The sequence below is a fragment of the Gymnoscopelus braueri genome, assembly GCF_963280865.1.
Source record: "Gymnoscopelus braueri genome assembly, chromosome: 2".
Classification (NCBI taxonomy): domain Eukaryota; kingdom Metazoa; phylum Chordata; class Actinopteri; order Myctophiformes; family Myctophidae; genus Gymnoscopelus; species Gymnoscopelus braueri.
In genome coordinates this window covers 50821236-50882183 of record NC_137604.1, presented here as the reverse complement: position 1 = coordinate 50882183, position 60948 = coordinate 50821236, and the positions used below count along the sequence as shown (strand labels likewise).

General features: G+C 39.9%; 3 protein-coding genes across 4 annotated transcripts in view; 1 reads left to right on the top strand and 2 right to left on the bottom strand.

Moving 5' to 3' along the window:
- Positions 1-203: 203 nt before the first annotated feature.
- LOC308096176 (uncharacterized protein) lies at positions 204-12213 on the top strand (the record flags this gene model as incomplete). The annotated part of the gene is made up of 7 exons (XM_080443501.1): positions 204-254; positions 590-656; positions 2007-2123; positions 5290-5343; positions 5852-5905; positions 7648-7699; positions 12090-12213. 6 exons carry the CDS (start codon positions 204-206, stop codon positions 7686-7688), a joined length of 384 nt encoding a protein of 127 aa, XP_080299627.1. The 3' UTR covers positions 7689-7699; positions 12090-12213.
- A 1138-nt stretch (positions 12214-13351) lies between these two features.
- Positions 13352-20924, bottom strand: LOC308096166 (oxaloacetate tautomerase fahd2, mitochondrial-like; the record flags this gene model as incomplete). The annotated part of the gene is made up of 5 exons (XM_080443490.1): positions 13352-13463; positions 15773-15881; positions 17210-17372; positions 17978-18037; positions 20898-20924. 5 exons carry the CDS (start codon positions 20922-20924, stop codon positions 13352-13354), a joined length of 471 nt encoding a protein of 156 aa, XP_080299616.1.
- Positions 20925-30818: 9894 nt separating this feature from the next.
- The window catches only part of LOC308097550 (growth factor receptor-bound protein 2-like), a 35457-nt gene continuing 5327 nt past the window's right edge, over positions 30819-60948 (bottom strand). Inside the window, exons 2-5 of one of the 2 annotated variants that reach the window (XM_080445385.1) lie at positions 46149-46246; positions 43388-43510; positions 36657-36864; positions 30819-34005 (exon numbers count right to left, since the gene is read on the bottom strand). In XM_080445385.1, coding sequence (XP_080301511.1) covers positions 33823-34005; positions 36657-36864; positions 43388-43510; positions 46149-46246 — 612 coding nt within the window. In that variant the 3' untranslated portion in view covers positions 30819-33822. The remainder of the gene's footprint in view (positions 34006-36656; positions 36865-43387; positions 43511-46148; positions 46247-60948) is intronic. The other variant, XM_080445386.1, reaches the window with a different exon arrangement.

Genomic DNA, 60948 nt, shown 5'->3' with positions numbered 1-60948 from the left:
ACTTCCTCATGCAGGGAATAGCTAAAATAGTCAATCTACAAGCTCACAACTTGAACTGTAGTTCTGCTATTTTCAAAATGTTTAAAAGTTTAAAAAAAGTTTTAAAAATGAATGTTTTTGTTTAAAAAATGAATGTTTTTGTTTAAAAAATGTAGTAATCTTTGAAATGTTTTGCCTAGGTTCTTAACCCTAACCTTACCAAGATGAACGCGGTCCTCACTCCAAGGGTCTCTGGGAACCAGTTTATAACTGGGGTATGCACACACACATTACACACTTGTGCAAAATGCATACACCCTTGACATGCATGAATACCGCTTTAGGTGGCAAACACGGCCACTTACTCATGCCCAAATGTGTGCATGTACAAGTTGTGTGTTTGTGCTTGGAGATGTGGGGATGATGTAGTTCAGTAACGTTTGGTATCCATGTTCAGGCCCCTGATGCAATACTTCAACTTGGCACGCGCACACACACACACAAATATATATACTATTTAGTCTTTTTGGATTCAGAATTGTGTGTAATAAAAAACAATCAGTTGTGTAGAAAATGTACATTTACATGATGATGCCGTTTTCTGTTTCAGAATGTGATTTCAGTGGTTGACGTCTTGATGTGGGCTACACTGACTGAAATTGGTGCAGGCGAAAGAGGTGAATGCTAATATAGATGTCTTGGCTAATACTGTAGCTTTTATGTTACAACCTACTTTAAGATTTTTCTGATTACTTTTAAATAAGGCCAGGATCCCAAGTCCAGGTTCCCAATTACATCTTAGATAGTGTTGGTCCCGTATGAGCCTGAGTGCAGCCTTAGATCTTCAGATTAGAGCCATCATTTTAGAACCCCGATGCCAACATCAGACATTATTTCACCGATTTGGCCCGATGTTTTTGATCAAAAATGTACCCTACACTTGTTTTTAAGAACGTTGGAACTGGCATTTTACTAGAACTACACAGTTGAGGTATAAACTGCTTAGCAGCGGTCTCATTGATTGTCAATGGCAGTACATGTGTGCAAATCAAAAATCAAACCTCGCAATGTAACGTTGTCTGTATTTATCATATGACAGTGGCGTCACTGACGCATCCTTGGTATTTTAGCTGTGACGTCACGGACTAATCCTTGGTATCTTTATCCCAGTGGCAGCACTCGCTACACATGGTGTTTTTTGTTTGTTTTTTCACGGCTCGCGCTACTCAAACACTAACAGGATTATTATTTATTGTCAACATTCAAGTAGAACTATGAGAAGGTATAACCCAGGTAAAATAATATGTCATCATAAAAATATATAAAGGATATATGATTAGCAGTCCACTTCCTTCTGTTGGTACGGATGGCTTCACATTGCAGTGTTCCGTACTAGAGTACACATGATCCGGATCCGAGACTACCTCCCCAGGCGGTCCCGGGTACGGTACGGTGATCCGTTCTGGGGAACGGTACGCAACGTTCACACTATCTCAACATCTGCCAAGTGGTCCGGGGTGCGCACCCGGGACCATAATCTGAATCCAAGCTAAGTTGTTTTAAAACTCACTGGGGACGGGTGATAGAGCTTGTGGCCCGGGCACATATGCTCTGGAAGGCCCTGAGGATCAGTCTGTCATCTGTTATCACTTTTGAGAACCTACTTTTATATCAAGGCCTTTTCTTTGTTTTTATTGCCTCTTTTATTCACATTTATTTCCTTTGTCTTAATTTGTTTATTCATTCAAGATGTTTTTCCTTATGCCAGTATTTTGTTAAGCACTTTGTAATCCTGTTTTGAAAAGCAAAGTGTGTGTACTGTACACACACACACAGTACACACACACACACACACACACACACACACACACACACACACACACACACACACACACACACACACACACACACACACACACAGTATAAAGTCTATATGACTCATCCATGATCTAAGCTTGATTTTTTTACCTATGCGTTTCCCCTCACTTCTCCTTATTCTTCTACTTTCCCTTTCCTGTTTATCCCAGCTGCAAACTGCAGCAACGCATTGAATGCATGGTACAACCGTGTGGCTGCAGTACGTGGATGTCAGCTGGCATATACTGGGATGTGGGGCAAGACTCTCACTCAGCATTACCTCCAAAGTGAGTATAACAGTGGCAGTGATGATTACACTAGGGGTGCAACAGTTAACCCATTAAGACCTGAGGCTGATTCTACAAATGTCTTTTGAAAAAAAGTGTTGCTATATCAGGGGTTCTCAAACATTTCCATGTCAAGGACCCCAAAGGAACTAATCGATTTAATTAATTATTTAAGAAATGTGATAATGTAATTAGATAAAGCATTGTTAATCATTACAGGAAAAACAAATGGCAAACATATTGAAAATAGTAGATCTGCTCGCCCATGTGTGTGTATTGAGCTTGTAGAACTGCTATTTTTACATGACATGTTGTGTGAATATTTATTTTTCTTTTTTTTACAAACTATTACAAAGAGGTCTGCAATTCTTTTTGACACAAACAAAAAAAAAGTCATTGAACGATTTAAGCTTTCATATGGTGCGACTCAGAAACTCTTCTGCTTGCAGAGGTGTGACTGAGTGGCCCTGTAGTTGCAGAAACAGGTGTGAAAGTTTAGACAGTGCATCATACATGAGTCCAGCTGCCATTATCACCTCAAGACAATAGCCACACATAAGCCTTCACCTCAGAGTCGGACGCCACATTATGACATGAAAAAGGCTATTTGAAGTATAATTTCTTGCAGATTTTTTCCAAAACATTTTTTATATAACTCCTACAGATTTTGTCCAAACATCACACAAATCGGTAAACAGTATCTCTATAATCATTAAACCAAACTGATCTGTCAGAGTTTTCATATTCCATCCTGATTGGCTAAGGTTGGCCTCCAAAGTTTGCAGGAGTCGTCCGTTTTGAACAAACTGCCTCAAATCATGAACACAGAGTGCGATTGTCGTGAAACTTTCCAGCCTTATGGTGGCGCTATAACAGGCAGATTCTTCTTCTGTTTTTACCTGAACTGATCGGCGTGGAACTTTGCACGCACACTCCCTAGAGGCCAAGGAAAAACCTCTGCCCTGAATTTTTTATTTCGCCCTTTTATAGCGCCACCAGGAAGCTGATTTTTGCAAAACACTTTTCTTGATGTTACTCCTAGAGATTTTGTCCAAACATCACGCAAATCGGTACACATTATCTCTATAGTCACGTGATCAAGACAGATCTGTCAGATTTTTCATAATCCATCCAGCAAATTTCAAATATTGCTGGCCCACAATAACCTACCTGACCTGGCGGAGACCTGTGCACTGAGGAGCACTTTTTCTAGTTCACATTCATTTCCTTTGTCTTATAATTGTACTGATCGGATTCACGTGATTGGAAATCAGGCCCAATCACGCTGTCTTTAATTGATTGGAATTGTGAGGAAAAGACTGGGTTTATATATATATATTTTTTGATTAATGTGATATTTTTACCAGCACGTCCGTCTGCCGCACATCTGCAAAGTCTGAGTCTGAACAATAGAGTTAAGTCTGAACTGATTAAAGTTTTAATTAGCTAGGCATGTATATTTGCATCCACCCACTCTGCTTCAAAGTGTGTGTGTGTATGTGACAGACGCTGGCAGTGGCTGCCTGGAGGACAGGCTGCAGCAGGCAAGAGAAGACTTGCAAAAGTCACACCATTTGCTCAATTTACTTGATGTTAATTGTCTTGCTCCCTCAGAATTCAAGAAACTATTATAATGACAATGAAAAGTTAATCCCACTAGACGTAACTCCACACGATTGCATTCACGTTGTATTTATTGTAGACTGCCTCGTAAAAAATATATATTTCCAGGCCAGCACACCAGCCCAAACAAAGTTGTCCATGGAAGTAGATAGGGATAACACTTGTCGATGTACCCCCTATATTATTATGTTTCCTATATATGTTTCCCCTATATACATTTAACAGTGGTGGCACGCCATGGCTTGTTTTTGACCACCACAGCTTGATCGTTATGATAATTATATATTTTTTATATGCGACGCGTTGTGAGCTTGTAGGTGCGTCACACCGCCGTGCGACTAAGTATGCATTGGGCCACCTGTGTTCTCGTGCTCTCCTGTGTCTATGGGTCTCCTGTGAAACGGCTCCCCCTAGGGTAACGGCTTTCAATGGGTCACAGGCCACTGCAGGCTCGCTGGAATGTGTTTTGTTTTGTTTTAGCCATTTCAAGATGATTTCAAGTTCTTGAGCTAGAGAAACCCTTAGAGGACACATGACAGACTTCAGCATAAACACTTGTAGTTCATTTGCGCTACTTTTCTACTGTCTAGCTGTGACATAAGATTCTTCTTTGCCTTGAGAAGAGTTACATGGTTTGTTTTTTGCCTTAAACAATGAAAGGCAGACAATATTGCCATACTGTATGAATGGGGAAAAGGTTTCTATTAGCCCTTATTAGGGCTGAGATTGTATTTAAAGACATATTTTAGTTTGCTAAAGACACAATATTATTTTTTTATATTTTGTATTTATGTTTTGTGCTGCACCACTAAGCTAAAGAGATAAGATTCAGTTTACTTGGTTTGAACCAATGCTGCACTAATTAGACTTAGACGTTTTAATTAATTTAATAAATTCTTATTTTTCCCCCCCTGAAAATATTAAGGAGTTGGTGTAATGATGGAAAATACAACTACATTATGCTATCGTTATTCACATTTATTCAACATTTGGCATCAAAACCAGTTGAACTACTTTAACCCTGTACATCGGCTATTTGAAAATAGCTGATCTACAAGCTCACAACGCGTTACACTGCGAAATGTTGAGCATCTTGAAATAAATCTTTTATGGGGGTTAGTTGGCACTAAATATTTTCAGATGGGGGTCTGTGGCCGAATACATATTCATTTCAAAATATTCATTTCATTAACATGAAAAAGTTTGAGAACCACTGATCTATATTTGACTATGGATCAGGGCTGCCAACCCTCCGTAGTCTCCTTGATTTCAATCACATCTCCTTGATGTCTCCTTGATTGTAAATTTTCCTTGATTTGGTTTCAAACTCATGTTTATTCATGTTATTTGTTTTTGTTATTAGATTTTTATTAAGACAGATGTTTCTTCTTTATTGCAGTATTTTATCTTGTTATTGTTAAGCACTTTGTAACCCTGTTACTGTTTAGTTTTATTACTCATCCATGATCTAAGCTTGATTTTTTAGTGTTTCCCCTCACTTATCTTTATTCTTCTACTTTTCTTTTCTCTTACTTTAACCCAGATGCCGAGCAAGATCAGAGTGCTTTGGTTGACCTGAGGATTGCTCACGCTGAGGGTGAGAATGAATATGACAGTCCCTTATGCAGAGCCTTGTGAGCGAGTTGGCCTATCTCTCGCTCCTGCCATCTACCACTCCGCCCATAGTGATTAGATGCTTCCCTTCATAGGATAATCATAGGGGGCCTTGCCCACTTCCTTTCTAACTGTCCAATGGAAACTGTTTATGGTAATACGTTCCACCTCATTCTTCTCCCATTGGTTAAGGGATTATTGGTTTTGATATTTGTGATGATCAAAAATGGAAATGATATTTGTAAATTAACTATCAAAACACTTTTCTTAATGCATTACCGGAATGCTGGATCGGGACTTGATCGGTATCTGCAGATACAAAAAATGTTAAGATCGGAATCGGATTGGAGGCAAGAAAACGTGATCGGGACAACCCTATCTTAATTTGTTTGTTCATGTTATTTACTTTATAATTATATTTTTATTAGACAGATGTTTTTTCTTGTTGACAGTATTTTATTACATCTCTTTCCATTCCCTCTTTATCCCAGATGATGTGGAACTCAAGGAGATATTCGAGACTTTGTTTCCGCACCTCCTACTGGGTGAGAATGAGCATGACAGTGATGATTAAAGTAGGGGGGATAAGAAAACGTGATCAGGACAACCCTACCTTAATTTGTTTGTTCATGTTATTTGTTTTTGTTTATTTTATAATTAGATTTTGATCAGACAGATTTTTTTCTTTATGGCAGTATTTTATCTTGTTAAGCACTTTTGTAAGCCTGTTTTGAAAAGCAACAGGGCACAGCCAGTGCCAGCGTCTGGGCGATGGCCAAGGCAGGGCCGCAGGAAGGGGTGTGCGAACTGTGCGGCCGCACAGGGCCCCGCGCTTGGGGGAGCCCCGCAAATGAACAGAATCACATTTATTAAGAGTTATAAAAAGAAATAACCGCAAATAACCACCAAAAACTCGGAAATATCCGCCCAAAACCGCTTCGCGCGAGGATGGGGGCGCGCGCTGCGCACGCGACCCCGTGTTTCTCCCAGACGGCTCTGGGCCAAGGGTCCCGTCTAACGACTGGAACAATAACATTTCTCCCGCGATCCGCCATTGCAGAGAGATCGCCCGTCGAAAATGGCTAGTTTTGACCACAAAAAATAAATTGAGATATGGACCTTTTTCTCAACATCCCATCATTGGGGCGGATGCACGTCCGTATTTTTTGGGATGACGTCACATCCGTCCATTCCCTTTTTTAAGGGTCCTAGGATCATTCCTAAGTTGCGTTAGAGTGCCCTCTAACGCAATTAAATAATACGCAATATTACGTTTATGGCACTCCACGGGTGTATTTGCAAAAACGTAATATTACGTTTTTTAGCACTCATTGTGTTGCCAAAGACGCATATCTGCGTTCTAATTAATTTCTCGCCTGGCTGCCAAAGACGCAGATCTGCGTTAAAAAAAAACCCAACGTTTTTTGACCCAAAGACCAAGGAGATATGATTTATCGAAGATTTAAACTCCTATCCACTTCCTTGTTAACTTAAAACTTAAAAATTCTGTATCTCGGCTCCTGAGTACTTTTTTTTTCAATGAAAAATCTCTGGCAGGCAACAGCTAAAAATCTGAAATAATTGGCTGTCAATGTGTTAATAGAGCTAATCGATTTAATTAATAATTTAAAAAAAAGAATTTAAAAAGAATCGATTGATAATCATTACAGGTGAAACATATTAAACATATTGGACCTCTGGATCTCCTTAACTTTTTACAGCGTTGAAAACGAGACATTTTCGGTGCACATATGGACAAACCTATGGACACATATGGACAAACCCGCACCTTGACATAGAACAGAGAATACACACATTTATCGATAAACCAAGTGTAGTGATATGTAATGGAAAAGTAATTAAACCCCTCTCTACAATCGATTATTTGCAATGCAAAACGTTTTCATACAAAGTCAAACAATACGATATTTTGCAGTTTGCATATCGATATAGTAGATTGTTGAATCGTTTTTTTGATGCAGTTACTATATCGTTACACCTCTACTAATATTGTAATAATCGGATGGGAGGTAAGAAAACGTGATCAGGACAACCCTACCTTAATTTGTTTGTTCATGTTATTTGTTTGTGTTTATTTTTTAATTAGATTCTTATTAGACAGATGTTTTTTCTTTATGGCAGTATTTTATCTTGTTATTAAGCACTTTGTAACCATATAAAGTTATTATTACTTTGTTTTATTGCTCATCCATGATCTAAGCTTTTTTGAGTGTTGATGTGTTCTCTTTATTCTTCTACTTTTCTTTCCATTTCCTCTTTAACCCAGATGCTGCTCGTAAGCTGGTGAACAATGGTGACAGTGGCTGAGAATTCCCACGGTGAGAATGAGTATGACAGTGGCAGTGATGATTAAAGTATGGGTGCAACAGTTAATAGAACTAATCGATTTAATTAATTAAAAAAAAAAAATAATCGATTGATAATCATTACAGGCAAAACAAATGTCAAACATAGTGAAAATAACAGATCTGCTAGCCGATGTCTGTGTAGTGAGCTTATAGAACTGCTATTTTCGCTATTGTCTCACCCCCTAGTGGACCGGAGTGCCGGGTGGGGAGACAAACCTAGATACTAATTCTGCCTGTGGCTAGCAGCCAAACAAACAGGTTAAAGCAGAGGTCTTCAACAGGGGGTCCGCGGAGGTACTGCAGGGGGTCCGCGAAATTGCTGTTTGATTAAACAATATTTTTGTTTGAAAAAAAAAAACGTTTTTTTTTTTTTTTTTTTTTTCAAAATGTCAAATTGTCTTTAAACATAACATGAATCCATAGCAAACAGATAATTGGAGGCACAATGCACAATAACATGGTATGTTTATACATATTTTGTAGAGAATTTTTTGTTTTGCACACCTACTGGGACAGGTGCGTATAGGAGCAGGCAATATAAAACACAATTGTATACATAAATATACAATATATGTGGTAGCCCCCCCTACCCTACGAGGTAGGGGGTCCCTGCTCCATCTCCCCATCAGTTTGGGGGTCCCTGGCCTGAAAAGGTTGAAGACCCCTGGGTTAAGTGTTTCTTAACCAATCACGTTGCTTATGCAAGGCCATGTACTGTAAGCATGTTGGCCATGGTAGTGGCTATCTCTCGCTCTTGATTTCTACCACTCCGTCCATAGCGATTGGATGCTTCCTAGGATAATCATAGGATTCATAGGATAATCATAGGGGGCCTTGCCCACTTCCTTTCTAACTGTCCAATGGAAACTGTCTATGGTAATAAGTTCCACTTCATTCTTCTCCCATTGGTTAAGAGATTATTGGTTTTGATGTTTGTGACGATAGCAAATGGAAATTATATTAGTAAATTAACCGATATAAAAACGATTTGACAATTGGTTGTATGTTACGAGTGTAGGTGCATGAAGACCTTATGGAAGCCAGACTATCTCAATAGCACATCACAATCATGCAGCAATGACAGTGGAATTGTTGGATACTTATTCTTTACCACTTTACCATTAGATCCAGAGTGATTTCAATGAGCTGTTCGTTGTGTCATTCTTGTGACCAATCTTTAAAGGGACTACACCATGAATTTAAAATAATTCATGGTGTGTTTATTTTATTTAATATTTAATTGTCTCCGCCAGGCCGAAAGGCATGGTGAGAGAGTATGTTTTCGCCCCTGTCCGTCCGTCCGTCCGTGTGTCCTGTCTGTGTGTTAGCAGCTAATCTCTGGCACCGTTGGCCCGGTCGCTCCGAAACTGTGCAAACGCACTCCCTGGATGCCAATTCAGAACCTCGCCCCAATTTTTTCACATGGGCCTGTTATAGCGCCACCAGGAGGCCGATTTGTGCAAAACCCTTTTTTTTACATTACTCCTACAGATTTTATCCAAACGTCATGCAAATCGGTACACAGTATCTCTATAGTCATGTGATCAACACAAATCTGTCCGATTTCCCATATTCTATCCTCATTGCCTATGGTTGGCTTCCAAAGTTTGCAGGATTGGTCCGTTTTGAACAAAAAGCCTCAAACTATGCACGCAGCTTGCGATTTCCGTGAATTTTCACACGCACATTCCCACTAGGCCGAGGAAGAAATGCCACCCTTTTCACATTGGCCTATTATAGCGCCACCAGCAGGTCTAATTTAGCAAAACACATTTCTGGAACAAAATGCCTCAAATCATGAATGCAGTGTCAGATTGCCGTGAAAGACCTAAGAATAAATGGCACCCTTTTCACATTGGCCTATTATAGCGCCACCAGGAGGCCACAATAACGTACCTGACCTGGCGGAGACCTGTGCTCCGAGGAGCACTTTTTCTAGTTTCATATTGTTTATGTCCCTCAAACGTTTTTCAAAAGGTTTGAGCCTAAATCAAGCCTCAGATATACTCTCTGGCTTATAAAGCACTTTCACCTGCAATACCACATTGTCCTGTTTGGCACGGGGCGCTATTGAGCCAGTTTGTATGCATGTTATCTCCTGGTTCTGTGTGGAAAAAGTAAAAAAAAATAAAATAAGAAAAAAATAAGAAATAATTAAAAAAAAAATATATATATATATATATATTTTTTTTGGAACTGAAAAACGGGAGGAATTGTTCCCTGACGTGACGTGACGGGACGGGACCAAATCAGTTTGGCCTGTTTTGAGACCAATTTACAGAAAACCCCAGATGTGCTGTGAAAGTCTGAGTGTTCAAACTGGGGTATTTTTGAGGATAGAAGAGAGGTAGGGGAGACCAAAAACACACAAAAAAGAAGAAAAAGTTAAAATGTATGGTGTAGTCCCTTTAAGGTCGCGTTTTGGACCAAATATTTTATTATTGGGGAAGTAATAGGCGTGCATTATGAAAACAGAAGAATATGGTTTCTGGGTGTTTGAGTCAGGTCAATTCATTGCAATGCAATGGTTGTCTTCTAGTGCTGTCAGTTTTCCTCTATAATCCCATTCGAATTTCAATGCTTTATTGCATGGCCGAGACTGTTTTATCCGTCAGTCCGTGAACAGTTAATCTCCGGCACTGTTGGCCCGATTGCAGCAAAACTGTGCACACACACTCCCTGGATGCCAGAGCAGAACCTCCGCCCAGAATTTTTCAGCTCGGCCTGTTATAGCGCCACCAGGAGGCAGATTTTTGCAAAAAAAACCTTCTTTTATTCCTCGCACAGATTTTGTCTAAACATCACGCAAATCGATATACAGTATCTCTATAGTCATTAGATAGAACTGAGCCGTCAGAGTTTTCATATTACATCCTGATTGACTAAGATTGGCTTCCAAAGTTTGTAGGAGTGGTCTGTTTTAAACAAAATGCCTCAAATCATGAACACAGCGTGCGATTGCCTTGAAACTCTGCACCCACATTCCCACTAGACCAAGGTAGGAATACCAGCCTACATTTTTCAAATCTGCCTTATGGTGGCGCTATATCAAGCCAATTTCTTTTTTCCCTGTAACTGGACTGATTGGTGTGAAACTCTGCACGCACACTCCCTAGAGGCCAAGGAAAACATCACGCAATCGGTACACATTATCTGACACATTACCTGATTGGCGAATTTCAAACATTGTTGGCCCACAGTAACCTACCTGACCTGGCGGAGACCTGTTTTCTAATATTTTATATAATTATATAAAATAATGTGTAGTTGTACAATAATAAACATAGTCCAGGCATTTCATGCAAAAATGGGGGTCAACCTCCCACTAATTGCAACAAAACCAAACTAGCTAATTGCAACAATACCTAGCTAATTGCAACAAAACCAAACTACCTTGGGCATTGTACAGACTAAGGCATGGCCAGACTAATATCACTGCGTATACTTTTAAAAAATAAAGTTTTGCGCTGGTAGATTTGTCTGGTTTCCAGGCTAAGGTTGCCTACCCCTGGCCTAAAGTTTATTCTAATGCATTCTAATGCTTTATAATTAGATGGCAGGGGAGAACAGGGTAAGATAACTTTTGACATTTTAAATGACCATGTTCAAAAAAAATATGTCAATGAGCTAATATCTGAAGAATACTGGGCAACTGTAGCTTAACACTGTGGTGTTCCCACCCCCTAAAACATTGTTTGGCCCCCAAACAATGTGCGCGCATTCGGTCCTGTCACCTTTATCACCCTTGACCTGTTTGCATGCCTGAACAAAGGCAAAAGATGATGGGATGCTCTCAAGTTAAGAGTCTCAAAAACAGTTTATTCTTCTTACTGTATTTTCTTTCTTTCATTCATTTTAACTCTTTGACTGCGGACGACACGATAACGCGTCAAGTGCTACTTTGTCCAGTTGGCCTTCGACGCGACTGATTCGACGATCAGTCATCGCCGTCGTGTATCACATCGTAATTTTTCCCAATCTGGGACGACGTCACATCCGTTTTCATGTTTTTCCCTGTCTAATCTATCAAGAAGGGTGAGAGAGACCCAACGACCTGATCACGCTGTCATGTGCTGCTCTCTAGTGGCGGATTTGTGCTGGGTCTTTAAATTATGTGTCCTTAAATTATTTTCATGAGAAAAATTCAAAATATAAAAATAAAAAAACACGAAAATTGCTGGCACTGGGGGAGTACTTTATGAAAATACTCTGGCAGTCAAAGAGTTAACAGTGCTGTTCTTTGGCATTACATAGTTTTTTTTCTTGGGGGGGGGGGGGGGGGGGGGGGGTTACCCTTGTTGACATTATCATACAGTATCAATGTGTCCTATTTATATTACATGTGTGTTTGTGTCCGCAGTTCATTGTGAACGAGCAGCAAAGAAGCGGCATGTTCCGGGCAGTTAGCCCCCGCTTCCAGCTGGCAGACAACCAACTGAAATTGCAGTGCTTCATACGACTGACACGTCTTTAGTCTTTTTTTTTCCTTCCTGTTGACCATTACAATTTAGTGTTGTTTTTCCTTTTAACATTCTTCACAGTGTCTCTAAGTGTCTGTTCAATTTTTTTGTGTTTTTTTTAAGCACTAGTGCCAACCAGCCAGTGGTGTTCTTTCATTGGCCATGGTGGAATAGGCTACATACTGTAGATGGTTCATTGGTCCCAAACCATTGCAATTTGCTGCTCGTCTGTATTGTATTCTGTATTTGATAAATAAAAACACTGCAATTAGTGAACATTTTAACGTTATTATTATTATTTTTTTACCTGAATGTATACAGTAGCATTTCCTTGGTGGAGAATGTTCCATTAGTTCCGAAGTAGTTCATTCTAATGAATGTTTGCATACAAGGATTGTTGGGAGGAATTCTAGGCAGAAATAATTAATTTTATTGGTTGTGATGTATACGCACAATTCTTTTTTCCCCCCCTAAATCCAGAAGCCATGGATACAAATGTTCAAAATGTCTTTGTGTATGTCTGACTATAATAAGCAATATGTCCTTCAGTGGTGGAATTTATCCATGGTAGTCCTCTTATTAAGGTCAATTTCCAAAAAGCAAATTAGCATAGACAAATGGGTCTGAGGTAGGATAGCAGCAGGTCGATGAATTATGAGCATTGAGCTGTGCTTGAATTACAGCCAAGATCAAAACAGTTGGGGTCCAAAGTTCCAAGGCAACAAGATACCGTAACTCTTTAAAAGTAAGACAGTATATTCATTGTTTTCCTTCTGCAAGATAAATATTAATATACAAGGAAAAGTTAAACTTTTTACAATTAAAAAAAACATTCATATGACATTATAAAATGAGGCAAAAATCCATACACTTGCAAAACTTTGTTAGACCAGTTTGTTCTGTATAGATCCTAGATCCAAGCTAGTCTATCTGACACTCTACCACATCGCCTCTCTGAAACAAGTGTGAAATCATTCATCAAATATAGGAAAAGTTATGTTTTTGACTACTGGGTAAACGCATTACACTACAGCTGTCTGTTTGGGTTCAGATACTTTATGTTGTGATAAGCATTTACCATCATTTTGTACTTTATAATTTTATTACCAGCTTGCCCGACATTGCAAGGGACATTGTGTTGACAACGCTTCAATCAGCGTGTTCAAGTTTTGATACCTTGCATTGGCAGGGTTTTAGGCTCCGTGCATAACATTAGTTTACAGAAGATGGCCCAGAAGATGAGGAAAACATCACCTGGAGTTAAGGTCACAAATCTATCAGAAGAGATAGAGTTAAGTTCACAAATCTAACGGAGGACACAGAGTTACACAGAGTTAAGCCACCCACAAAAGCTGTGGGAAGCGCTACAGAAATTGGGCTGCAACAACAAAATTCAAACCAAAGCTACAAACATCTGCATTATTTCAAGTGGCGTGCTCATTACCGACAAGCAAGCGGTAGCGAACTGTTTTAACAGCTTTTTTACCACCATTGCAACCCAGTTGGTAAGCAAACTTCCTCAGCATTCAGGTTTGTACGGCTCTGACCACATCCATGCTCACTATGTTAAACTAGGGGCTAAAAAAGACTCCTTTTCATTCAAACCAGTAAATGCTGATGATGTGCAGAAAAAACTACTCGCCCTCCAGCCAAACAAGGCCACCGGCCTTGACAATATCCCCACCAGATTCCTCAGAGACGCAGCTACTGCTATTGCCCCCATAGTAGCCCAAATCACAAACCTATCCATCAGCCAGTGTCACGTCCCACAGGATTTCAAGTTGGCAAGAGTAATCCCTCTGCATAAAAAAGGAAGCAAATTAGAACCTGGCAACTATAGGCCTGTTTCCATCCTTCGTTCCATCTCAAAGGTTGTAGAGCGATTAATTCAAGAACAAATCAACAGCTACCTCAGCGAGCATAAACTGTTTGAATTCTAATCGGGCTTCAGAACCTCCCATTCCACTGACACATGCCTACTGTATCTGACCGACTACATCAAACGTGAGGTAGACGCGGGCAAATACTGCGGCATGGTCATGTTGGACCTCCAAAAAGTGTTCGACACTGTAAACCATTACATTTTACTTGATAAGCTGAGGGCGATTGGTTTTGACTGCACATCACTAAACTGGATGAGATCTTACCTGGAGGGAAGAGAACAAGTGGTTGACATCAACGGAACCATGTCCTCATCCCTCCCGGTGAGCTGTGGGGTTCCTCAGGGCAGCATTCTAGGGCCGTTACTGTTTCTTCTATACATTAACGACATGAGTGCTGCCTGTAACTGCAAATTGTTCCTGTTCGCTGATGACTCGGCACTCCTGATCTCGGGAGAGGACAAGTTGCAAGTTGAGGAGGCGCTCAGCTCCGAACTCTCAAAAATCCGTACTTGGCTTACCGATAACAAACTGTCACTACACCTTGGGAAAACTGAATCCATTCTCTTTGGGACCAAACATTCCCTCAGACAGATGGATGTAAATGATTTCAAGGTCAAAGTCGATGACACAATTATCTCTAGCAAAGAAGAGATTACCTATTTGGGTTGTGTTCTTGACAAATACCTGACAGGTGAAAGCATGGCTACAAAGGTGGTCAAAAGAGTAAACCAGAGAACCAAATTTATGGGCAGAGTTTCCTCTTTTGTCAACCCTCAGGCCCTCAGGACCCTCTCTGGGGCCCTGATTCAACCACTTTTTGACTATGCTTGCACCTCCTGGTACTCCAACACCTCAGTGTCACTAAAGACTAAGCTTCAAACCTCCCAAAACAAACTGATTCGGCTACTCCTCGGATTGGGGCCCATGACCCACCTTTCTCCCACCCATTTTGCCAGCCTAGGCTGGCTCAGGGTGGAAGACAGGGTTAGACAACAAAAAATGGGACTGGCCTTCAAAATTGTAAATGCAAATTTGCCCGATATGCCCCCTATTCCCGCATATCAAAGTAAATACCTCCAAAAGGTTAGCGACACCCACAGTCACAATACCAGAGGGAGCGTTAACAACAATTTGGTACCACCCACCCATAAAACAAACATGGGCAAATTCTCCTTCTACAGCACTGCCACCCAGGATTGGAATAGTCTAACTCCATCCCTCAAAAAATGCAGTTCACTGGGCTCATTTAAAAGAGCCTTAAAAAAATCACCTTTCAGGAGGCCAAAGGAGGAGGTAGTACCATTTTCCCGTTAGACAGCAGACCCTCCCCCCCCCCTGTTCTTGTACATATATTTTCCCCCCCCCCCTCTTTTTTATTTTTTTTGTTGTGCATAGTGTTATTTTTTTTGCTGTTTATTTTGTAATGATATTTGAACTGTGGTGCCACTATATATGCCTATGAATTGAATACCAAGGCCCTCATTGGAAACAAGTCCGCAAGGACTTTTATGAACGGACCTGTTAGACAAAGTATTTTAAATGTAACTGTGCTGTTTTAAATTTTTTGCTGGTCACAAATCTAACAGGAGACAGGCATAAATGGCGAAGTCCTCAGTCACAGAAGCTATATTCCTCAGTAACAAAGTTAAATCTAAATGTATAGATATTGTGAGCAGTGATTGAATACCAACTTGACTTACTTTGAGACACACGCAACCAGTTCCTCTGTCTTGAAGATCATCTGATCAGTGCTGCAGTTTTGGACCATGTCTCCATTAACTAAACGGCGAATGCCAAAGTTGTGGGGATCTGGAAGCACAGTCATTTGTTCCATTAAAGTCCTCAATGAATACTATAAATTGGCTGTAGGCTATTGATCTTCCGAGGAACGAAGTGTTGCTATCAGGCAGAAACCTTGCATCTGTTTCATCTTTTTTTCATAAATGAACACCCTATTGTATACTTAATCGTATGACTGTGTAAAAAAAAAAAGCTATAAAAAGCTGATATCTACACGTTTTGTTTTTTGACATCTTGAATGATAATGCAATCATGTAAAAAAAAGAAAGAAACGCAATTAAGGCAATGGCTTATTGTCTCCGCCAGGCCGAAGGCATGGCGAGAGAGTATGTTTTTGTCCGTCCGTCCGTCCGTCCGTGTGTGTGTGTGTCCGTCCGTCTGTCACCAGCTAATCTCCGGCACCGTTGGCCCGGTCGCTCCGAAACTGTGCACACACACTCCCTGGATGCCAATTCAGAACCTCTGCCCCAAATCTTTCACATGGGCCTGTTATAGCGCCACCAGCAGGTCTAATTTAGCAAAACACATTTTTGGAACAAAATGCCTCAAATCATGAATGCAGTGTCAATGCAAGAATAAATGGCACGTTTGGCACCCTTTTCACATTGGCCTATTATAGCGCCACCAGGAGGCCAGAATAACGTACCTGACCTGGCGGAGACCTGTGCTCCGAGGAGCACTTTTTCTAGTTTGATTTCCATTGCAGTCCTTTTACATGTACATTTGTATGACATGCTTGTAGATCTATACTATTTGGGGTTTGTGTGTTGCTGGTACGTTGAGGAGAAAAGTCAGAACACACTGCTGGTACTCAGATATTAAGATTGAATGAATTTAACCCACTGACATTTTTTGATTTCAGTATGATTCCAGGGGCATGTCATATTGGCATATTAATGGGGTTGAGCCTACAGTACAAGCGTGGCATATTGGCATAATTAATAGATCCTAGAATACTAAATGAAGGTAAATATAGAGCCACGTTTGAGGTACTATAGAACTCCTTTATGGATGTTTTTAGAGTGAGAAAAATACTTGCCATGAACATTTGTTGATCAGAGATTGCCTTGTCTGAACTGGGACTTAAAGTCTGTCTGTGGGTTTTATAAATATTTAACCAGTGACAAGTATTAACAAGAGCTTATGACTAAATAATACTACATTGAATCCATTTGGACACAGGTTTCCATTTCCTGAAGTAATAGTTTTGGAAATACAAAGTTTATGCCCAACAGTGATGAAATGGTATAATAGTAACAAACTAATAATTCCTTTACAGCAACAGTAACTTTAACATTTCTCCCCCGTCAGCTGGTGTAATTTGCTGTCCCTCTCACCTTTCACAGAATCAGTGGTCACTAAGGCAGGGCCGAGTGGACAGAAGCTGTCAAATGTTTTTCCCAGCAACCACTGCTTCCAACTGCGATTCATTTGCCAATCACGTGCGCTGACATCATTGGCTACAGTGAACCCTGCCACGTATGATAGAGCGTCTTCCTCCTGAATAACAAGAGAAGGGCAGATGGCATTGTGTCAGAATGGGTTATCTGTGGGTTTCAAATGTCCTGTATGTCTTATTTTCAGTGGTGTAAAGTACACTTACTTATGTTTGTTACTTATTTATTTTTACTTTCTTCAGTATTGACAATTTTCAATACTTTTACGTCTACTCCACTACATCTCAGAGGCAAATATTGTACTTTTCACTCCACTACAATTATTTCACAGCTTTAGTTATAGTTACTTTGCAGGTTTAGATTATTATCATAAAACATACATTAACCACTTCAGCCCTATATAGCCTATATTTCTCCCTTTTGAAAATAGCATTGTGAGCTTGTAGATCTGCTATTTTCAAAAGATTTACACTTTGAACTTGGGACATTCTGCACAATGAGCACTTTTACTTTTGGTACTTTAAGTATATTTTGATGCCAATACTTTGGTACTTTAACTCAAGTACATTTTGAATACTGGAATTTTACTTGTAACATACTTTTACGTTGCAGTATTGATACCTTTACTTAAATAAAACATGCCAGTTTTTCTTCCAACACTGCTTATTTTACTTTCTATATTGCTGTAGTTGATGTGTGATGCTTCACCTTGATGTGTTTCCCCCTTCGTCCAATCACAAAGGCTAGCTCCACCTCACAGTCCACCTCCTTCAATCAGACAGCACACAGTTTGTCAACTTAACCAACATACTGTACATAGGCAGGGGTAGACCTGTCACATACATGCCAACACTCACAATCCTAGTTGGAGTCTCACTCTTTTTAACCCTTTCACTTGCTGTGCTCCCAATTTGTAATTACTCCCGATTTCTTGTGCAATGCTCAAAGACTCTGAAAAGTGAAAAATGGATGAAACAGTTCCCAGGTCAAGAATAAGTATTATACAACAAAACTTCTGTCCACTTGGTCTGAGACCTTTCCCTTACTTTTTGTAAGTCATTTCTTTCTGGCTTTATTGATAGTATCAGTGGAGAGAGACAGGAAACAAGGAGAGTAGGGGAGTGACATGTAACAAATAGTCCACCAGGGTTGGGAGTGAAACTGGGGCCTCACTGTCTGGCATTAGAGCCTACGCGTATATGGTGCGTGTCCCAACCACTCCGCTATCGGCTGCCCCAACCTTCCCCTTTCTAACATTTGCTGATACACCAGAAAATCTCCCTTTTTTCACAGCCTAAGATTGGCAGGTATGGCCTGTCACGATCAACTCTGGCTTCAACTCTTTTCAGGTGATCATCAATGATGCAGTAAAGTGCCAAGTGTCATGTTTTTGTTTCATCATTTCCACTCCCCTTCGCTCTCCCCACATCATGCTGTGTTCTGTAGAACATTGGTTCTCAAAGTGGGGTCCGGGGACCCCCAGGGGTCCTTGAGGGAGTTCCAGGGGGTCCCCAGCTAAATGATAGATTAGGCACCAAATGGACCCTTATGGGTCTGTAACTCTGAGAGTGTACAAATGGAACCAAATGGACCCGTTAGGGTCCATTTGGTACATTTGGTACATTTGTACACTCTCAGAGTTAAATTGACATAGATTTTACAATACAAATTGCGGTCCAAGTGATAGAAATGCCATTAAATGGGGGTCTGTAGCCCTAATGCATGTCAAACTGGGGGTCCTTGAAATTAAAATGTTTGAGAATCACTGCTAGAGCCGTAAAAAATCTTCTCTTATGGGGGTCCCTGGCATATCTTACAGATTTTGGACATCACTAAGTTCGCACGGGTCTGCTCTTCGATTTAATCCAAAGATCTAAGCCGTGTGATGTATACATTTTGAGTTAAGACCATTAATATCAACCCATGTCCCTCTGCACTACAGCAATTAGTGCACCTGGGGCTGTTCATGCTTAGCCTGTCAAAGTAGCGCAAAGTAACTAAGTACATTTACTCAAGTACTGTACTTGAGTAATTTTTTTTGTACTTTTACTTTAGGCCTTTCAGGTGTTCCAACACCCCCCCTCACCCCCCCAACACCCTGCTTGCTTGTCTTGTTCTGTTGTATAATTTGCCATCCTTACTTATATTCAGTTATCCTTCATGACCCTTCATTATACTGGTGTAAGTGTTTCTGAAGGTACAATGATACTGTTAAGAGTCTAAGCCTAGGTTGATTGTTTGATCTGCTACCAAGCAGTTTGACTCACCTTGATTCCAACCGCAACCCTGTTGTGGGTATTGTTTAGAGTCTACCCACAACAGGGTTGTGGTTGGAAGCAAGGTGAGTGAGATATCTCATTTGGCTGACCAGTTGAGTAGCTTTAAACTTTAGAGCTACTCAACTGGTCAGCCAAATGAGATATCGGCATATAAGTGATATTACAATAAATGTACATCTGTTCTTGAGGTAATTTTTCATCCCCCAAAATCACAAAGGCTAATTTGACCTTTGGGATACACAAATAAGTGGGTGTGTCCAAAAACGTAGTTTTTGGACACACAGTTACTGGTGCCAGGTTTTTGTAAACGCAACCTTTTGATGTTGTTTAGATTAGAGCAGTTAGATTAGATTAGAATTATTTTTTATAATGATTTGTTTATTGACAATGCACAATGTACACATATCATTATCATATCTTTCTTCATTTTTCATTTTTTGTAAACAAGACATAATGAAAAAGACAAAGAATAAAGGAAATAACAAGATACACAAAAACACCACAAAAAAAGAGAAAGATTAGATTAGAATTCTATTGTAATTTTTATTTGGTGTTGGTTTGGTTAGATAGAGGTTTAAAAGCAAGGTTAGGTTTAGGTTGGTTTATTTGTTGTTTTTGCGCCAGGTGCTGTTTCCTATGTTAAAATCATGTATTAAAAACTAGTGAAACCAGGAGACCTGGTTCTGCCAGACCCCTAGTTGTTATAACGACATTATGATGTCGTGTGATGATGACATCATTACGTGGAATTCTTGGCAAAAACTGTGGTTGAAAAAACTGTGGTTGAAATCTGAATGGCTGGGTAGGAAAAGGGGGACAGACCGACCGACCGACAAAGCCTCATGTAGGCCGACCCCCTGGGTCTGGCAATCACTACTTTGTAAAAATCATGCAAAAACAAAAAAGAAAGGTCAGTAATAAAAAAAGAAATCACTTGCCAACCTGTTATGTGACAATCCTGTATTTACCCTAAACGGGATTGTAACACCCCTCACCTCCCTGTAGTTGATCTACAAGCTCACTGGAGCCTGGAGGCACACAACCCATATCAGCTATGCAAGCAGGTGCGTAACCGATGACAATTAGGAGAATGGAAACCGGAGCCAAGTCAACACACACATACAACACAGTCAGAGACACTAAGACAAAAACAGAGCACTGACATTGACAATTTGTACCTTTTTTTACTACTATTTTTTGGCTTGAAGCGAGCCCTCATTGTTTATTCAGGAACATTATTTTCTAGTTTTTTTCTATTATCCTTAAATGCCCTTTTTGCCTTATGTAAGGTACTTTGAATTGTCATTGTGCATGAAATGCGATATACAAAAACATTTGCCTTTCCTTGCCTGGGTCATGTCCAGCCTTCTCCCCATTCAGCAAGGTTCCCTGTAGTCACACCATCACACATGAAATAAAATACTGCAACTATCAATCTCTCGTGATTAAATTTCTTTTTATGTTGTTTTTTAGTTTTTGAGGGGGGCAGATAAACCAAAACATATTCAATCTCTGGCTCCTGGCCTTCCGGCCTGGCAGCGATGACTAGAAAAACTACATATGATTAACCACTCAAGCCCTATTTTAAAAATAGCAAAACATTGTGGATCTTTAAGCTTGTGAGCTTATAGATCTGCTATTGTTGCTATTTTTGTTTAAAGTTTGAGGAACACCAATGCCCAAAATAGGAATGCCAGCTATGTTCAACTTCATTCTCTCTGCTCTGGGGACCCCTCCTTCACAGTTTACAGTGAGAAAGGATTATTGTAGTAGCATTATGCCTGTAAGATAAGATAAGGTGTTTATTGTCACTGTATGTATGGAACATACAACAACATTATGTTTAGTGTATCCACTCAAAAACAAATAGCAGCATCAAACAGAGAAATACAGATAGATACATTATGCCAGCATGAACTGTAAACTGTGAGTTAGAGTCCCGATCCCGACGCCCTTTACCAGTGGTGGAATGGCAATGTAGAAATTTTCTACATTGCGGTTTTGATACTTTTACTTAAGTAAAAGATTTGAGTACTTTTTCCACCACTGCTGCATGTCACCCCCCATCTCTCTCCCCATTTCCTGTCAGCCAACTATCCTATCCTGTCAATAAAGGCATAAAAGCCAACAAAAACGCATCTAAAATATAATACAATAGTAAATCTTAAGATTATTGCGAGAGACTAAGAAAAGACAGAAAGCAGCTGCAGGAGGATTGTAAGCAGATGAGAGAAAGGTTTAACCAGTTTAATTATGCAGTTTTCCTAGTGAAATCTGCTGTGACCTCTGTGGTGTGAAGGTCAGGTCAGGACGTGTGTGATGATGGTGTGACTTCATACAGAGCACCTGACTGAAGGGAGAGGGCATGGCTGGAAGTGAGCCAGGCAAGGCCAGGCAAATGTATTTGTATATCACATTTCATGCACAATGACAATTCAAAGTGCCTTATGTAAGTCAAAAGGGGCATTTAAGGATACAAAAAAAATAAGAATTAAAAAAGAAAATGTAAAAAAAAAAGTAGTGTGAAAAGGATAAATGTCAAAGTACAAAATAAAGTTTTATACTTACCAGTGGTAGAAAGTAACTAAGTACATTTACTCAAGTACTTTACTAAAGTACAATTTTGAGGTACTTTTACTTTACTAGAGATTTCCAAATGTTTATACTTTTACTTCTACTCCATTACATCTCAGAGACAAATATTGTACTTTTACTCCACTACAATTATTTAGTTACCTTGTAGATTTTGATTATTATTACAAAACCTACAGTAACCACTTCAGCCCTATTTAAACTTTGGCTTTTTGAAAATAGCCGATCAAGCTCACAAATTGTGTACTTTGTGTACTTTTACTTTTGGTACTTTAAGTACATTTTGATACCAATACTTAGTATTTCTACATTGCAGTATTGATACTTGAATAAAAAAATGTGAGTACTTTTTCCACCACTGATACTTACTTACTACTTACTTACTTTCCTACTCGGCCATGTTGCCACAAAACAAGCTTTCTACAGTTAAATTGCTACATTTATCTGGAACTGTATACTCAATATTTCACATTATATTACAGTGGGTTCTACTCTCTTCTCGGATAAGGCCAATAAGGGTATTGTTAAAAAAAACCCACAATTTTTCTTTCCTTTCTTGCATACTATCAGCAATAGGCTAAACGTATCTTCATCAGGAGAATTGCATTTGCAATGTGTCCTCTGTTCAGAACCCATATGTGGAAATGACCATAATTGGGTCTACCACAATTGGTCTAACATTATTTGGGGTCTCAGACCACAAAAAAACGTTCTGCCTACTTTTTTCTATTATGCATGATGCATGAACTAAGAATATAAATATAAATACATCGACTTTTACTCCATTAAAGGTGTATGCCAATGTATTACTTTGCGGAAAAGTAGACAACAGCAAAAAATATAAATACTTGCAGTAAAACTATCAGCAAACAAGGCAACAACATGGCAGCCAAGCACCAACTATTCACCAAAAGGTCACTGAAACATTTCCATGATCCTAAGCCTATTTCATCCCCATATTTGCATATCAAAATAAAATCGCGCAACATCACTAGAGGCATGTCAAAGTGAAGGTGTCTGGTCAAAGTGCAGGTAAAGTATCCAGCTCTGAGAGATTTACTCCATAGTTAGATTTCTTTGAGAAAATCAACCTAACCAACTGATTCTATGGGGGTTTGTACTGCATGACAGCTAAATGTTTTTAATGTTTTTATGTTGTAGTTCATTTACTGTACATATTTAACTTTGAGTGTAAAATACACTCAATACAGGGAATTCAGATGTCAGTGAAATCTTGAAGCTATCAAATGTATTCAATATATTTATCCTTCACGTATTTTGATTCATGTTCTAAAAAAATCTAGTTTGAGACTCCAGCAGCCAACATAGTTTCATATTTGAGTGCCAGGGTTTTTTAAAAACAGGGTACAGTCAGCGCCTGGATTTTTACCCATTTTTTAACCTTTTTCAAGTAGTCACAAAATATTTTCAGTGATCACCGTCCTCACGGTGATCCCCTCATTACACACACAGGGGTCTCGTACAATCGGGGGAAAACAATTAAAAACATTAGGTAATCCGTTCCATAGTTGCAGCCAGTTGAAAATAGTCGAAAATAGTCCAAAAAGAAAATCTTCGAAAAATGATATCTCCTGGCACTGTGAAGGGGAAAAAATAAATAAAAAATGTTTCCAAAAACGGTCATAACCGTTTTTGGCACACATGGCTTCTCAAAAACGGTCCGGACCGTTTTTGGCACTCAATGTGTTAATGTACTGTAGTACACCACACACACAACTTAAAGTATGAATATTTTATTTCAATTTTAATTTTAGAAGTAATGTGATGACGTTTTGTTAATTAATCCTTTCTGTGTTTCCATGGTCATAACCTTTGTTGTTGTTTTTCTGCATATTTCCTCACAGAGAAGCTATGGATACTAAATTACTTCTGATCATCCTCCTCTCTGGTAAGTAAGTCCACTCTAATTAACCTTTTTTTTTTTTATGAAATTGGCCATTTGTATAAAAAACAATCAAACAAACAAACATAAGACAAAGACAGATGTTTGCTAAACTACAATTATTTTTATATTCCTTTATGCCTATATCCTTCTTTTGTGTATTATCATCATCATATACTGTATGTATGTCCAGCTCAGTGGTGGACAAAATAGGACTTTTTATTTTTATTTTTATTTAACCAGTAAAATCACATTGAGACCATTGTCTCTTTTACGAGTGTGCACTGGCCAAGAGAAGAGGCAAATACATGTTACACAGCTCTGCCAGTAACAACAATACAGGACATAACAAAAAGCAGGAGCAATGGCTGGAGAGTGTGCCCATGGCAATCCTCTTAAAAGTCACTAGGGGGATCAGAGAAGCCAATTTTAATCTGGTCTGTAGATCATTCCACTAAAGTGGTTAATGTATGTTTTATAATATAATAATTTGTATCTGCAAAGTAACTAGTAACTAAAGTTTTCAAATAATTGTAGTGGAGTAAAAGTACAATATTTGCCTCCGAGATCTAGTGCAGTAGAAGTAAAAGTATAGACAATTGGAAATACGCCAGTAAAGTAAAGGTACCTCAACATTGTGCTTAAGTACAGTACTTGAGTAAATGTACTTAGTTACTTTACACCACTGGTCCCCAGGTGTAAGAGGCCCATTCTCCTGGCATCTGCCTCACTAGTCTATTAATGTTTCCAGTATTAAATCCTCTATTCCTTGACTTTCAGGATTCTACATACCCTCCTGAGTCCTGTTGTGTGCTTAATCGTGAGTATCACTTTGTCAACTTGAAAATGACCTGGAACGATGCTCGGAGCTACTGCAGAGAGAAACACACTGACCTGGCCCCCATAGAGAACATGGAAGGTGTGAAGAGTCTGAAAGCAGTCGACTATGATGGCAAATTGATATGGTTTGGACTGTACGATGACCCCGAATCCTGGATGGGGACGATGGGCCACGATGCCAACTCGTGGAGATGGTCCTCTGGTGATACACAGATTAGGACAGAGTACCACAACTGGCGTCCCAACCAGCCAGATAATTATCGTGCCATAGAGGTCTGTGTGGCGATCGATGCTGATGGTTACTGGCATGACAAACCCTGTCAACAACACAGATATTTTCTCTGTTACGATGGTAAGCATCGGTGGAAAAAGTACTCAAAATGTTTTACTTAAGGAAAAGTATCGATACTGCACTGTAGAAGTACTCTGTTGCAAGTAAAAGTCCGGAATTTAAAATTGACTTCAGTAATAGTACAAAAGTATTAGTATCAAAATGTACTTAAAGTACCAAAAGTAAAAGTACTAAAATGTTTGAAAATAGCAGATCTACAAGCTCACAACGCGCTGCGATGCGATGCGTTGTGAGCTTGTAGATCGGCTATTTTCAAATAGCCAATGTATAAAATAGGGCTAAAGTGGTTAATGTATGTTTTATAAAGTCATAGTTTATACTGGCAAAGTAACTAGTAACTAAAGTTTTCAAATAATTGTATTGGAGTAAAAATACAATATTTGCCTCTGAGATGTAGTGGAGTAGAAGTAAAAGTATAAACAATTGGAAATACTCCAGTAAAGTAAAAGGACCTCAAAATTGTATAAGTAGGCTACAGTACTTGAGTAAATGTACTTAGTTACTTCACACCACTGATGGTAAGAAATGATTGCCTATGAAATCTAAATAATCTTCTGTGTGCATTCACTTCACCTAGTGGGCAAGCATTTGTTTCATGGCACTTTTACTGTTCTCTTCCCTAGATGGAAATGGAGTCCAGCAGGAATATATTAAAGTCAAGACGTTTTCATCATGGAAGGCTGCCCAGCAACACTGCAGACATCATTACAGAGACCTGGCTGTTATCAGAAATGCTGAAGATAAAAAACAGGTTATGTCTTTATTGGAGTCGACACAGCTGGATGGATGGATCGGCCTTCATAGAGTAGCGTGGACGTGGTCTGACCAGACCAGACCAACTCCTCCTTCACACACTGGGCCAAAGGACAGACCAATAACCAGGGTGGAAAGCAACATTGTGCAGCCTTGCTTTACCCACAGTTCACTTGGAGTGATGTTCCGTGTGATGCAGAGCTAGCCTTCTTCTGCCACAGTGGTGAGTCTTCTCCACAACACGACCAAGTTTCACATTTCTAGCATAAAAGATCATTAGTGTGGTGACGTCCTATGTGTCTTGTAATTATTATTTATTTGCTTTCGGTGTGTGTATCTTTGAGTGTGTGTGTGTGTGTGTGTGTGGGGGGGGGGGGGGGGGGTATATTATCTGTATGTGTTCTGTCAGAGTTCACTGTAACATTTGAATCACTATTGATGTTTTGTTTTTGACCACATGAAACACTGGCATGGTACACTCCACTCCACTCCCAGGTGCACTATTCAGAAAGTTGATGAGGATTAAGATTCAGACTGATGCTGACATGACAGATCCAGCCATTAATGCCCAAATCCTACAACAGGTAATTAACGCTTTACACTATCTAATGCCTCAGAGAAAATGTGTTGTGTGACATGTCACTCGACAAAAAATCTGTAATTTACCTACTTATTGTTTTGTCAAGCAACATGTCGCACACATTTTTTTTAGTCTAGTATACAATACATATACCGTATATACATTTACCGTTTTTGGCACACATGGCTTCTCAAAAACGGTCCGGACCGTTTTTGGCACTCAATGTGTTAATGTACTGTAGTACACCACACACACAACTTAAAGTATGAATATTTTATTTCAATTTTAATTTTAGAAGTAATGTGATGACGTTTTGTTAATTAATCCTTTCTGTGTTTCCATGGTCATAACCTTTGTTGTTGTTTTTCTGCATATTTCCTCACAGAGAAGCTATGGATACTAAATTACTTCTGATCATCCTCCTCTCTGGTAAGTAAGTCCACTCTAATTAACCTTTTTTTTTTTTATGAAATTGGCCATTTGTATAAAAAACAATCAAACAAACAAACATAAGACAAAGACAGATGTTTGCTAAACTACAATTATTTTTATATTCCTTTATGCCTATATCCTTCTTTTGTGTATTATCATCATCATATACTGTATGTATGTCCAGCTCAGTGGTGGACAAAATAGGACTTTTTATTTTTATTTTTATTTAACCAGTAAAATCACATTGAGACCATTGTCTCTTTTACGAGTGTGCACTGGCCAAGAGAAGAGGCAAATACATGTTACACAGCTCTGCCAGTAACAACAATACAGGACATAACAAAAAGCAGGAGCAATGGCTGGAGAGTGTGCCCATGGCAATCCTCTTAAAAGTCACTAGGGGGATCAGAGAAGCCAATTTTAATCTGGTCTGTAGATCATTCCACTAAAGTGGTTAATGTATGTTTTATAATATAATAATTTGTATCTGCAAAGTAACTAGTAACTAAAGTTTTCAAATAATTGTAGTGGAGTAAAAGTACAATATTTGCCTCCGAGATCTAGTGCAGTAGAAGTAAAAGTATAGACAATTGGAAATACGCCAGTAAAGTAAAGGTACCTCAACATTGTGCTTAAGTACAGTACTTGAGTAAATGTACTTAGTTACTTTACACCACTGGTCCCCAGGTGTAAGAGGCCCATTCTCCTGGCATCTGCCTCACTAGTCTATTAATGTTTCCAGTATTAAATCCTCTATTCCTTGACTTTCAGGATTCTACATACCCTCCTGAGTCCTGTTGTGTGCTTAATCGTGAGTATCACTTTGTCAACTTGAAAATGACCTGGAACGATGCTCGGAGCTACTGCAGAGAGAAACACACTGACCTGGCCCCCATAGAGAACATGGAAGGTGTGAAGAGTCTGAAAGCAGTCGACTATGATGGCAAATTGATATGGTTTGGACTGTACGATGACCCCGAATCCTGGATGGGGACGATGGGCCACGATGCCAACTCGTGGAGATGGTCCTCTGGTGATACACAGATTAGGACAGAGTACCACAACTGGCGTCCCAACCAGCCAGATAATTATCGTGCCATAGAGGTCTGTGTGGCGATCGATGCTGATGGTTACTGGCATGACAAACCCTGTCAACAACACAGATATTTTCTCTGTTACGATGGTAAGCATCGGTGGAAAAAGTACTCAAAATGTTTTACTTAAGGAAAAGTATCGATACTGCACTGTAGAAGTACTCTGTTGCAAGTAAAAGTCCGGAATTTAAAATTGACTTCAGTAATAGTACAAAAGTATTAGTATCAAAATGTACTTAAAGTACCAAAAGTAAAAGTACTAAAATGTTTGAAAATAGCAGATCTACAAGCTCACAACGCGCTGCGATGCGATGCGTTGTGAGCTTGTAGATCGGCTATTTTCAAATAGCCAATGTATAAAATAGGGCTAAAGTGGTTAATGTATGTTTTATAAAGTCATAGTTTATACTGGCAAAGTAACTAGTAACTAAAGTTTTCAAATAATTGTATTGGAGTAAAAATACAATATTTGCCTCTGAGATGTAGTGGAGTAGAAGTAAAAGTATAAACAATTGGAAATACTCCAGTAAAGTAAAAGGACCTCAAAATTGTATAAGTAGGCTACAGTACTTGAGTAAATGTACTTAGTTACTTCACACCACTGATGGTAAGAAATGATTGCCTATGAAATCTAAATAATCTTCTGTGTGCATTCACTTCACCTAGTGGGCAAGCATTTGTTTCATGGCACTTTTACTGTTCTCTTCCCTAGATGGAAATGGAGTCCAGCAGGAATATATTAAAGTCAAGACGTTTTCATCATGGAAGGCTGCCCAGCAACACTGCAGACATCATTACAGAGACCTGGCTGTTATCAGAAATGCTGAAGATAAAAAACAGGTTATGTCTTTATTGGAGTCGACACAGCTGGATGGATGGATCGGCCTTCATAGAGTAGCGTGGACGTGGTCTGACCAGACCAGACCAACTCCTCCTTCACACACTGGGCCAAAGGACAGACCAATAACCAGGGTGGAAAGCAACATTGTGCAGCCTTGCTTTACCCACAGTTCACTTGGAGTGATGTTCCGTGTGATGCAGAGCTAGCCTTCTTCTGCCACAGTGGTGAGTCTTCTCCACAACACGACCAAGTTTCACATTTCTAGCATAAAAGATCATTAGTGTGGTGACGTCCTATGTGTCTTGTAATTATTATTTATTTGCTTTCGGTGTGTGTATCTTTGAGTGTGTGTGTGTGTGTGTGTGTGGGGGGGGGGGGGGGGGGTATATTATCTGTATGTGTTCTGTCAGAGTTCACTGTAACATTTGAATCACTATTGATGTTTTGTTTTTGACCACATGAAACACTGGCATGGTACACTCCACTCCACTCCCAGGTGCACTATTCAGAAAGTTGATGAGGATTAAGATTCAGACTGATGCTGACATGACAGATCCAGCCATTAATGCCCAAATCCTACAACAGGTAATTAACGCTTTACACTATCTAATGCCTCAGAGAAAATGTGTTGTGTGACATGTCACTCGACAAAAAATCTGTAATTTACCTACTTATTGTTTTGTCAAGCAACATGTCGCACACATTTTTTTTAGTCTAGTATACAATACATATACCGTATATACATTGTTGCTTAACGATGCTGATCATTGTTGTTAAAGAAATGTCACATATATGGAGATCCCAGGTGACGTAGAGACAGGGAGGGAGAGAGGGATAGGTGAGGGAGAATCAGGTTGGGGGGGGGGGGGGTGGAGGAAGAGGGAAAGGGAGAGAGTGATGGAGAGGAGAGATCGAGAGAGGGGGAGAGCTTTTGGGAGGGATGAGGGGAATGGAGGGAGGGGAGAGAGACACAGAGGGATAGAGGGAGATTGGGTGGGGGTTATCTCCTTGTCCTTGTAGAAAGACAGAGGCTGAGTCACAGGAAGGATCTTTTCTTGAGGTTGAGAGACAGAAATGAAAACGGTCTTCTATTCCTCTTCTTCAGATACACGAAGCTCTAGCCAACCAGGGAGCAACGGACTTTCAACTGCCCTGGACGACTCAACCGGCAAAAACAGCAGAGACTCAACCGGCAAAAACAGCAGAGACTCAACCGGCAAAAACAGTAGAGTCCTGAAGTTGAAGTACAGCAAACGGCACTTTACGGCAAATTCCAGAACAAGCCTATTTGGCTTATCAAAATTTGCACAAGAAAAAATCTAAAATGTTTGTAATAGGTTTACCTATTTCAATTTGCATAAAGTACACTGTAGCTACGTAACAGAAATTTTCAATTTTTTTTGTTGTTGTGATATCTTAAGATTATTTAATATGGTGTTAGGGCGCGCCCCCACCAAGAGTTGGCTGGCCGCTGATTGCAGAATCTGCCAATGCATTGTCAATGCAAATGCGTGGATTCTTGGAAAAAATCCGCAAGACCAGGAATCCACGCATTTGCATTGACAATGCATTGGCAGATTCTGCAATCAGCGGCCAGCCAACTCTTGGTGGGGGCACGCCCTTAACAAGAAAACTGTAATTCCAACAGAATACACCCGAACCAAGTGTACTTCTGTTGGAATTGCAGTTTTCCTTATCCACTTTTTTCCCTCCTTTTTGTTTTTACTGTCTATGAGTTCACTACACAAATTCTCATCTGAAAATAACATACTATGGGTGTCAGTATGGCTACAAATCTATTGTACTGATCTTCAGGGGAAAATATATAAAAACTATCTGCTGTTTAGATCTCCTAAAGAAATAATAAAGGCAGCAGTCACACATACAACAGAGGAGTGGAGTCTTTTATTAATACGTCTTCTTCCAAAGATGATACATAATCACATCCAGAGTTCAACACTTGACGGAGAAATGTTTTTGCATCCACACACACACACACACACACGGATGAATGCATAGACACACGCAAACACAATCTTTTTTTCCTTTCTTTTTTTAATAAATCTCCAGCATTGTAAATAATCACAGGTTTGTTACTGAGGGGCTGTGAAATTATGAAATTATTTAAATGAATGAAAATACACCTAAGCTGCAGGAGGAAATGAAACGAACAGAACCCTTGTGGAATTTTTAAGTATTGTGTGGATTGATTCCACTTTCACTAAAAAGCACGTCCTTATATCACAACATGTCCTTGTATCACACAGGGACATGGGGGAAAAGGGTGAAGTCCAACATAGCGTCATCAGAAAATGGCCAACATAATTCAGTATAGCGGTAAAGGGGATCATGCAATGCAAAACAGTGAATCCTTGTATCGCCTTTTGATCCCACCTCTTTTCACCCACCAAACATGAATTTCTAGCCTGCCTCTACAGTACGTACATCAGTGGTTCCCAAACCCAAAAGAGAAATTAGACGTTTGCCCGGGACCAAAATAATGAAAACAGCAGATCTACAAGCTCACATATCTGCAATTCTCCCTACTTATTTTCATTATTAATTGAAATGATTTGATTTTTTGATTTTATTTATCAAATACTTTTGAAAAATGTTGGAATTGTTTTGAATTGATGAAAAGTTGTGACTTCATTGTTTAAACTTTTTTAATCTTTTGAATTAATAATATAGCTTTTTTAAATGTAGGAAACGACAGAAAAAGGGGGACATTTACTCGCGACCCATAAAAATTGGTCTGCGACCCAAACATGGGTCCCGACCCGCTGTTTGGGAAACAGTGATCTACATTGCACCAAATCACACAGTATATCCCCTGTGACTTCTCCATAATACTTTAGGGGGGGTGGTCATGAAATGTGTGTGGTAAAAACAATTTACCGTCCCCGATATCCATCTCGTTACATTTGAACTAAACCATCTCCTGTTTTAACAACAAATTGCATTTAACAATAAGTACACAAGAGTTAAAAAGAAGCCCTTCTGATTATCGTCCACTTGTCCAGTTAAAAATTCAGTCCACTGTACATTGCAACAGAGTTGGACAGACACAACAAACGCCACACATCTTGATTATTTTCAAAGCAAGACCAAAAATAGATACCGTTGAGTTTCAAACTCGTAAAGCATTTTTAACCCATTAAAACCGGTCATTTTAGATCTTAGCGTTGGGCTATTCAAAAATAGCAGATATACAAGCTCACAGCGCGTCACTTCGTGCCGCGCGGCGAGCTTGAACATCTGCTCTTTTTGAACATTTTGGAAAAAAAATCTTTGAAAGCGTGAGAACTACTGATTTAGAAGGCATCTGTAGAATCGGCCTCAGGTCTTGATGGGCGAAATGCATTTACGGAATAACACTTGTTTTGCGTCCTGCGTTGTATGAGGTTACAGGTCAGTATTGCCGCCCCTGACCCGTTTAATAAAAAGGTCGGACAAAAGAAGCAGAAATGACATGCAATAGAGAAGGCACTACTGATCGAAATGTTAGAATGTCCTCAATTCACCTCCAATAAACTCAATATTTGTATTTTTGTTTTACAAGAAATTGTTGTCATTTGAATTAATCCAGTCATATACTCCCTGATGCTAATAACCTATAGACCAAGATGGCTACATTCGTGTTCTCAGTGTGCTTTAATAAATATGACATTTTAAAATTAAAGTCTTTACGTCATAACCACACTAATAACTATTTTATCAGGTAATCAAGAGTGGGATACCAAAGAAATGTAAACAATGACAAAAATGTATACCATGAGACTTTCACATGCCCATTTGGATAAATTATACAAACATATTTCGGTAATGCATGGTGGTATGTAACAAATGCAATTTCACATGGTAAGCTGCTTGAAGATATGAATAAGTTGTATTTATGTTGGTACTGCTGGTCCACACAGATACTAATATATGGCATGCTAAAATTATTGATTTGTTTTCTTCCTGAATTAATATTTGCTCGGCATCCCAAGACACCAATGAACTTGGTAAAGACAGACTAATAGTTGCGTTCAGAATAAAATGGCAACAACCAAAACAGCAAATAGTCCATCAATCAAATAGATACAATACTGTACATTACACAGAATTCAGGCAATTAAAAAAAAAAGAGAAAATAAATCTTGCCGACATCTAAAACAGGGCTGACATTAAAACACCAGTCTTTGGTTTCTGCAACCAATACCTTTTCATGAATCCACTTTTCCACAGGCGCCTTCAACAAACGGGTAACTAATTCACGATGAAAGACACAACAAGAGAATACGAGGGGGGAAGTTGGGACATAGTGCATCATTTGAAAGAATGAAGAATTTCCTTCCCCAATGTATTCTACAGTAGGATTTAAGGGTGGCAAGAGGCAGAGCACGCTAGTGGTTAGAGAAACTAGCTGGCAAGCTAAAGGTTACAGGTGCAAATCAACATTGCAGAGTCAATACAGCCATTAAACAGCTCTTTATGTCCTCAGACGTATGCACCCCTCTACTGTAAGTCACTCACTAACTAATAATTAAAGCGTAATCCATGCAGAGGGCTCTGCTCTCTGAATCTTTTGCTCCTGAGCATCACGTGGTGTCCCGCTGTACGGGCAGCCGAACAATGTCTCAGTGTTGAAGAATCACAGTTTGCCAAAAATTCTCTGCTCGACTCTTTGTCTCCTTCCTTTATCCGCACAATCACCATTCTTCATCCCTCTCTTCATTTCGGGGCGAAAGGAATAAATCAGAGCTCTGCCCCTGTTTCCTCAAAGCGAGATTCTCACCACGTGCCATTTGTTACAGTGGATGTTGTGATGGCTAGAAGCATGAAGGTGCATTTTTCCCTGTGTCCTCTCGATCAAGTTCCTCTGTGTTATTAGGATGAGCGTGGTTACATGTGATGGTTGACTGGCGTGACGTAATTGCGGGGAAAGGTTCCCATCTGGCCGTGGCACATACCTTTCCACCAGTTGGCATGGGAGTTGTCCAGAACGTGGATGATCTCTCCACGTCTGAAGCCCAGCTCGCCCTCCTCCTGAGGCTCAAAGTCAAACAACGCCTGGACATACAAATGCTGAGGGAAAACACAAGAGAAAATACACGTTAAGACAAAATGAAATACATGTACTGTAGTAGGATTTCACAACTACTGCAGAGAGAGAGAGAATTAGCAGAAAGGTTTTGCACAATGTATTATAGATTTTTTCTTTCACATTAAAAGGGATAGTTCACCCCCAAAATGCCTTTTTTTCTATCGATTTTCACCCCATGGAACTTGAATTAATGGATATCTTTTAGTTTTTGTCACATTCCTAAGCCAATAATTTGATGACCAGCAGCTGTTTCGGTAGGAGATGCAAAGAGTCTCCTTTGTATCTCCTACCGGAACCGCTGCCTACCGGGTCCGCTGGTCATCAAATTATTGGCTTAGGAATGTGACAAAAACAAACCAAAAAATATCCATGAATTCAAGTCTCCATGGGGTAACTAATCGATAGGGGAAAAGTATTTTTTTGGGTGAACTATACCTTTAAGTGGGGTTTAAATTTAGAGGTAAAAAACAATACAGATCAGGTGCAACATTTTATAGCTCTGAAATTGTCGCGAATATATTGATTGTCAACAGTAAAGCTTTTGCATAACTGACTATAGGAGAAGACCTTGATCCAAACAAAAAAATAACTTGCGCACACCGTCTTCTTCATCATTTGAGCTTAAAGGACGACTTCGCCGATTTTCAACCTATCTTCATAAAATTGGTCCTCACTAATACTCATGATAAAATGGTACAATTTCTTTCTACTCGGTCTGTGTCTCAGAGGAGGGCTGTGGACAGTTCAGAGTCCCGTCTACCAGTGACATCATCAATGGGGAATCCAAGCTAATAGAAACTGCAGGCTTTCTACTCCTGGAAAGTTGCAATGCAATAAAAGAAGCCATTGTTCTCGTGTTAATAAAAATCTAAATAAAAAATGTGAAATCTTGTTGGAAAAAAAAATCATGCCTAACGATGATGTCACTGGTAGACGGGTTTCTGGACTGTCCACAGCCCTCCTATGAGACACAGACCGAGTAGAAAAAAATGGTACCATTTTATCATGAGTATTAGTGAGGACCAATTATATGAAGATAGGTTGAAAATCGGTGAAGTCGTCCTTTAATACTCAATACATGCACCATATAGCAGTGGTTCTCAAAGCTTTTAATTTCAATAAACCCCCATAACTCTGAGCGTATACAAATGGAATTCCATTTGTATACGCTCAGAGAGAGTTACAGATATATGTACATATACAGTAGTACATATCCTGATGAAGGTCCTTGCAGGACCTAATGAAGGTCCTAGCATGCTATGTGGTGTAATCACAATTTTTACAACCGTAATGGAAATTTTAATGAAATAGAATGTGTCGTTACTACAATTACATTTTCAATCATCTGCTTTTTCTACAATTACACTTTAAATGTTATGCATTTTCTGTTCACTAAAGAGCCCGGAGAGACATGGAGGCCCCGGTTATGGAAAAAAACACTTTATAGCAATGATTACGATCAGGATATGGAGGTTTAAACTTTTAAAGAGAAACTAAGGGGAGGATTCAGGGTGGATTAACCCATTAAGACCTGAGACGCATCAGACGTGTCATTTTTTAGATTTGAGCTAAAAAGCATTATTTTACACTTTGGCTATTCAAAAATAGCAGATCTACAAGCTCATAGCGCGGCACAGAGTGCCGCGCAACAAGCTTGTAGATCTGCTATTTTTGAAAAATCGTGAAAATGTGTGCAAATCTTTGAATATATATTGTTTTAAAGCGAACATTTTTAACTCAAATCTTTGCTTCTGGGGGTCCCTGGAACAACATATTTTGAGATGGGGGTCCGCGGCCAAATACATATAATTTTGGGGTCCTTGACATTAAAAAGTTTGAGAACCACTGACATAGCAACCTAAGTTTTTTCAATTTTTTTTTTTTTGCAGAATCGGAACCTCAGGCCTTAATGGATTAAGAAAGGTGAAAAGCTCTATGTATAAACAAATTGTGTTGTAACTAACGTGGGGATGCTGAAAGAAATACAGAAAACATTACTTTGATTACTTTTTGACCTATCTGGTCAGACACGCTGTTAAAGCATTCCAAATGTCCCACCAAAAGGTTTACTTGCTGTGGGCAGGCGGCTAAGCCCTGATTTGATGTAACATCATTTGTCCAACAGATGGCAACATAGAGGCCTTTTCAAAGAATGAAAATCCAGATTCTGGGGCTCCTTTTTAAACTATTAAAGTGGATCTGAATTACCCTGATATCTTTTTTTGCAACATTCCTGGATCAGTCTGATCTTCCAGATTTTGTGCTGATTTTGTGTCAGTTATACACTTATTTGAAAACTTAGTTACTTTGTAGATGTTGATTATCATTACAAAACATACACCAACCACTTCAGCCCCATGTATACTTAGGCTATTTGAAAATAGCCGCGTTGTGAGCTTGTAGATCTGCTATTCTCAAAGCATTTTTATACATTTGGAAACTTGTGAAATGGGACATTTTGCATAATGAGTACTTTTTACTCTCAGTACTTGAGTATATTTTAATGCGAATATACGTTTGTACTTTGTACTCGAGTGCATTTTTGAATACCCGGGAATTTGAATTTGTAACAGAGTATTTCTAACATCGCGGTATCGGTACTTTTATACTTTAAAGTACAAAATGCGAGTACTTCTTCCACCACTGTGTCTGTGTTGCTTCGGACCTGCTGCAGCTGGACCTCCTCCATGTCTCGTAGCAGGATGGTCTGGCTGCGGGACACCGAGGAGGTACGGTGGTACTCCACCAGCTCGTTCAGGGAGTTGAACTTCACCACCCACAGGAAGTACTTCCCGGAGCCGTCGCGCAGCACCTTGAAGTGCTGGACGTCGTTGCCGAACCTGGAATGAATGAAACATTGTGAATGAGCCTCTCAAAGCCTGATGATTTTAGTTCAGTTTAGCCCATTAAGACCTGGAACGCATCTGTGTCACTTTTTAGATTTGAGCAAAAAAAAAGCATTATTTTACACTTTGGCTATTCAAAAATAGCAGATCTACAAGCTCATAGCGCGGCACCGAGTGCCGCGCTACGAGCTTGTAGATCTGCTATTTTTGAAAAATCGTGAAAATGTGTGCAAATCTTTGAATATATATGTTTTTAAAACGAACATTTTTGACTCAAATCTTTGCTTCTGGGACCCCCTGGAACAACATATTTTGAGATGGGGGTCCGCGGCCAAATACATATCATTTTGGGGGTCCTTGACATGAAAAAGTTTGAGAACCACTGCTATAGAAACGTACGTTTTTTCAGAAAACTGTTGGGATTTAGGAGACATGTAGAATCGGCTTCAGGTCTTAATGGGTTAGTTCAGGGGTCTTCAACGTTTTTCCGAGAGAGGTATGAAGCAGGGACCCCCCCCCCCCCATTGTATAAAATTGTGTTGCAGATTTCAACTTTTTCATAGCTTGAGACTTATATTTTGGATTCATGTTGATGTGTATTTTCTAGACATTTAACCACTTATAAACTCTCAATACTTAGTAAACTTGACATTTGGCTCTGTACTTTGTGTTGTTGTTTTTTGCCTCTACACCAAATTTCTTCACCAAAAAATAGCACATCTACAAGCTGACAACGCTTCGCAGCGCGACACGTTGTCAGCTTGTAGATCAGCTATTTTTGTTGAATGTTCCCCGCAGAATAGGGATGCTGGGGTTCAAGTGGTTAGTGTAAAAAAAAACTAAAAGAGAGAAAATGATCTATCTCAAATAGATTTGGCGGACCGCCTGTAGTAACTCTGAGGACCCCCTGTTGAGGACCCCTGGTTTAGTTTCTTAGCACATTGTAATATAAATATAGAAACAATACATTTCAAAAGAAAACAAGAGTTATTGTGCAAGAAAAGGAAGAAGCCAGCAGGCTTATTTGAAATCCTTTCCTTAAAAGGAAGAGGTCATTACATAGCATACATTAAAAGTTCAATAAGAACAAGCAGTGCAATAAAGAAAAGAACAAAAGAAGAAAAATAAAGAAAAAAATAAACTAGTCAGCATGAAAAGAATGCTGCCACCATCTGAAAATATGCGTGTTGTGAACCCCCTCAGGGATGCCACTTTGGGAAGCACTGGTTTAGACAGAACTCGTAACCACGAGGAGATTCACTGGGGGGGAAAACAGAAGTGTTACCGCAGGATGTTCTATCTGTCATTCAACAAACTGATGCAGTACAAACATTGATGTTGAACATTGGTAGATCTATGGAGGCCTGGACAAATATTAATCGTTTTATCAGTTACCGGCCGGGCCGGACCCAAAATCTATGCTAATTAGTCGGGCCGGGCCGAGCCTCGCATTCCGTGAAGAAAAAAAAAAGAAATCTATTACCCCCAAAAAATCAATTTCAACTGCCCCAAGCGACCTAACGGTAAGGACGACGGAAATGGCAGTGGATGTATTGGATGCAGCTCAAAGTGAACTTTACTCAGGTATCTAGTTTGTCGCTGTCCAACCTTCCTAGCCTGTGTTATTAAAGAAAAATGTGGCCGTTTTGAATATGTTTTGGCAATTATCTCTGGAACAGAAGGTCCAATCTGATCAGTTCAAAGCTTGTTGGATGTGTGACTTTGAGGACATTATGCACATAATGACACCTTTTAGGGTTTTTTGGTTGCTCGGGCCTAAAAGTATGGTAATTGTTCGGGCCGGCCCAGTAGGGCCGGGCCTTAATTGAGAACTCTAGTTACTCCCAGTGGGGTACAAGAAGTGAAGTTTGTTTCATATTTAAGGCCTCTAGTTTTGAGAGTGGTAACGAAGTGAATGTTTATCGGCAGCATGGCTGATCAGAAGGTTCAGAAGTTTCACACAGCAGTGGAATCGGTACTGGTGTTGATTTCGTCAACTAAAATTATGACGAAAAATATCGTCAACTACCTTTTTTGGACTGACGAAAACGAAATAAAAACTAAGCTACGATGACTAAAACTTAAGACTAAATATATTGACTAGTTTCGTCAAAACTAGACTAAAATGACGAGTGGAGAAGAGATCCGGTAGAACTAAAAGACAATTTCATGTTTGGTTGAGCTCAGGTGTTGCGCTCTGAAAATAGCTACAAGCTGTTGTGAGCTTGTACATCGGCTATTTTCAGCATGCAACCAATTGTATCAAGGCCCGCCAAAATGCATTTTAGTCGACTAAATCAACTGTAGATTTAGTCGACTATCTTATGATATTTAGTCGACTAAAACTAGACAAAAACTAAAACATTTCAGATGACTAAAACAAAATCTAAATTTGCTGTCAAAATCAACACTGATCGGTACAGCTGGCGTTTTCTTTACAAAAAATGAAAGGGATGAGAAGGGACAACCCATGAGAACATCGCCTTTTACTGCATTTTATTTTGCCATTTTATTATCAGTCCCATCCTGTCAGCGTGATTTTCCAAATAAAGGGGAAGAGGGATGTGATATTTGTTTGCCAGTGAGGTCTGTCATCAGTCAAACTTGCACGTTGTCAGCGGAATATTGCTGACACATACCAACAGAGAGCGTTTAGCCTCAGTCACTCACGGTACTGAAGAGTGCAGAACGTCTGCACTGACAGGATATTTCCTTAGCGCCTGTGTGTGGAACCAGTGGTGGAAAGTAACTAAGTACATTTACTCAAGTAATGTACTTAAGAACAATTTTGAGGTATTTGTACTTTACTTGAGTATTTCCAATTTCCAATACTTTTACTTCTACTCCACTGCACCTCAGGGACAAATATTGTGCTTTTACTCCACTACAATTATTTGATAACTTTAGTTACTAGTTAATTTGTGGATCTTGATTATTATTACAAAATATACATTAACCACTTAAGCCCTAATACATTTCGGCTATTTGATGCGATGCGACGCATTTTGAGCTTGTAGATCGGCTATTTTCAAAAGATTTTAATACATTTGAAACCTGGGTAATGGGACATTCTGCATAATGAGTACTTTTACTTTTTGTACTTTAAGTAGATTTTGATGCTTTTACTCAAGTATATTTAGTATTTCTATATTACAGTATTGATACTTTTACTTAAGTAAAAAATGTGAGCACTTTTTCCACCACTGTGTGGAACCCACTCACTCAGAAAGAAACTGTGCTGTGTAGTTATTGGCAGAGTATGCCAGTTTACCTCAAGAGTAGAAAGCTGTAGTGTAGCATCAATCATTTAAGGGCTTTACAAAATTACACCTAAATCATTTTTTAAATGGAAGGTCCATTAAATTATTCCCCAGTCATGCTGACACAGATTGTGGGTTTTCAAGCATTTCCAGTCAGAATACAGGTCACAAGTTCACTGTGGACCTGCATGTTGTCTTGCAGCATTTAAGCATTTAAACCGGTAGTAGCATTTAAACCGGTAGTTCTAAAACGTTTTAATTCAGAAGGACCCCCAGTTCAGTATGCATTTGGCCATTTGTACACTATCAGAGTTACAGACTGGTAATGGTCCATTTGGTTCCTAACTATCAATCATTTAACTGAGGCCCCTTGGAACCCCCTAAAAAGGTCCATTTGGTTCCTAGTCTCGCGTAGCCAGACAACTATTCCACATCAATCTCCGAATGACCGGAAGCATTTGAAAATTGTGGGAGGCAACAGTCTGGCCACGCGAGACTATTTGGTTCCTAACTATCTGCTCACAGGCTGCTCACCAAAACAAAGACGGTTTTAAGGTGTTGAATAGAATATATCTTGTCAATAGAAAAATTCCATTGACCAGATCTGTAGGTGGCGCACTGGAGTAACTAAACAATTTTTCCATCCGGTTTAATATTACATTTTCTGTCCAAAAAGTGGATTTTAGATGGAAGGTGGGGGGCTGATGATAGTCTTCCCACCGAGGAGAGAAGGTTTCCAACACCTTAAAACCGTCTTTGGTTTGGCGAGTAGCGAAATTGTGCTCTTTGTTTTTTACTAAAGTCGAGAGACTGCGCTACCGGCGGAATAGAAAAAATGCCCAAAGAGTTGCATAGCGTTAAGGAGAACTCCTAGCGTTATGGACCAGAGCTAATAATAGGTGAACATTCAGACATAAAGACTTTTAGAGGTTAGGTTTTAGGGGTTAGAGTTAGAACTATGCTTGATTAGATTACGCTTAGTTTCGCACTGGTGTTGTGCACCCAAAAGATAGCAGCTCTACGAGCTCACAACGTGTCGCAGCACGACACGCTGTGAGCTTGTAGATCTACAATTTTTCAGCTTTAAGCTAAACATAATATGGCTAATCGGTTGTTTGAGACGTGACCAGGCTTTTCCCACCTGATCCCAACTTCGCAACGTTTGGCACGGCGACTCGCTCGCCAGTGCCTCTTCGTTGCTCAAGTCCACTAGAGACGGCGTGCCTCCGTCGTTGTAACTGTTTTTTGCCCAACTACTACTGTAGTAGTCTGTTCTCACCAAGTGGGCTGAGTGGTCCGCCTCGCTGGGGGCGACAAAAAATATGCCTAAACCTAAACTTAATCCTGATGAAATAATTTGCGTCACGTATTGGATGATAAATAAAGAGTGCTATGAGAGGGATTCGATCCCGAGGTGCTGCGATTGAAAGACTAATGTTTAACCCATTCAATCCGGGAACGCGTCTGTGTCACTTTAGATTTCTTTGGCTATTCAAAAATAGCAGATCTGCAAGCTCATAGTGCGGCACCGAGTGCAGCGCTATGAGCTTGCAGATCTGCTATTTTCGAAAAATCGTGAACATTTTTGCAAATCTTGGAATATATTTCCATTTCTAAGTGGACATTTGTAACTCAAATCTTTACTTCTAGGGGTCCCCGGAACAACATATTTTACAAATGTTCGCTTAAAAAATTATACATTCAAAGATTTGCACAAATTTTCAAAAACAGCAGCTCATAAGCCGCGCTATATGAGCTTGTAGATCTGCTATTTTTGAATAGCCAAGTATAAAATAATGGTTTAAGTGGTTACACAGACGTGTTCCCGATCTTAATGGCTTAACAGGCAGTTCCGTGTGCATCACATAAGGGGGCGTCGCCAATTGTTACTACGATTGGGAGGGAAAGGCTGAGACCGTTGGCGTCTGAGACCCTGCCTCAGGAATCTCCTGTCACCAAAGCGGGGGCAGCCACAGGATAAATAAATGTTTGTTGTGATACATGATGCTGTTATCAGGCTTGGACTGATGTGTTTTCAAACAGAGATAAGTCCCTGTATTGGGCCAAGGCAGGCAAACCAAGGACCATGCAGGCTATTTAACAGATAAGAATCTGCACAGAGGGAACAGGTCTGTTGAATGCCGTTTATACCAGAGAACCCACAGCGGTCTTTTCTTGATTTATGGCAGCTATCAACTAAACATTAACTGTCTTAGCATGTCAGAACAGTATGTGTTGGCTGACATAAGAGAGAGAGAGAAACTTTAGATATTAAAAGGAAAAAGAAAAGAGGAAAATTTGAGAGAAACCAAGTGCATGTGTGTAATGTGTATACTGTGTATACTGTGTGTGTGTGTGTGTGTGTGTGTGTGTGTGTGTGTGTGTGTGTGTGTGTGTGTGTGTGTGTGTGTGTGTGTGTGTGTGTGTGTGTGTGTGTGTATACTGTGTGTGCGTGTGCGTGTGTGTGTGTGTGTGTGTGTGTGTGTGTGTGTGTGTGTGTGTGGGGGCATGTGTGCATGTGCGTGTGTGTATATTACTATACAGTACTTGTATAGTGGAATTTGAGAAATAGACATTGTGAGGTATTTGGCTTAGAATGAGGAAAGGATTCAGGTTGGGGTTAGGATCTTAGGGTTAGACATTTGGAGGGTAGGTTTAGGGGTTCAGAGTTAGAATTATGCTTGATTATACTATTATATTTCGCGCTGGTGTCGTGCACCGAAAGATTGTGCGACACGTTGTGAGCTTGTAGATCTGCTATTTTGCAGCTTTAGGCTGCTTAACCCATTCAATGAAATGAAAAATCGTGAAGATTTGTGCAAATCTTTGAATATATATCTTTTAAAGTGAAAATTTGTAAAATATTTAGTTCCAGGGACCCCCAGGAGCAAAAAGTAGAGTTACAAATGTTCGCTTTACAAAATGTATATTCAAAGATTTGCTAAAATGTTCACGATATATTTCTTTTTTTGCAGATCTACAAGCTCATAGCATGGCTAGCTCGGAGCTTCTATATCTGCTATTTTTGAATAGCCAAAGAAAGTAATAAGACAGAGATGTGTTCCCGGATTGAATGGGTTATAGTAAAAAGAATGGCATTCATAAAATCGCCATCCTAATATGTTGATGTCGTTGCAAGTATAACAAAACAAACGTGTGTGTGTGTGTGTGTGAGAGTGTGTGTGTGTACACAGTACTGTGTTTGTGTGTGCCCTTCCCCCCCAAGCCTCGTCATGTGATGTGATGACAGAACCTACTTGACAGACAGAGAGAAGTCCCCCGGCGTGCTCTCGCTCTCTCGGATGAGGAAGGCTCCGTCCAGTCTCTGTTTGTTCAGCACCTCCTCAGCCTTGGCCCGCGGGATCTTCCCATGGAACCAGCTGTCGACAGGAGCAACACCAGAAACAACCCACTGTCACTTAGATGCTATTGTGAATGGAAAGCACTTCGGGTCAACTTCTGTTGTTTCTAAATGTGCTATACAAATAAAAGGTGACTTGACTTAGGACATCGTCGCTGTCGCGCGGAAACCTTGTATGTCCCCAAACCGTTTCTTTTCAAGAAATGGAGGCGGGGGGGGGGGGGAGGCCCGGACCGCTGGCCTAGTGTTCCAGGCACCTATAGGCTCCAATGTAGCCTGACAGTGCAATCACAGGTTCGAGTCCTGTTCCTGACGATCTTTTCTGCATGTCGCTCCCCGTCTCTCTCTCTCCCTGTTTCCTGTCTGTCTCTACTGTAAACTATAAATAAATACCAAAAAGCCCCCTCTTTAAAAAATAAAATAAATGGGTGACATAATCTATGTTCCAGTGGATTCAGTGTAGTTATTATTGAGTCACAAGCTCTTGTTTAGCACTTTTCAATTGTTTCACTTTTTTATTGGTTAGATATTTAGAAAACCCACAGACAGACACTTACAACCTGGCCTCCTTATTTTGGGTATGTCATTATAGGCCAAAATTATCATCATTATTATTTCTTTTTTGTTGCCGTTTAAAAAATAGCAAATCTATGAGCTCACTGTGAGGTTGTACATCTGCTATTTTTGCTACATTTGTATGACACTGTTTTACAATTAAGTATAAAATATGCCATTCTTTATGAAAAAAACATAAAAAGGTGAAATATGGACATACAAGGTTTCTGCCCGACAGTGAAGGCATGTAAGACAGTCTGGACGTGACTATTTACTAAGAGCTGCCTTTGAAGGCAAGGTTGACCTACAAATACAGTACAACATTGCTTACAGCATAACAACAGCACAGAGCTATGTTTTTGATGATATTGGGAAAACACTGCTATGGATGAGTGCTACTAAGGCCCAGTGGGATGCAGTGGAAGCTACTGTAAAGTTTAAAACACTGGGGCAGTGATGAATAAACAATAAGAAAATCACCAGCGAATATCGCTTATCAAATCTATTCATATATTTGATGCCTCACTCATACAGGTTGATGCCTTTACTTGTGGTGTAAAATCTACCTTAATAAAAAATCGTTTTAACGTCAAATAATATTCATGACACAAACAGTGTAAGGACCATAAGAAGCGCTTGGAATATAAATGTCATTCAAAGGTATAATGCAGTCAAGTATTGCATACTTTCTTATACTGTACATCCCCACCCAAAAGTGTATTAATTGGCTGGCACTGGCAGCACTTAATATTTCATTAGACTACGCTTTAGTTTACAAGAAATGTCAGAATTATAGAGACTTTTTCTTTTTTACTAACTTAAGTGTGAAGCTTAGAAAAGGTAAGGCAAAGTGGCACAAAAAAAGAAGAAAAAAATCTTCTAGAGCCACAGGTAATGGACAGAGGTTGGCCTATGTGTGTGTGTGTGTGCGTGTGCGTGTGCGTGTGCGTGTGCGTGTGCGCGTGTGCGCGTGTGCGTGTGCGCGCGCGCTGCTTTTGCACTGTAGGTACATCCTAAGTGTCCACAACCTCATATTTTCTAGTTATCTCTGGCACTCTGGGATATTAGATGCACTATACAATATTGCCCCTCTCTAGCAGAATGGATGTGGACGCAGAGAACACCAAGTTCCGATCGTCTCTGGAAGATGTCCAGAGAAAAAGGACATCATCTCTCCAACATTAATTACAGTGGGTCTACTGGCTTAGGGAACGAGGCTGAAGGGAATACTGAGACACACAGCAGACTCAGCAGAAATCATCTCGGCGCCAGATGATGAAGACCTTTCATACAGATAGAGGGCCCCTGAGCAGCACAAGCCAGAGACAAGCGAGACCACAGGGATCTGACACACAGCCCAGACCAACCCAGATCATATCCCCGTTCCAGGCCACACTGTAATAACAAACCATCCTTTATCTTTGCACAAAAAGCTAAATCAACAATGTTGTCAAAGGTCTTATAGTCCAGTGGTCAGATAAATAGTGTCGACTTTGCTCATTTTGTGAGATCTCTATCTACAGTAATATGTTTTGTTGAAATTGTGTTCCATGGGCTTCATTTGAGTATAATGTCACTTGTCCAACTTTTATATGAGGAATTTATGATACATGATAAGTAGAAGGCATCTCTCACACACACACACACACACACACACACACACACACACACACACACACACACACACACACACACACACACACACACACACACACACACACACACACACACACACACACACACACACACACACACACACACACACACACACACACACACACACACACACCTCTTCCATGGTGCAGGGAATCAAATCCCCCAAAGCTCCAATTCTGAATGAAAAAAGTGAATTCCCGCACACACAAAAGATCAACATTTCAGTCACAAGGACCCTTCTCAGGACCCTCAGACTGATCTTAAGAAAGGTCCTAGTGACCGAAATGTCAACCTTTGTCAATAAATCAACGTAGAGCTGATTAGTGTGTGTGTGGGAATTCACTTTTTTTCCTTGGAAATTGACTTATGTATAACATGTACCATTAATTTGTATACATGTCAGCATTATCCTTGATCAGTTTTGACAGTTGCAGTTGATGTCTTACCCACGAGGTTTAACTTCAATGTAGTTCTTAGGGATAAGGCCTTCCTTCCCGTTCTGCTCTGCTTTGTACCAGTTCTGGTCACAATCCTCATTCAGAACCTGGAGAAATGAACAGGAAAACATTTTAGACACTTAGAAAATGACTGCTGGCGTAGCGGTCCGGGCACCTATAGGCAACAATGTAGCCTGACAGTGCGTCGCGGGTTTGAGTCCCGATCCCGACGGCCTTTTCCGCATGTCACTCCCCATCTCTCTCTCCCCATTTCCTGTCAGCTTACTGTCCTATCAATAATAGAGGCATAAAAAGCCAAAAAAACTAAAACCAAAAAAAAAGTTTCAAAATACACACTACAAGCCAATCAATGCTGAGCACATCACCTAGTGCAGTGGTTCTCAACCTTTCCAGCCACGACCCCCTAAAATAATCATATTTAAACTGGGGAACCCACGCCCTGACAAGCACTTCGTAGGAGTTGAGGCATTTAGTTTGACTCGGTTCCACAGATAAATATTGTGAAAATAGCCAATCTATAAGCTCACAACGCCAGCTTGTAGATCAGCAATTTTCAAAATCTTTGCCTTTCTTATATTATTTGACCAATGTTTTTATTAAATTTTTTGGAAGGTATTAAGGTCTTAAAAGTCCTTAAATTGTCTCTACTGTCCCGACCCACAGGTTGAGAACCACTCAACCCCCATGGTGTGTGTGTGTGTGTGTGTGTGTGTGTGTGTGTGTGTGTGTGTGTGTGTGTGTGTGTGTGTGTGTGTGTGTGTGTGTCTGCCTATAGTGTACAGTATGTACTATGTCGTATACTATACAGAGCCTATTCTGCCAGACTCCCACAGTCCCCAGTCGACCTCCACTGATATCCCATCTGTCCTTGTCACCAAGCATCAGTAGTGTCACTGATGCCCTCTCAGCAGGACAAGGACTCTCACATACTGTACTGTGCTGACGCAACACCAAAACATGCTATATAAACACAATAAACACCCTTATACTGGTGGCTTATATATGCGTGGCTTTTATGTGTGATTCAGAGTCCAGAACCGGCACAGACACTACCTCACTAGGGCTGTCACCATTACAAATGTAAGTTGACGATTAATTGTCACTTAATTTAGCGTCAATAGTCATTTAATTGAGTGTTTGGCATTGAACATGGGAACATATGAAGCCTTTCAGGGCAGATATGACAAATAACTGATATATACAATGAAATTATTGACATATTTAATAATTTGTAAAAATGTAAAAATAGCTGATCTATAAGCTTACAACGCGTCATGAAGTAACACGTAACAAGCTTGTCACGAAGTGACGTGTTAGTTGTAAGCTTGTAGATCTGCTAATTTTAATATTTGAAAATGTGTGAAAAATATTAAACATAGAACGTGGGATTGGTATAATTGGTGATTATACCAATCAACAGGCATAATCACAACCACCCAATCACTACACACCCCTCAACTAGATAACAGTCCAACTGTATTCTCAGCAGAAAATATACAATACAGCATCATCAAAAGAAATTAGAATATTGTGGAGGAAAATTAATTGTTTTTTTCCATAATATAATTTTTAAAAAGTGAAACTTTCATATATTCTAGATTCATTGCACATAAAGTGAAATATTTCAAACTGATTTTTTTTTAATCTTGTATACACTAGTACTGTATGACGTTTTCCACTATATTTTTAGATGATCATCCTGTACATAGGTTACCAAACGTATAACATCTTCTAGCCATAACCCATTGTCAAAACCAGGTGACATGTACTGTAGACATCACTATACAATTTCCGAGAAATGGGGAGACATTAAATTAAAGTCTTCATTTAGCCGATTATCTATCTTTTCAGAAACCATTTTTCATGTCTTCTATAGACATCGTCACACTTTCAATGCTTTGAAAGTGTCATAGTGTCAGAACAGGAGCTCCTTCCTCTCACATTCTGATATCAGCGCAGCAGTTGACAAAGCCGATCAATGATGCATGATAAAACTGCACACAATGTTAAAAATGACATGTATGATACTGTAATGTATCATTTATCATGTGTTCTCACTGAAGAATGGAATTTCCATGCAGCAGAGGCACTGATATCATGGCAACAGTGAAAGAAATGAAAGTCATCATTAATAATGCACTAAATATCAAAGAGAACCGTTGAAACTCTGAAGGTGGTAGAAATGTAAAGCAATAGGCTAAGGATTATGTATTGTGAAACTTTATGGAATATATGTAGAAACGTCTCTTCAAATTGCTGATGCGGAAAATCAGATCTTATGCAGCCTACACAATAAAATCCTCAGTGTCGGTTTATGCATTTGTAACTCCTAGTGTACGAATGAAACCAAATGGACCCTTAACCCACTAAAACCGGGAACACATCTGTGTAACCACTTAAACCATTATTTTATACTTTGGCTATTCAAAAATAGCAGATATACAAGCTCATAGCACGGTACCTAGTGCCGCTTGTAGCTCTGCAATTTATTTTTAAATCGTGAAAATGTGTGCAAATCTTTGAATATACAATACATATTTTTGAAAGCAATTTTTTTTTACTCAAATCTTTGCTTCTGGGGGGTCCCTGGAACAATTTTTTTTCAGATGGGGGGTGCGGTCGGCGGCCAGATACAAATCATTTAGGAGGTCCTTGACATGAAAAGGTTTGAGAACTACCGATATAGAAACATAGGTTTTTCAGAAAACTGTTAGGATTTAGAAGACATTTGCAGAATCCCTGAAGAAGCAAAGATTTGAGTTGTTCGCTTTAAAATATATATATTTTCAAAGATTATTTTTTTTGCAGATATACAAGCTCATAGCGTGGCACTCGGTGCCACACTATGAGCTTGTATATCTGCTATTTTTTTAATAGCAAAAGAAATCTAAAAATGACAGATGCGTTCCCGGTCTTAATGGATTAAGGGGCCCCATTGGCTACATTTGTACACTTTAAGAGTTAAATTAATAACAGAGGTTTTTTTACTGTATATGGGCAGGCACACGCACATACTGTAAATAAAAAACATGACATGGATGAACCTGGGACGTATCGTCAGTGTTGTAGCCTGGGGTCGACGGGTGTTTCGGGTCTCGCAACATACACCCTCGGCCAGGTGACCCAGCAAAAAAAAAATGGGTTCATTTCTGTTCCTATGCCACAAGGAAAAGTGGACTGACAGCCACATAAAATATCCACAGGAGGGAAAATAACAGTGTCACAGGTTTACATGGACGCAGAACAGATACTGAACAATCAGAGAGAACAGTATAACAACTGTATTTTCCGTGTATATATCAAGTATTTATCTTTCATTTCTGTTCAGCTGACTTACTATTTCAATAATCACTCACAGGCTGAGGCATACAGTTTTCCCCATCGAAAAAAACCCAGAAGCAACCTAAAGCTTGTGTTGCAGCTTATAGGGTCTTTTTTTTCCCCCCTGCAGAAAGAAATCTGCATTAATGCAAAATCTGCCCCAATTCCGGTTCTCTTCTCACTCGCCAATCCTCAAGCAGCAAGGGAGGGGGGTTTAAAAAGAATAAACAAGCAGGAGATACAAGCCAACAGAGAGCAGGAGAAAACTAAATAGTCTTCCTGAATGATATCAATGCATGTAAAGGAAGGTAATTTATTAATGTAAGTTTATAAAGAATAAAAATAAACGGTTTGTAACACACCTCCGTATGTTAAACGTCATACAAATAGCACAATATAAGTATGAACATATGACTATGAATAAATAAAAACTCAGTATCACTATCAATAGTATTGCATATTTGTATGTATTTGTACATTTTTAGGATTATTATTTGTTATTTACAAAAAAACTCGTCCAAACCCTGCCCATAGTAACTACATTTTAGAGGATACCTAGTATGGGTGGTCGAATATTCGAATTATCGTTATTAATAGAATTATAGTAATCGGATTTCATTTTTGGTCACTTTTACTTACACATCCCTACTATGGTTTCTGTTAATGACTGGTAATCTGCAACTGAACTACCTACGGTGCATATTCAACACTGTGGGTGTCATTTAGCATAATCTCGTCCCCTTTGTTTGAGCACATCTGTGCGTGAGTGAGTGTCTCTCGTCTTTGTGTTCCCTAAATCCCCGCGTGTATTATAATTACCAATCTCAGTCAAATTGGTGACCAGATTGGTGTGCTGTTCTCCACCTCTTCCTCTTCCACAGCTGCCCTATACCATCTGTTCTGTTCTGGGCCTGGCTGCTGCCAATTCTCCAACCTGCTACCGTGGCTAACAGCTGTCCCTCTCTTCCCACCAGCACAGCATGGGGCAGAGAGAGAGAGGAGAGCCCCGTGTGAGTCTACTTCGGTGTCATGCAGGTGTCACACACTGGAAATAAATAACCAATCTACAAGCCTCGAGCTTGTAGATCTAGATTGGCTATTGTCAGCACATTACAGCATAATACAATGGAGTATAAATTAAATGTAACTGTTCCAATTCAAATTTACATCTAGAGGACTGTGATTAACTCAGTGTGCATTCATTGCATACACACTAATGTTATGTAATCTAACTACTAATGTAATGTAGTAGGTATTTTGCACTTTAGGTAGTTTAGATCTTAATATAATAATATTTATTTAAGCAGCTTAGTTTTTAACATTGATCAGTTTTGACACTGAGTCTTTAAAATTGTATTCTTGAGACTGTAGCTGCTGTGTTGGTTTTCAGCACACAATGAATTTCCTGTGCCTTTTACTTGTAATTGGTATTGTTGACAATAAAGTTGAACCTTGAACCTTGTGATTCTGTATGTTTTGAAGCACCAGTACTTCTTAGAAACGTATCAGTACACGTCCCTATCATCCCATCGTACGCACGCAGAAATACACACACACACACACACACACACACACGCACACACACACTTCAATACGGTGACTCAACCAGCCCAGGAGCTCTAATTACCTGGGCATGGCTCTGAAGTGATGATAGCAATCCACAGAGCGGCGACTCCGAGATAAAATTAATGAGGTGCTTAATTGAAAGGGGCCACTGGTTTCAGCTGACGCACACGTATGACTCACAGTGACAGTCTGTTGGACATGACCTCATGCAGCACTCTTTGTTGTTCCCCTATATATATGGATCCGGATGGCTCAGAGATTGGCATGAGCTAATTTGTGTGTGTGCGTGCGCGCGTGTTGGCGCGCACGTGTTCGGTGTGGTGGAGGAAATGAGAGGGGAGGATAATGACCCAGGCAACGGCCCCGACTGATAAAAGTCTTTGTACTGATGAATGGAACAAAGGAACAATCTGGCAACAGGAGGAGGAAGAGAAGAGAAAGAAAGTGGGCGGCTGAGAGAGAGAGAAATGGGAAAAAAAAAGAAGCAGGAAGAGGAAGAGAGATACACCACGAAGAGGGTGAGGGGGGGTCCACGAGACTAGGATGAGAGAGAGACGAGTGAGAGTGAGACACACACACACACACACACACACACACACACACACACACACACACACACACACACACACACACACACAGACACACACAGACACACACAAGGCTATGTCTGTGAAATGTTACACCTAAATACAGGGCAACGATGATTAGGCATGCACCGTCTTATTTTCTTTCTCAGTTTTCCTTCAATCCCCTGACTTCCTCTTGCCTCAAAGAGAGGGGGAGAAGATGACTTGTGTTGTGTGTGGGGGGGCGGGGGTGGGGGCTAGGGGCTAGGGGCGGAGTAAAGTCTAATTTATGAAATTAGCAGACCTACAAGACCACAACATGCTGTAGTGTCCGCGACACGTTGTGTGAGCTTGTAGGTTTGGATGTTTCCGCCGCGTGACACCGTCGTGCGACAAAGTATGCATCGGGCTTAACCCGTTAAGACCAGGAAAGCAACCACTTGAACCATTATTTTATACTTTGGCTATTCAAAAAATAGCAGATATACAAGCTCATAGCGCGGCACCAAGTGCCGCGCTATGAGCTTGTATATCTGCTATTTTTGAAAAATCATAAAAATTCGTGCAAATCTTTGAATATATATTTTTAAAGCGAACATTTGTAACTCAAATTTGTGCTTCTGGGGGTCCCTGGAACGAAATATTTTGAGATGGGGTCCGCGGCCAAATACATATAATTTTGTTAGGATTTAGACAAAAAATTATAAAATTAGATATGTATTTGGCTGTGGACCCCCATCTCAAAATGTTTTGTTCCAGGGACCCGCAGAAGCAAAGATTTGAGTTATAAATATTTGCTTAAAAAATATATTTCTTCAAAGATTAGCGAAAATGTTCAAGATTAAAAATAAATAGCAGATATGAGCTTGTAGATCTGCTATTTTTGAATAGCCAAATAAATCTTAAAATGACACAGACAGATGCGTTCCCGGTCTTAATGGGTTAAGATGAGAGGAGGGAAAAGGAGGATAAAAGGGAAAGTGGGGGGTAACATTTTCACGCCTCTCGCGTGCCAAAGGGGATTTAATCTCAAGCACTGTATTATTCAGAGGGGTTCTGTGTGCGTGCTGAAGGCTGAGCTGCAGAGCAGCAGACATCGTAAAGACTTAAGCCCTATATACTTTGTTTTTACGGATAGCGGAAATAGCGTTGCATTGCTTATGAGCTTATTATGAGCTTGTAGATCATCTGTTTTCGCTCTTTACATTTTGTTTTTATAAGATATAAACAAACATTATTAGAAAATGTGGTTCAGTAACCCAAAGTGAGGTTACAGAAACATTTCTGATGTCATAGGCAAATTATCATACAGTTACTGGCAACATGAATATACAAAAAACGAGATGTAGAAGAGGGAAGTGGGAACAAGAAGGTTAAAAAAAGAAAGGAGAAGTGAAAGAAATAATGAAAACCAGGCAGAACAGGAGAGAGAAGGAGAGGAGAAAGAGGGCTCTTCAAACAGCATGGGTGTCTGGGTGAAGGTTCATCATCAGAGACGAAAAAGAGAAGTGAAAGTACACAAGTGAAAGTACACAGGGTGTGGGTATCTGTGAGGCCAGGGCCAACAGACTGGCTAATTGACCGTAACGTGCTGTGAACTTGAATGACGCTTTGGCTCAAATGACTGAAACACGGACAGACACACGTCAGGTTTAAAGGGCCATACCGGTAGTCTGGTGGTACATACATATGTATATACATATATACGATTTTTAGAGCAAACTGTAGTTTGCCTGTTTTTCGTGTCATGACAATGATTTATAAAGACAGGAAACTTGGTTGAGATGGGTAATCCAAGACGTTAAATGTCGTTGTGCAGTCAATTTCGAGTTACTTCATTGTTGCGCTCACAGTGCGTTGAGACTGTGCGCTGATAGATTGAAATGTGTGTATAATTTTGAACAACGCAAATCTTCTCTTATTATGGGGTCCCTGGCACAAAATATTTTTAGATGGGGGTCTGTGGCCTAATACGTATCAATTTGGGGGTCCTTGACATAATTTTTTTTGAGAACCACTGGCATATGTGCTTCTGGCCAGAAGCGAATTAAACCATTTGTTTTAACCCTGAAGTCCGAATTTTGGGCATGTTGGGCAAAAACCTTCGAAACCCGGACCACGATGTGAGCTTGTAGATCAGCTATTTTTGCTATTTGTCGTAAAACAAAGTATAGGGCTTAAGTCAAGTGGTTAGTTAAGCCGAGTTCAGATCAGAAGAGACGCGATGAGAAGAAACCGTTTTAGAATGTTGCAAAGACAATCGCAGCGGTCTGAATGACCCTGTTGCAGGTCAGCTGAAGCCAGCTGATTTAGTCTCATGAGATTCAACTTGTCAAATCATAAGCAACAAGTTTCAGATCATACCATTATGATTTCTCTGTTTATCTGTCACTCTTGCAACTGTTACATTCCAATATCATATTCCACAGTTAGAGCACTGAGTCCCAAATGGCAACACAACACATTTAGGAAAACAATACAACAAGTAGGCCTGTCACAATTATTACATAATCGTGTAATCGCAATTATTTTATATAATCGCAATTATTTTTGCATAATCGTCATAATCAATTCCATGTTAAAAAATGTCATATATTTTTTTTTACGTAAAAAAATGTGGAAATAGCCGATCTATAAGCTCAAAACGTGTCGCATCGTATTTTTTTTATAGATCGGCTATTTCCACTATTAATGTTTATTTTTTAAGTATAAAGTAATTAAATATGTGTTATTTGTCATATCTGCCCTGTGCAACTTTTGTTTCCGAAAGCTAAAAAGCCAAACAGAAATGTAATTTGTATTCATATAATGTTCCATTAATTTTCAACGACAGAAACACAATTAAATCGTTAAATCGCAATTATTTAAGTGACAATTAACCGTCAACTTAAAATTTGTAATCGTGACAGCCCTAACAACAAGAAAAATACAAATCAAACGTTTCACGCACACATTATTGTTTTCGTTCCCACACCAAGGAGGGACAGGTTCGTCTACTGTAGCCTGGAGTTGGTTGTCTACAATACAATATAAATAAAAGAGGAACGCAATACAGATATATACGAGATAGGAGAAAAGGTTTTGCTGTCACATGCTCTAGTCTGCGCTTCAAGGAGGAAGACGTTTGACGTGGCAAGAAGACAAAGACGAGAGCCGTTGCGGTCTCAGCTCGTCTCCTTGATGTGGACTGTTCCGCTTTAGTGTTGCAAACCACAGTTTGGGGGTTTATTATGTTGCAATACAATTGCAAGTTTCAACTCGGCTCATTGCAAATCTTTGGTCTAACTAACTAGCCTTTAGGCTTGAAGTTTTGAATGCAACATTACATCATTGCGAAATGTAAAAGAGAAAAACTAAAGAGTAAGACAAAAAGTGCCTAAAGGCCCCTGCTGGCGGACCTTTACCCCTCTAGTCAACTGGCCAGAGGCTTCTTCTTCTTTTCTTTTATAGTAAAGATCAGTTCAAAAGTTATGAAATGTCTATCACTGGTCAATGATTTAACCCTTTAAGACCGGGAACGCATCTGTGTCATTTTAGATTTCTTTGGCTATTCAAAAATAGCAGATCTACAAGCTCATAGCGCGGCACCGAGTGCCGCGCTATGAGCTTGTAGATCTGCTATTTTTGAAAAATCTTGATGATCTTCATGAAAATGATTTTTTAATATATTTTTTTCCGAAAAACTGTTAGGATTTAGAAAACATTTTAAGAATCTGACTCAGGTCTTAATGGGTTAAAAGAGGTGGGACAAAGCTACACTAACAGAAGCCCCACACAGGTGGCAGGGCTATCCAAACCTCAATATGGGAGGCCAACACCACCCACTCTCATGGGCCCACAACCACACAAAATGCAACCATATTCTTCAGAACTTGTTTAGCACTGCAGACACATAATTGTGTGTAAGAAACTTACACACAACTGAATTTGTTTTAGTTTAGGGCAGGTGAATAGAAGAAATTTTACAAATGGCAAGTTACGACAGTGTGAGGGACTCTTTCATTCTTGTAATCATGCGCAAGTGGTTGCACACACATGCACACAACACCAGTGATGACCATAGATTGAGACAGTTGGATTTCAGCAAAAGTCGTTAACGTCATACCCTCCTCTGATTCTCCAAACCACCATATATAGTGCATTTAGTGCAACCAGCCGTGGGCCATGTTAGTCCTGATGTCACCCCTAAGTGATTCATCCACTGGTCCCTTTATGCGTCTGCTGTGTGCACCTGGGTTCGTGCATGAATAGAAGATGGGTTGTTTGTGTGTGTGGTGTTAGCAAGATAGGATGAATCACTGTGAATCAGCAACTGTTCATCCCCGTGTCACAGCCTTTGCCCATATCAAGAATGTTCTTGTTATTTCAAAATGTTGGCTTTGCCGAAACAAGTATTCTGAACATTGCATGGCAGAATTACAATTTAGGCATTTAGCAGCTATGCTCCTATCCAGAGTGACTTGCAAGCGCAAAATCGGAGTAAATGGCATGAATCCTATAGTCAACAAGGGTAAAATAGTCACGCAGAGTGAAAAGAGAAACTAGGTAAACAAAGAAACAGCTTCAAAGAAACTAGGATACCAGGTAAACATCAAACCTAGCATCTTTTTTAAAACAACATTCCATCTAAATAACATCCTTTCCAATTGTGGTCAAGCAAAACAAATATGAATACCAAAAACATGTGAACAAGTAACCAAAACATACATACTGTACATATGCAATTCTGCATCGTAACAACTTACAAGCCTCAATCAAAAGGAGACGAGAAGGGAAAAAAGGAGAGAGAAGTGCTATGGGAGTGAAGTGGAGTCTGGGTTTACAGACTGAATGTCCTTCGTTTTACTCTAATTCTTTTGCTCTCTTAAAAACAAAGACAGGAGAGAGAGAGAGTGGGGGGTGAGAGAGAAAAGCAAAAAATGAAGGGTACAGTAAGTATGAAAAACCATTTGGTAAGATGGAGAATTGCTCCATGTTTCTTTCAACTCAACCACTGCTCTTGAAAGAATCATGCCATTTCCTGGTGTTGAGGCAACAATTAGCTAATAAACTGCAGCAGCATTTTTTCATGTGTTAAAGCTCATGAATCATTCACAATCTGCTAGTCAATATGCATAATGCAGACAGTTTCACAAAAATGGCATGTAGGCCTAGATATTATCAGCTCCCTTTAGATAATTGCCATGCCATGTCGTCCTCTTCTCCCAAGTCTAATTTCCTTGTTTTTACCAGCTTGTACAGCAAGCTGGTCTAGAGACACAGCAAAAAAGGGGAGTGCTTGTAATGTTTTGATTGTTTTGAATGACAATGGGGGGCGTGCCGTGCCCGTCACTTTTTGACGGATGACAGGCATCTTTTCCCATTGTCCGCTATTGCTTTTCCATGCTCTGGAGGGGCGCTCTGGATCTCCGACGCTGTAAGCGAGCTATTCTGCATACAGTGGCCGTCCACAGCGCTCCTCAGAGCGGACGCCGGGCCGCTTTTACTGGCCGGTGCTTGTAGATATGCGATTTATGCCTTAAAACGGCTTATTGGATCCGGGCTGGCGAGGCGCATCCTCGCCAGCAAGATGCAAGACTTATGACATTATACTTTTCAAGGATTTTAGCTTGCTACAAGCTGGTATAATATGACTGTCATTTCATTTCTTTTTTGTGTGTAAAACCTTGCTCTAACATACCTGACAGAGGTCCTTCACACAATGTGCCTGCACTCAATTCAACTCGCACATTTTTACTTTTCCCCATCACAATGATGTAATGAACGCATCAGATGGACAAAATCATGCAGGGTGCGAGCACCTTCAGAGAGACCTTTAAAACCAACTCAGAGTGTAGGCTAATAGTTTCTAAAGAAATGGGAGACATGCAGTACATACGTCTACACTACACAGCCATAAAATGACTTTATACCCTCTGTGTGTGTGTGTGCGTGCGTGCGTGCGTGCGTGCGTGCGTGCGTGCGTGCGTGCGTGCGTGCGTGCGTGCGTGCGTGCGTGCGTGCGTGCGTGCGTGCGTGCGTGCGTGCGTGCGTGCGTGCGTGCGTGCGTGCGTGCGTGCGTGTGTGGGAGTGTGTGCGTGTGTGTGTGTACTACCTACCAGTCACAGTGTGAAGTTATTTAATTTGACAAGAAACCATGTCTCCATTTCCACACTGTGTGGAACAACAAATAAATATCTCTTTAAAGCCCTGGGTAGTGAGGCACTGACTCAGGAGAGATTGTAAAGGGCTGAGTGGTAGTACTAGTACTAGTGTGAATTAATGAATTTATTTGCTGATAAAAAGGAAAGAGCACATCAGCACTTCCACAACATAAAACAGACACAATATCACAGAGGATAAAAAACACAATAAAGCCCTAAGGCTCATTTCCATTGTGTTCCTCAAAAAAAATAAAACATAAAAAAGCAACTACACATAACAGACTACTGTATGACACAAGTAGCAGCATTACAGTTTCCTGGAAAGCAGTCTGCGTGCCTTTACGTATTTTAAATGACCAAATTAATTTACTAACTGAAACCAAGAGTGAAAAAAGGGCATTACAAACTAAACTATAAGAAGCTAAACATTGTTAACAAAGGCAGAGCAAAATAACATATATATATATATATATATATATATAAAATCTCCAAAGGCTTTTTGACTGTGCCTAAATCCTATCAGAAATTGATTGGACCTTAATATTCACTTCAACATCATATCAACATGTATTAGGCTGTTAGGCACTCCATAGTCCCCCACTGGATAAAGCAGTGTTTGCTAGCAGCTATGGTCACAGTGACCTACTTCTGGCACGCAAAACAGCTTTTTTTTAATAAGTTACCATACATAAGTACAGTATGGTCATCCATGGCCTTATGGTATGCTCCAGATATCTCAGACAAAAAGCAGGGTGAACAGATGTACTTTTACTGTAGTGCAAAACTAACAAACTAATCGATTATCAAATCTCTCCTCCATCTTAAAATAATTTATTTGTAATTTTTCCGGATAAAAAAATAGCCTGCCTGCCTGTGCACGCGCGTCTGTGTGTTTGTGTTAGTGCTGGCCCTGAAGTTAATCATTAGAGTTCAGAGGTTTGTTTGTTTTTTTCCCCCCCGAACGAATTTCAAACCTTCCATTTTTATTTATTTCTTCCTAGGACAGAGTCTAGCTTACAGATGTTCTTTGATGATGGAGACATTTACATCATCATAATCGTCATCGTTAATGACGAATAACTCTCTAAACCGGATGGCTAGAAAGATGAAGACTTGTAGTAAATAAATAACTAAGAAAACGGCTGAACCTTTATTTTAAGTCCGAACGTTCGTTCGGACCTTCGGGGCCAGCCCACACACACGCAGCCACGCACGCACACACAACAAAGATGAGTGTACCTGGACTGAGTATCATTAATCAGCGATGACATAACTGTAGCTCATTAAAACTTGCCTTTACTTCCAAAACATTTTGTGAGGTAGCCTACTTAAACACCCCATCTCCCCTTGTGTGATTCACCCTTTCTTCAGGTTGAGCAGAGCCCCAGGATGTTTCCCGGTGAACAGACAGCAATGTGTTCCAACTAATGCACACTGGCAGCCGGGGGGAAGCAGGAAAACAGGCAAGCAAAGCTTCAAAGAGAGGAGTCCCAGAATGTATGGTAAATATAGGAGGCGCCCTGAACTCTTACAGGAGGTCTCTTGACAAAATAACGCCAGCCGTGTTCAAAGTGATGACAGCACGAGTAGACTCAAACATCTGTGCAATGGTGTGCTAGCCTTCTAGCCAAGTGATCCTTTAATTGGGTCAGACATGATTTCAATGCTAATAAGTAGGTACCAATGACTGTGGGGGAAGGGATGACACAACACTGCATTTTTTTTGAACATCCTGACAAGAAGCAGCCTCTAGTGCGTTACCCGAAGCATGTCATTTCATGATCTATTCTTTCATAATATTTAAAAAATATATACAATGTATAACTAGAATTTTTTTAATAGCTTCTGGCTGTGTTGTACATTATCCTTTCTTTCAAACTCATCTCAGCCCCCACCCATATCTCTTCGGCTTAAGCACGCACACGCGACACACACACACACACACACACACACACACGCACGCACACGCACACACACACACACACACACACACACACCTCCCGTGGGGAGAAAAAGCCTGAAGGGAGATTTTAAATTAAAACCGATTATGGAATAATAAGCTCAAGGAAATCTGCTGAAACTTATAGCTGAAGCTTTCAGCTTGATTGTTTGGGCTTTGCCGCTGTTCTCTCATCTACTGAGACAGAAATGACAACGTTGAGTACAACAAGGGCCCCGATAGGACCGTTTTATGTTTAGCCCTCTACAACCGCCTGCCTGTTCCACCTCACTCAATGCCTGGAATTGAAAATGCAATTCCATCACCACTGCTGAACCCCACCGTTATCACCTCCTCCTCCATGAGCACGTTGTGACATTTCCAACTACTGGCCTCAGATTAAATACAACAAACTGATGGAAGTGACAGATTGGAATTGAAGACAGAGACTAAAGTCATGGGAAAAGGTAATTGTTTAACAGAAAAAGGGGTGGGGTGGGGCCGATTCCCCCCATTGCTTCATGAGTATTTGTGTGTGTTGCAATCTGTGTGTGCGTGAGTGTGAGTGTGAGTGTGAGTGTGAGTGTGTCTCTGCCAGTAACCTACAGGAGGGGAGAAAGAACATAAACAAGACAATTTCCTCAGAGCTTCACACTTCCTGTCCCCCTCATCTCTCTCTCTCTCTCTTTCTGTGTCTGTCTGTCTGTCTCTCTCTCTTTTCAAAGGGGCATTATTGGCACAGGAAACAGTCATTGTCATTTCTAAAGCAAGTGTGAAATAAAAAGAATCAAAAAGGAAACTAGGAAATGTATGTACAATAGAATAAATGTGTTATAGCAGCATAACATTGCAACTTTGCAATGTGTTTTTGCTGTTGGACAATAGGTAATGTATGTATGTATGTATGTATGTATGTATGTATGTATGTATGTATGTATGTATGTATGTATGTATGTATGTATGTATGTATGTATGTATGTACACTATGTATGTATGCATGTATGCATGTATGTATGTATTAGGGGTGTGCCGATATAATGTCCCGCGATATATCACGATACGTTTTCGTGACGATATGTATCGTTTTGGCGTTTTTGTTGTTGCAATAATAATAATAATGCAAAAACATAAGTATTTGTTTGCATTTGCTTTTTTCCCCTCCCATATATTTTCATAAGCTTTCCCCCCCCCCCATATATTTTCATAATAAAAAAGTGCCATATATCGTATCGTATCGATATCGTGAGCCCAAT